Source organism: Leopardus geoffroyi, chromosome B1 (assembly GCF_018350155.1).
Source record: "Leopardus geoffroyi isolate Oge1 chromosome B1, O.geoffroyi_Oge1_pat1.0, whole genome shotgun sequence".
NCBI classification, from domain to species: Eukaryota; Metazoa; Chordata; class Mammalia; order Carnivora; family Felidae; genus Leopardus; species Leopardus geoffroyi.
Genome location: NC_059327.1, coordinates 44,622,672 through 44,694,049, shown reverse-complemented (window position 1 = coordinate 44,694,049; position 71,378 = coordinate 44,622,672). Strand labels below are relative to the sequence as shown.

Below are 71,378 nucleotides of genomic sequence, written 5' to 3'. Positions count from 1 at the left end.
ATGGCGAGACAGACCAAAAATTATATACATGTATACATATATACACACACATACAGTATATATATATAAAGGAAATAATTCATACTTACAGAATACTGTACAAAAATGTTTATTGCTGCACTCCTTAAAATGGATACAAATTGGGACTAGCCTAAACGTTCTTTAACTGGAGGCCGGCTAAATAAATAATGCCATGTCCATTTATTAGGATATAGGCAGTCATTACAAAACATGAAATAGAGCTACATGCAGTCTTGTGGAAAGATGTTTGGATTAAATTACTAAGTGATAAACAGAAAATTATTGGACAGTAGTAACTATGGTACATTCCCATTGTGGCAAAAAAATAAAGAGTTTATAGCTACCTGTCACGAGTCTGATAGAAAATATGCTAGATTCACCGGTTACTTACGAGAAAGAGACTAAGGGTTGGGGAAGAAAAGGTTTTCAATTTATATCTAGAGGCGCATTATATTTTTTAAGATTTTATTGTTAAGTAGTCTCTACACTCAATGTGGGGCTCGAACTCACAACCCCGAGATCAAGAGTCTCATGCTCCACCGACTAAGCCAGCCAGTAGAGGTGCATTATGTTTAGAGATACGTTCCACCTGAATTCTGAAGGGCAAGGGTTAAAATTCAGTCAAAAAGGAGGCCAAACCCTATACATAATTTTCTATTAAAACTTTATCACAATTTTGGGGCGCCTGGGTAGCTCAGACAGTTAAGCGCCTGACTCTTGACCTCAGCTCAGGTCTTGATCTCCAGGTCATGAGTTTGGGCACCACATTGGGCTCGGCGCTGGGCATGGAGACTACTTAATTAAAAAAAAAAATTATTAAACCAGAGTCATTGCATACAGAAACCCTTCTTCTGGACCATCAGCTCAGAGGGATGCCCACTGCCCCATCACTGGCCATTCATGTCGCGGAGATGGTCACTTTCAACCAAGGTAGGAGAGAAGCAGCATAGTCTGAAGGGAGTGTCTGATTTTTCTCTTTTTCTTTGTTCTCATATTCTCTGTCATGTCTGAGTCAAGGATCATTTATCGTAGATGCTGTATGTGATTCTGGAGCGTTTCCTCCTTTTTGAAACGCTAAGGTGGTAAAGTTGACATCCTGTCTTTTGTTCATCCTCACAAGATGTGAAGCCTTCTCAGATGAGGCTTTTTCTTGAAAGACTCGTGGCCTAAATAGAAGTAAACATTTCAAAGTTAAAACCCGCTCTGAAAGATTGTTTTGTTTAATGTCATGAATGTTATTACAACAAATAATTCTGAAAAATGAGACTTAATGACAATCTAATTATCTTCATCAACTGCTATCACAAATTACCCTAGACTTAAACAACAAACGTTTCTTTCTCACGTTCTGGAGACTGGAAGTCCAAGAGCAAGATGCCAGAAGATTCCACGTCTTGTAAGTCCCTCTTCCTGGCTTGCAGAAAATGCCTTCTTGCTGTGTCCTCACTCAGCAGAAGGAGAGAGCTGGGTTGCTGGTCTCTTACAAGGGTAGTCATGCCAACATGGGGCCCAACCCTCATGACCCTAGGGACCCCCAAAGACCTAACCTGTAAATACCATCACATCGGGGCTGAGGGTCTCAAAGTCGGGGAATACAAACATTCAGGTCATAGCATTATTCTACTTTTTTGGTCTTGTTATCTTTCAGGTTTTCATCAAATTGTTGGTTCCTGAAAAGGATGTAGGGATATAATGTTTTCTTCCCAAAGTTGTCTAGCCAGCATAATGTTTCCCACCATTCATATTGTCAGCTATCCCCCTATTTATTTAACAATTCCAAAGTTCATAAATGTGCGCTTAGAGTTAACGGCTTTCATTCTCGTGGTTCCATAGCACATCACTCTTACGATAATAAATGCACATTTGTACTTCAGCTGATTGATAACATTTTCAACATATAAACCACAACAGGGATTCCCGCTCCAAGTTACATCTAGAGGGCTTGCCTCTATTTCAAAATGGATGTTTAGCTATTAATAAATGTGAATGCCATGTTTTGTGCAGATCACCGCCATCTCTGTGATCGGATTCGATGCAATCCCACCACCGTGGATCACACACAGGTTCGGGGATGCCGGAAATGATGTTGAAGTCGGCATCGACTATCTGGCCTTCCAAAGGCCAAGCCCAAAGCTGAAGCAAAATATCAGATTTGCGCCAAATACCAAGGCCGAAGTTGGCCTTCAGCGCATCTCAAACTTATTCTAATCTACGTTGTTTGATCTCCTTACACACACCAAATAAACGAGCGCCCCATCCCTGAAAAAAAAAGAAGTATGAGTAGGAACACTGCATTGGACCTCTCAAGAGTTCCCAACCTCTTTGAATAGCGGTTGTTTGATTATTATTTGGTTGCGGGTACGATCTTAGGGTTCACAGCCTCCTCTGAGATCACCATGCCCCAATGTGCCTCCCACTCAAAAGTCCCTCGCGGGGGCAGCTCTTTGCCCATCACCACTGTCCCTCACTCCCACACACTGCAGAGGCAGCTGGCTCAACACAGATCCGACTATGTCCAGCCCATGCAAAACTTTCTAGGACTTCTTTCACTGACAGAGTGGAACCTACTCCTTAGGGTGACAGCATCTCCCAAAAGATGACCCCACCTTACCTTTTCCAGGCCACCCTTCCCTCACAAACCATGCTCCTGGCACCCTGGACTGTGTTTCTCCTGTTCCCTTCCCCTCAGTACTGTCTCTGGTGAATTTTTACTTGACCTTCAAGATCCAGTGTCATCATCACCCCACCCATGAAGTCCTTTTCTGCCACCTGCCAGCAGAACTCGTCTGTCGTAGCTGCCAGCGTGGACAGAGTGCCCGCGCCACTAATCTGAAAACAGGGGCCACATCATGGCCACCTTCAAGCCCCAGCCTCCTGCAGAACTGGAGCAAATAAGTCCTTCCAGCAAATAGAAGGATCTCAGCAAATGGGGAGAGAAAGAATGAATGAATAAGCACATAAAAGTAGTCCCAAATCTTTCTGTGAATTTTACACCCACTCCTTCATATTAATGTGAATGTTCAGAAGAGATTGCCAAAGCCAGAGCTGGGAATCACTCGACCATGGATTTTTTAGACCTCATTCTCTAGAGATCTCAAGTTCACAGCAGAGACTAAGGGCCACTGTGGTTTCAGGAGAAGCAGGTGCCCTACTCATCCCCACTGTGCACAGAGCAGAACCTCTGGGCTCGGTACATCCAGGTTCCCAGTGATGGTGTGTTGGCAAGGCGGGGGGGGGGGGGGGGGGAATTTTGTGCTACCAGAAAGGGGCTGAGAACCACTCTGGTGAGCAGGCCCAGTCTGAGAAGTTCACCTATAACATGAGAATGTCATCGAAATAAAAGGTACTGGCTTGACAGTGGAACTGGACAGTGAAACCGACTGTGTGCCCTTGGACAAGCTTCTGCCTCAGTCTCCCCACCTATAAAGCAAGGCTCTAAAGCAATGCCTGGCTGTGTGCAACTGTGAGTGAGGGTCAGGGGGAAATGTTGAGGTATTACAAATACAAAGTTTGTAAAGTGCACTAACCTTAAACTTACAGTGATGGATTTTACTTATGCATACGCTGTGTAATCTCCACTCAAATCAAGGTATAGAACCATTCATTTCTAGCACACTGCAGGACTCCCGTGTTCCTTTCCGCTATGTCTACACACACACACACACACACACACACACACACACACTCAGGCAAAGGTAAGCACTATTCCAGCTTCTTTCCCCATAGATCAGTTTCGCCTGCATTTTTTTAATGTTTATTATTTCTAAGAGAGCGCAAGTGGGGGAGGGGCAGACAGAGGGGGACGGAGGATCTGCAGCATACTCTGCGTTGACAAGCTGACAGCAGAGAGCCCCAGGCAGGGCTCGAACTCACGACCCGCTGGATCATGACCTGAGCGGAAGTCAGACGCTCAACCGACTGAGCCACCCGGGCGCCCCACGGTTTTGCCTGTTTTGAAACTTCATGGAAGTGGAATCCTATGGCATGTATTCTTTTGTGTCTGTCTCCTTTTATTTAACATAGTATCTGGAGTTTGAATCCATGCAGTTGTAGGTTTTGTTTAGTTGTCGAAGCAGCCAAATAAAATAGCAAAGAAGAAAAGAATTTGGGAAGCATAAAATACAAAAATATGCAAGGTGTAGTATTATTAGCTGAGTTTCAGACAGTCTGTAGACTGTAAGCTCCTTGAGAGTGAAAATGTCTTCTCCACTGTTTATACTTCCAGCCTTTAAAATTATGCCCAGCTCATAATAGGGGCCGGATAAATTTTGCTTGAATTGAAAATTGTTATTATTGCATGGACCATCTGGCCTTTTATATGCTGTGGCTTTTTTACCCACAGTCCAATCCACCCCCCTCACTGGACTCTGCCTTTCGTCTTTCCTCTGTGGCCTGTGTGCAGAGTATGTCCTGTTTTCGGTTCAGTTGCTTTCCTCTCCAGACACTAGCATGAGTCACGGCGTGGAGAGAGGGAGCTGGGTGGGAGTGGGGATAAGTGGCTGAAAGATCTAGACAGAAAACTGTCAGGAGACGCTCTCTGGCCAGGCCAGGAAAAGAGCTGGAAGCACAAGCCCGCATGCGGTGGTCAGACAGGAGACAGAGGCAGACGCAGAGGGGCCCCAGCCTGGGTCCGAGCCCCCGGAGCCACAGAGGCCCCTGGTCTCCCTCTGAGGCCCACGACCTTCTCTCCTCCATGTGCGCGCCGTGGCCAAGTTCAGAGCTCACCCCAGCTGTCGGGGCACACTGTCACTCCAGCTGTTACTGAGCAATGGATTCCTGTTGCCAAGATATGGATTTGGTTTTAATAACAGTTAGTGCAAACACTGTAAATTTACTGCTGCGAGAGAGAGTTTTTGAAAACGTCCACTCTGGCTATAATTTTTCAGCCGCCCAGCTGTTTGTGCTCAGCTCATACCTGACATGGTGCTTTGAAATAGCAATCACTGTATTTATAAGAAGGCAAGGACTCATAAATATGTCACAAGTGGAATATACAACGCCATATTTCACCATTTTCTATTTTAAAATTGTGAGTTATGGCTGCAGAAATGCACACCCATTAAAGGTGATATGATGTATTTTCTGCCCTGTTCAGGAGTCCATCCATCATCGAGACAATAAAGAAAACCGCACTTACTTTTTTCCTGTCGTCTGTAATTTATGATCCCCAAAAAGCTGTAACCTTTTGGCAGGCTTTGCAGAAACCACTGCACTGTTAGCAACTAAATAACCTTTTATAAGGTTTTAAATGTGTTGCTACAGTCTCAATGCACTTGCTGTATTGATCCAGAAGATCTTGGGGAAAGAAAAAAAAAAAAGAAAGAAAGGTAGGGGAGGGATGGAAGATGATCTATAACAAGATCGATAACGGCATATAGATTGTTGAAAGATGCTTCTAATGATTTTTGCCAGCCATCATCTTTCAGCACGCCACGCCCTATCTCTTAGGCTTTGGTCTTGGCTAGAATTGATTGACCTTGCTTTCCTGCTGCCTCCTCCCTCCCTCCCTTCTGTCGAGCAGCCAGACGGGGAGAAACAGAATGTATTGGCCACCACAGGCTATTTGCAGAAAAGCTCTGAGACTCACAGAGCTGGAAGGTGCCGGCAAGACTACCTCAGTGCACAGATGAGAAAACTGAGGCCCAGCAAGCATCTGTGACTTGCCCAAGGTCAAAAGGCAATTTGGGGGCAGAGCTCAGACTCAGATTCCTGGTTTTCGGTGCACACAGTCCCCCAGTCTACCGCTCCACATCCCATGTTTGCCCCGAAGGAAGAGGGTATGCACCAACCCAGTGGATGCATTTCTGATGAGCTTTGCAGACCCAATAAATCTGCCTTGCAGTGAGGCGTGGCGGGAAGATGACAAGCTTGGGAATCAGATGGAACGACGCTGAATCTGGACCTCCCCCTTCCCACCCCCGTGGGCAGTAACTAACCTGTCTGGATCTCTGCTACTTCACCTGTAAGATGGCTATCATAATCCACCTTGTAAGGTGAAGAAGATTAGATCTGGTGTCTGGGTGACACAAAGCGCAGAGAGCAATTGGCTGCCATTCCGCCCCATTGCTAGCATTTTCTGGATTCTTCCTTGCCCTTTGCCTTCCCCTCCTGCCCCCTACCCTCCAGGACAACAGCAATGGGAACTTTCAGCAAGAGCCAGCTATGGAGGAATGTAGGACAGTCTTTTCAGCCACAAAATCTTTGGTGCAAAAGGCAGCTAAGGTGGATACAATTATTTCCCTTTCTGGACGCATAGGCTGAGCCAAGCTCTGGGAGGTGTAGAGACCAGGCCAGTGCAATTCCCTTTGGGGGTGCCCACAGGAGGCCATGGCTCATTGAGCTTTTAACACTATATTCTTGTTAGGGAAAATCTGCAGGTAAAAAAAAAAAAAAAAAAAATGTCCTTGTGAAACAACCAGACTGTGGTTCTGTGGATGTGTCTCGGGGGACTTTCCTCCCAGACAGCCCTCCGTACTTAAATTCAGTGCTCTTAACCCTGGGAACATGCCGCTTTGAGGCAGGAGTTGACAAGTTTCGACCTGCAGGACAAACCCAGCCACAACCTGTGTTTGTAAATAAAGTTTCGTTAGAACATAGCCACACCCACTCAATTGTGTACCGTCAGTGGCTGCCTTCAGCTACACCTGCACAGGTGAGTCTTTCTGACAGAGACCGTGAGGCGCGCCAAGCCTAAAATCATTACTAACCAGCCCTTTCCCAAAAAAGTCACAAACCCCTTCTCTAGAGTCTACCCAACAACGCCACGTGCCAGAGCGGACTTCTCGGTAGAAAGCCATCAATAATTATGATATGTATGACAGCTCGTAGTGCACAAAATCTTTCACAAGCATGACCTTGGGTACATCACCCAGCCAATCCTGTGAGATGGAGACTCTGATTTGCCCAGTGATCCAGAGGAGCATCCCGAGACTCAGAGAAGCAAAATAATTTGCCCAGGGTCACACAGTCAGAGACAGGGCTGGGAACGGAGCCCAGGCTGGGCAGATCTAAGAGGCCAAGCTTCCCCACCATCCCACCCTGAAGTGGGAGTGCTATGCCCCCACCCCCGTGCTATAGCTCACCAGCCGGTCACCCGGGAAGGTCACCTGGCCCCTCTGAACTTCTTTTTCTCCTATCCAGAACGAGGAGTCACTAAAACACTCATTTGGAAAGACGCTAAGGGACTTTCCAGCAACACAGGTGCCCTATAAAACATTTCCTGGGGGCAAAACCACTGGTTCCTTCCCCCAACCTGGCACCCATTCCACCCACGGACAGGCCATAGGAAATGCTAGGGAGGCACGTCTGAGGTGGGAAGGAGGAGGAGCCTACTGTGTGAACGGGCCCTCCTAGAGCCCACCAAATGCCCCGGGAGCCCACATGCCACTTCAAAGCGTGGAGACAGTGACAGCAGGCCCAGAGAAACTGCCCGACACATGCGGGACTCCTCTCTGGCTCCTGGCCATCCGGCCCCCAGAGAAAGAACCCCAGCCCAAAAAAGCCATGCTGCCTGGGGTGGGGATTGACTGGGGGGGGGCGGTGCCCTTCACACCTGTTAGGTGGGTGGGCAGGGGCAGGATAATAGGGCTGAGAGCAGTCATCCCTCAGCCCCATGTCATGTCCTGCCATCTCTGTGTCAAAGTCCCTTTCTCTCTCTCTCGATCTCTCCCTCTCTTTCCTGCACTCTCCCAGAGCACCCCCCCAATCATTATTAACATTATAAATAACAACGAGAGGCAAGTTATTAAATGTAAAATATGCAGTTCCTCCCAGAACTCGCCGGGCAGTTCATAAACGTGACGGCTTAATTTTGCTGCTGATCCAGGCAGCTGATGAAGCATCTGCAGCTCATGGGCTAATTGAAGCTGTTAACGAGGTGGAGGCAACAGGGAGAGTGGGTGGCTTCTGTCCTGCCTCCCGGGGATCAGAAGAGCGGCCGTGGATGCAGATGGAGCCCACAGCCTCCACCATGTCACAGCCATCCACACCAGGGACCTAGGAATTCCCAACAGGGGAGCCCGCTCACTGCATTCACACCTCTGCTCCTCAGCTGAGCTCTCAGAATCTCCACCTAGCCCGGGTTAAGAGCCAAGGGGAGTTCTTCCTTCTCACCTAGAGAAAAGTCTTTTCAAATAGAGACTGGGATAGGAGCCAGATAAGGTTGATTTTTCGAGCAACCAGAGTGATTCTGGCTCTAGGGGCTCTTGCCCTCAAAACCCAGGCTGAGCGGCAACCATCCAAATGGCCATCAACAGACAAATGGATGAATAAATTGTGGTATATCCATACAATGGAATATTATTCAGGCATAAAAAGGAATAAAATACTGACACATACTACAACACGGATAATTTGAAAACATTGTGCTAAATGAATGAAGCCCAACACGAAGTCACATACTGTGTGACTTCACGTATATGAAAAATCCAGAAGAAGTAAATCCATAGAGTCAGAAAGGAGATATATACAGGTTTTATTTGGGAGTGATGAAAACGTTTTGGAATTAGATAGAAGTGGTAATTGCACAATACTGTGAATTCCTAAATGCTGTAGAATTGGGAGTTTTTAAAAGATTGATGTCATGGTATATGAATTTTACCTCAATTTTAAAAATGGGGGAGGGAGGGGCGCCTGGGTGGCTCAGTCGGTTAGGCAACCAACTCTTGATTTCAGCTCCCCAAGTCAGGCTCAGGGCACAGCCTGCTTGGGATTCTTTCTCTCTGCCTTTCCCCCGCTCATGCTCGCTTGCACTCTCTCTCAAAATAAGTAAATAAACTTCGAAACAAAAATAAAATAAAATAAAATAAAATAAAATAAAATAAAAATGGAGGGAAAAAGAAAGCAAACTCAGGCTGAGTTTAACTGGATGGTTCGACATCATGAAATTGGCTCCTCTCCATGGGTTTCAGATTTTCTAATCCAGAAACTGAGTCAAGACCCAGCTCCATGATCCTGGTTCCCTGTATGAAAAGGGTGAGCAGAAGGCCTCGGGGTTCCAGCTCTTCAACCCACCCAAGCATCAAAATCAACAGTCACCCTTTTGTCCCAGGAAGGCATTGTAGGGCAGGAGCAAGGGAGCCTATGGGAGAAAGAGCTTGCTATAGCAGACGGGACCAAGAGTCTGAAGTCAAAAGAACTTTACCACAGTTCTGATTCTGCCGTGGCCTCGCTTGAACACCCTTAAATAACCTGACCCTCCACTTCCTCATCTATAAAACAGGGCTGATGATGTGGGACTTGCCTTCTCCACAGAGCTGTTGTGAGCATCCCATGAGATATTTTGTATTATTATTGGTAACTCCTTAAAAACCAATGTATCAACGAACAAAGTATGTGTTAAACAACTCCCAGACTCCCAGCAGTGAGCTAAGTAATGTGCAAGAAACAGGGGAAGTGAGTTGGGCGGGAACCAGATGGGGTAGAGAACAGGTGTAAGAAACAGCCCCCGCCCTCCATGTAGGAAGGCCAAACCAACACAAATGACAACCTTGGAAAGCAAAGAACAGCGATACACAATCATTAGATCATCCCCGAAGGAAACATTGAGAGCCCGGAGCCCTCATTTCTAGGCACGCTCTGCTTCCGACCCTTTGGGCCATTGGAGAATCACTTACATATTTTGGTTTTCGTTTCCTAGTTTTTAAGATGAGAATAAAACCCTCAAAGATATGGCTTTCGAGTTCTGATACTAAGCAAATTTAAAGACAAAACACACACAAGAAATATACTTTTAGTACCTATGTCAGAAGATGGATGCTCTTAATATGTAAAGGGGCTTTAAAAAATCAATAAGAAAAGATGAATACCCCAAAAGGAAAAACAAAAAATAAGCAAATAACACACGACTTTGTACAGAGATTTTCCCGTTAATTATAACAGAGAAAAATTGGAAACAGTCTAAATCCAAAGCAATTATGATTAGTTTTCATTTTAATCGTGGTACAGTCATATTATAAGTCACTGGTAATCATATTTTTCATAATATATGATGATAAAGTATTCAAAATAAAAGAGGAAAAAAGAATTAAGCTCTCAGGATGCCAATTTAATGTTTTGTTTTTTCCAGGAAAAAAAAAAAAAAGACACTTGTAGATAGATGACAAATAGGCTAGAAGAGCATACACCAAAAGGTTAACGGTAGTTATCTCTAGTATAGGTTAATAATTTTATTTCTCCTTTATACTTTTATGTTTTTCTGAATTTCTATAATGAGCACATTATTTTGTAATTTCAAAAAAATATGTTTAATCTATGATGCAACAGAATAGCAAATTCAGGGGTTTATATTCAGCTCCATTAAAATTTTATTCTAGCACCAACGTGATAAAACCTTCACTAAAATAAATTTTCAAAGGTTAATAAAAACGGCCTTTATTATTCTGCGACTGTTTTTCTGTAACAGCATCTATCTTACTTAATTGTTGATTCGCCTACCTATATTCTCCACTATTCATAAAATTTCTTGAGGACAGAAACCTAGTCAAATTTATTCATAGCACCAAATACTATATTAGGTGCTCAATAAATGTGTGTTGAATAAAGGCTAAGAATTGAGAGCTCATTGGTCTGGAAGAAATCGGGCCAGAGGCAACAGAAAGTGAGGTGGGACTTAAAGAATGGAAACAAGATTATTTATAAATCTGTCCATCTATTCAGTGAGCCCGCTGGGCCCCAAGCACTGTGTTGGACACAGAGCCTCTCTGGAAGGAACTCACAGCTTAGGGATAGAGGCAGATGCATGAAAAAAAAAAAAAAAAAAAAAAGATGGAATAAAAATAATAAAGTTAGAACAGGAGGCACAAAGGAAGAAGCTGTCCATGCTGCTGGTGCTGAAGGACAGGGGGAGAAGAGACAAGGCTGTGAGGACAGTGTTTGAGGGACAGGGAGAAGGAGAACAGCCATCAAGACCAAGGCTGGGATGCTGGGGACAGGAGCAGGTGTGAGAGACAGCACACTTCAGAACACCTCCTAACTCCGCATCTTCCCGTCACCCATGTCCACACGAAGTTCACAGGTGGGAAGCCAAGGCATTAGACACACGCACACCTTCTCAGGAGGGCTTGTCCACGTATCTGGACCCGGGGTGGTGTCCCAGGGACTGAACCCAGCGAGCTCTTCCTGTGACTAACTCTGCAGGAATCCTGATCCCCACATGCTGGTCTAGGGATATGGGTCCAACTTTATGTGGAAAATGATTTTAACTTTGAGAAGGGGCAGTCTTTAAACTGGGGAGCCCATAGCCACACTGTCTGCATCACAATGCCATCACCTTATGGAGGGAGAAAGGAGGGTAGGAGGATCTTCCTTTCATGGCTGGCTCCCTGGCCCTAAATGGGTTTACCCAACCAGGTGAGCTGGAGGAACAGTCCCCTGCACACAGGAAGGCGGGTTCTTCCAGCCAGGACATGCCTACCTCAGTGTCTGATCTGAGGCTGTATCTGTAATGCATGGTCTGAACACAGGCAAATGGAAATTAATGTAGTCTTCAAGCTGGGCTTCTCAGCAAGGTAACAAAATGTTGACATCAGCCTGAAAGTCAAATTAGGCTTTGCATTATGTGGTGTGACCTGAGGTGTTGACACCCTGGCCGTCTGCCTTCCGTGCTTCAGGAAGGCATGTGATCGGGAACAGAGCTCATGACTTCAACTGCTTCCCAGAACGCCCCTAGACGGTGAAGAATCCTTGGTGAGCAAACCTGTGATGTTGCTTCAGCCTCTTCCAGGAAATGTGCATCATGCATTTGGTCATTCTTCACACCATTAGGGAATGTCTACTATGTGTCTGATACCGTGATAGGTACTGGGGGGCAGCACATGACCTCCAGAGGTAGAACAGATATAGATCCAGCCCACAAAATCTTCCCAGGACCATGATGCTCTCTAGCTACCACCCCATAGCTCTCCTCCCTTTCCTGGCCAAGTTGGTTTTCCCATGTGTCCTCCCGGCCCCACCCCCAACCACCCTTCCGTCCACCTCGGGCTGCCTGTGCCCCCACCTGTCAGTGAAAACTGCTCCCACTAAAGACATCATAAATCTCCTCACTGTCACACCCACTGATGGGACTCTTTCCTCGGGTCACCCGACCTCTTTTGAATGTTCACTGTTGACACACCACACCTTTTTGAAATTCTTCCCTCTCTTGTCTTGTGTGTCACTGCTCCCTTATGGTTTTCCTACGACCCTTCGGACATAATTCTCCTTAAGCCCTCAAAATTCTCCCCATCTCCTACAACTATAGAACCCATGCTTAGTGGTAGAATACCTCTTGTGCTCCAGCTGCTGTCGGCTTCTCCAGACTCATCTCCACCTTGCTCACCCTTTTTCCCCATCCCCAATGCTACAGCAACCCAAGACCACACATGATAGCCCTCCCAGCCTCCTGCTGCCTCCTGCTGCATGTAGGATGAGTGCCTCCCACCCCGGGGAAGTCTTTCTCCTCCCCACATAGCCATCCACCCGAGGAACCTGGGCGGTTCTTCAGACCTAACCATTGACCACTTCCTCGGTGAGGTCTTCCCTGACCAGCCCCCACCCCCATTTGCTCAAGAAAGAGTCAACTACCCCCTCTCTGAACCACCTCAGCTCCCTGCACTCATTTCCACTATCGTGCTTGTCCCGATGTATTGTCACTGTTTCCGTGTCTGTCTTACCCACGGTTTCCAAAGTTCCTGAGGGTAGAGATTATATCTCACTCCTCTCTGCCTCTCTAGTTCCTTGAACATTGCCTGGCATTTAATTGAATTTTGAGAAATATTCATGGAGCAACTTTACGGAGCTTTTTGTGTAAGGGAAAAGATGCCCTTAGAGCTGCGTTTTTGAAGGATTTGGATTTTAGACATGAAGGAAATGGGGGATCCAAGTGCTGTAGCCGGAGAGAAAAGCAAGGAGAAAAGTACAGAGGCTTGAGGTCTTGAGAACAGATGGGGATGTGGGCTAGTCAGCTTCTCTCTGGTGTGGAGGGTGCAGGGAGTGTGTGGCAAACAGAAGAGAGCACTTCCTTGTTCCCAGGCTCCTCAGCCCCTCCCCAGCTGAGGGTGCATCCCATTCCTCAGAAAGGCTGGCCCTTCCCCAGCCCCCACTCTCATCCCATAACCAGACTCTGATTTTCTCCCATGAATTCACTCCCTCTCCAGCACCGCGAGCCCCTGGATGGAGGTTGGCGTTTATAGCCTGGCTGCTCAGACAAGGCTTACCCACAGGAAATAATTAGAGAACACAAGACAATACACAGTATAAGAGCTAACTGGCATATCACTGAGTGCCAAATGTATATTTTAAGTAATAACTGCAATAGGAGACCAATGAAAGGCATCACTGTTGGCTGTTTTTTCAGGGCAAGTTTATAAAGGAGGTGAGACTCCAGGGGTGCTCTGAAGAAGGGGAAAGCTTCAGAAATAGGCAGAAGGCATCCAAGCAGGGGATCCACATGGACCAAGGGACAGAGGAGGAAGAGGCTCAGCACCACAGTCCCTTCAGATGTGTAAGTAGATGGAGTGTGGTTTCCTCAGCCAGGAAAGTCCCTCCAACACCTCCCGCTGTTGAAAGGGATGCTACTGTCATTCCTTCAGCTTCTGCCTAGAAGCAATGGTGTGAGATCTCTTGCTCAACCCACTTAGAACTCTTGCTGTTGGCAATGTCTAGAGGTGATGAGGAAAACCTGAAATAGAAATGATATCTACTTTCCATGGAGCCCGTTGGGCAAAATGAAGACTGTGGGAAAGCATCTCTTCTGAGCTGTGGGCAGCCACCTCTGTGATGCTAATCCACTTGGAGCATGTTCCTCTGTTTCAGTGCGGGAAGCACCACAGTCAGGAGAGAGGCCTGATCACCGGCACTCAAGTGGCCCTTCCCGTCTCTGCTCAGATGCCAAAACAGGAAACAAACCAGAGGACCACACCAGGGCATGTCTAGGGAGCACTCAGGATTTCTTCCTCTGGTCTTGTGTCTCAGCCTATTTGGAGAGGACAAAGGGGGACCCTGAGGTCCAAGAAAAAAGTACGATTACCCAGGAAGTGAGTTAGTTGATGAGCAAGGAGTCCATCCCAAGCCCTAAAATATTTAAGCAGAAATGGGGAGTATGGGTTACCGATTTCTTTGGCATGGCGGTCATAGGTCCTTGCACAAGATGGAAGGCCAAACATTGGTCAAGTTATAACAAAGAATGCATAGTTTATCTTCATTTCTATTTTCTATCTTGATGAAAATTTTGTTTGTTCGTTTGGTTTTTTACTCTGCCACAAGATAAACAGAGCCATAGGGGCACCTGGGTGGCTCAGTGGATTAAGTGTCCAACTCTTGACTTCAGCTCAGGTCATGATCTCATGGTCTGTGAGATCGAACCCCAGGTTGGGCTCTGTGCTGACAGCTCAGAGCCTGCTTGGGATTCTCTCTCTCCCTCTCTCTCTGCCCCTTCCCTGTGCATGCTGCTGCTCTCTCTCTCCCTGTCTCTCTCTGTCCAAGGTAATTAAATAAACTTTAAAAAAGATAACTAGAACCATGACTCATATTTCACAACTTGTACAGTGATTTTATGTGCATTTGAGAGTTGGGGCATGTATCCTGCGGCTGTAATTTTTTTCCCATCTGGAAAGATGGCGGGGGTTTGTGTTCATGCACCCTGCAATGGTGGCTCCCCAATGTAATGTCTATGCCATGCTTGCTCTCCCACCCACCTCCCAGCCCATTAAAGGATGTAAATCTTAGAGGCTAAGCACCATTTTCACATCAGTCCCTGTCCATTCCCTTGGGGCAGGAACCATTAAGAAATAAAACCAGCTGTGCTGAAGAGCCCCCATGTACGGAAGGATGAACCCTCTTGCTTTGGTCACACTAACGCATCCTTTTTCAAACCTCCTTGAAAGGGTAAAACCTTGAGCTCTGCAAAGAGCTGCAAAGAGGCCAGATAAGTCGAGACATGAAGAAGGGTTTCTCAAAAGTGGCATGGGAAGTGGGGGTGGGTGGAGGGGAAGTGTAAGAGCCCAGTGCATAATGTTATGTTTTAAACCACATGCCTTTTTCCAGACTGGGTTATTAAATTAATTCAGAACTTATGTTCACACTTAAAAGATTTCTGTCATATTTTATGAACACGATGATCTCAGAGTAATTTGCACTGGAAATGTGTCATATTAAATCAGGGGCACTAATAAACTTTATTACTGAAACTCCACACGGATCAGACGTGGCAGATAAACCATCCTACTTTTGCACTCATATTCATGCCATTGAAATATGGCTCTTCCTATGGGAAAACATAAATAAAGTTGATAATATTCTCTCTGCCGCACCATAAATGTACCTATTCTAACCAGAGGGGTCATTGGCCAGTCTCGCCCTCCCACACGGGAGCTTATTCTAGGAGTGGGACAGATTGACCCAGGTAGAGATATTTCTTTGGGATTTTAAAACACTTTGACTTCTGCGACTTTATCACCTTCCATTCACACTGGCATGGCCCTTATGCCGGACCGTGTATAACTGCTAAGAATTGTTTTACAGGTACAAGTGCGGTATAAAAAGTATGGAGTGGTGACTTATGACACCTGAGTTCTTCTGGGTCTGCTACCAGCTGGCTCCGCAATCTGAGCACACATCAGACGGGATGGTGTAATAGGGAGAGCTTAGGCACTGGGACCGGAGCTTTATTTCCATTCTACAGATGCTTTTTGAAAGCTTAACGTGATCCAGGCCCTGTATAAGGCACCAGAGATGCAAGAATGAATAGGAATTCACTTAGAATCCCAACAGGATTATTTGAGAAACCAAATTAAATTATTATAAAATATGTACAAGTTTGTACAACTCTGTAGAAGGACTGTGATTTTTTTTTTAAATCCCTATAAAACAATTAACATCTAGGAATAGCCAAGTAAATTCAGAAGGGTGGGAGAAAGCTCGCCGCACCAGATAATACAAAGCCAAAATGTCCAAAATGATGTGGTGTTGGTCAACTCGTGTGCAAACTGTCAACGAACAAAGCCATGGATGTCAGAATCAGGGTGGAAAGAAGGGACGCAATTGGAAGTCTGTGTCGGGAGGATATGGACAAGTGGTGAAACATCTAGCTTCCCTACTACTGGGAAACCAGAAGTCTTTCCTCTGAAAAAAAAAAAAATAATAACCAACTAGGTCTGAAATCGGGCAGATGAGGCCATCATAGGACAGGAGCTAGGGACAGAGTAAAAATAGGGAAATTCAGTGATGGTCTACTCTTTACATGGTAAGGCATAAGACCTTCCACCCGCCCTATTTCTAGACCGTAAGTGGCCAAGTACACCCTCACATGCATCAACAGAATTTTGAAGCGGGACACTGGATGACACTTCTCGAGTAGGGGGAAAAAGACCTCCCAAATACTGACCCTAGAAGGATGAGGTGCCAAGGGTCACTGCAACCTGATCTGCACCCACAAACAGCCCCTCCCCCTACCCACAAACAGCCTCCACTTAAGTGCGAACAGAGAGCCAAAGATCATCAGACCCTTAAGGAAGTCCTTTTCATGGAAGATACAATCAAACACAAACATGAAAAAAAAAGAATTTTGAAGAAAAGCAGACCAAACAATAATATCCACAGGAGAGAAGATGATTTTCCAACCATAAAGCAAGAGTCAAATGCTATTCAAAACACTCAACCTGAAAATAAGAAAGAGTGACCCCTGGGTAGCTCAGTTGGTAAAGCGTGGGACTTCAGTTCAAGTCATGATCTCACGGTTCATGAGTTCAAGCCCTGCATCAGTCTCTCTGCTCCAGCACAGAATCCACATCCTCTATCTCCGTCTCTCTCTGCCTCTACCCTGCTCACGCACACACTCTCTCTCTCAAAAATAAATAAACGTTTTAAAAAACGATGGTGGATCAAGGTCTTAAAAGTTAGAAGGGGAATACAAAAATCAGTTGGATCTCCATACTCTAACAACAAAAACTCCAAACAAGAAACTAAGAAAATAATTTTATTTACAATGACATTAAAAAGAGTAAAATACTGGGGCGCCTGGGTGGCTCAGTCGGTTGGACGTCCGACTTCGGCTCAGGTCATGATCTCGTGGTCCGTGAGTTCGAGCCCTGCATCGGGCTCTGTGCTGACCGCTCAGAGCCTGGAGCCTGTTTCGGATTCTGTGTCTCCCTCTGTCTCTGACCCTCCCCCGTTCATGCTCTGTCTCTATCTCAAAAATAAATAAACATTAAAAAATTTAAAAAAAAAAAGAAAAGAAAAAAAAGAGTAAAATACTTAAGAATAAATTTAACCAAGGAGGCAAAAGACTTATACACAGAAAGCTACAAAACGTTGCTAAAAGAAATTAGAGACAAGGGCACCTGACTGGCTCAGTCAGTAAAGCACGCAACTCTTGATCTCAGGGTTGTGAGTTCAAGCTCCACATTAAGTGCAGAGATTACTTATTTAAAAAAAAAAAAATGTTTAAGGGGCGCCTGGGTGGCTCAGTCAATTAAGTGTCCAACTTCGGCTAAGGTCATGATCTCACAGTCTGTGAGTTTGAGCCCCATGTCAGGCTCTGTACTGACAGCTCAGAGCCTGAAGCCTGTTTCAGATTCTGTGTTTCCCTCTCTCTCTGACCCTCCCCCATTCATGCTCTGTCTCTCTCTGTCTCAAAAATAAATAAACATTAAAAAAATCTTTTAAAAAATGTTTAAAAAAAAAGATACAAAAATGGAAAGACAACCCTGTTCATGGACCGGAAGATGTAATAATGGTAAGATGACAATATTGCTCAAAGTGATCTACAGATTAAGCACAATCTCTATCAAAATCCCAAGAACATTTTTGCGGAAATAGAAAAATCTATCCTAAAATCCAAATGACATCACAGGGGACCCTGAATAGCCAAAACAATTTTGAAAAAGAACACTGTTGGAGGAGGTCTCACACATTCTGATTTCAACACATACTACAAAGTTATGGTAATCAAAACAGCACGGAATTGACACAAAGATAGATAAATAGACCAACAGAATGCAGAGCCCAGAAATAAATCCTAGAATGTATGGTCAATGATTTTTGGCAAGGATGCCAAGACCATTCGATAGTCTTCAACAAATGTTGCTGGGACAACTGGATATGCACATGCAAAAGAATGAAGTCGGATCCTTACCTTATGCCACATACAGTACAAAAACTAACTCAAGGGGCACCTGTGTAGCTCAGTAAGTTAAGCGTCGGACTTCGGCTCAGGTCATGATTTCACAGTTCGTGGGTTCGAGCCCTCCATCGGGCTCTGTGCTGACAGCTCAGAGCCTGGAGCCTGCTTCAGATTCTGTCTACATAATCTACACCCTCTCTCTACACCCCTACCCTGCTAGCACTCTGTCTCTCTCTCAAAGATAAATAATAAACATAAAAAAATTAACTCAAAATACATTAATGACCTAAAGAAAAGATCTAAAACTATAAAACTCTTAGAAGAAAACATAGAGGGAAAGCTTTATGACACTGGATTTGGCAATTATTCTTGGCTATGACACCAAAAATAGGCAACAAAAGAAAAAATAGATAAGTTTAATTCATCAGAATTAAAGCTTTTGTGCATCAATAGACACTATTAAAAGAGTGAAAAGAGAACCTACAGAATGGGAGAAAACATTAGCAAATCTTATATTTGATAAGAGATCGATATTCAAAATATATGTAAAGAACTCCTACAACTCAACAACAACAAACCCAGTTCAAAATGAGCAAAGGACTTGAATAGACATTTCTCCATAGAAGATCTACAAAGGGTCAATAAGCACATGAAAAAATGCCCAACACCACTCATCAGTAGAGAAATTCAAATCAAACACAATGAGATACCACTTTACATCCATTTGGGTTGCTATTATTTTTTTTTTAAGTTTTTGAGAAAACAGACAACAGCAAGTGTTAGCAAGGACAGAGGGCAATCAGAACCTTTGTGCACTGCTGTAGAAAATGGTACAGCAATTCCTCAAAAACATTAAACACATAATCACCATGTGAGCCATCAATTCCACTTCTAAGTATATACCCCAAAGAAGTGAGAGCAGGCACTCAAACAGACATTTGTACACCCAGGTTCACTGCAGCATTATTGACTGTAGCCCGAAGGCAGAAGAAAGCCAACTGTCCATCAACAAATGAATGGAGAAACAAAACATGGTACAGCCATATAATGGAATAGTCTTATTCAGCAATAAAAAGGAACAAACTCCTGTTACCTGAAACAATATGGATGAATCTCAAAAAGTCAGGCTAAATTAAAGAAGCCAGCCATAAGAGAGTAAATAGTGTATGATCCCCTTTATGTGGTATTTCTAATGAGGGAAAATCTGTAGAAACAAAGTCGAGCAGCAATTGATGGGACTAAAAGTGGCAACGGAGACTGACTTTCACTGGGCACCAGAAGACTTTGGGGGTGATGGACATGTTCTAAAACTGAGTGTAGGGATGGTTGTACAACTGTATAAGTTTACTGAACTCATTAAACTGTACAATGAAAATGGACGCATTTTATGGTATAGAAATTGTGTCTCAATAAATTTGTTTTTTAAAAAAAGTAGTGTTATTCTTCCCAACACTTACTATATTAGCTAACAAGCTTTGTTCTGAAATTCTGAAAGTGAGCAGGGAGGGGTTGCCAGGGCAAGGCAGGCAAAATGAAAAAGATCAAACTGTCCCCCTGAAGTACTTTATGACACCCAAAAGAAAGGCGTTGGGAGCAGCTCTGTCCTAAGACGGCCAGGAGCCAGGGTGGAGCCAGAGTTCCTCTTGGTACAATGGGAACAGGCACAGCCTACCCTGAGAAACTCCCAGGTGCTTCTCTCAACCTCTACTTGGGACATTAGAACACTGGTGCAAAGTGAAGTGAGCCCTGGGGACAGGGACAGTGTGCTTCTCCTCACTCCCTCACTGCCAATTTGCAGCCTGAAAGAGAAAGAAGAGAGTCTTTATCATAAAAGTCATAAGAGGAAAAGAGAGGAGCTGAATGTGTATGTGTGTGTGAGTGTGTGTGTGTGTGTGTGTGTGTGCACGCACGCAGGAGCACGCAGTTAAACCCATCTACAGAAACAGACTCGTTTGTGTGTATGACATAAAACACAAAGTTTCAACAAAATGATATTACATATTTTTAATTATAGGGAAAGGAAAAGATGGCAATACTCTCAAATACTATTCTTAGTTGTTAATTTTTAACTAGGAAATTAATGTTTAAAAAAAATTTTTCCCTTTCTACTTGGCCCACACACAAATCCAAGCTTTTGTGTAATGAAATGAATGCTAATGTAAATAAGATTTTTAAGATAAAAAGAGCCTAGAATGTTACTTTCAAAATGAGCACTGTTGGGGCACCTGGGTAGCTCAGTCGGTTGAGCGTCTGACTTCGGCTCAGGTCATGAGCTCACGGTTCCTAAGTTCGAGCCCCAAGTCAGGCTCTGTGCTGACAGCTCAGAGCCTGGAGCCTGCCTTGGATTCTGTGTCTCCTTCTCTCTCTGCCCCTCGGCTGCTCACAGTCTGTCTCTCTCTTTCTCTCAATAATAAATAAATGTTTTTTAATTGTTTTTTAATTTTTTTTTAAATGAGCCCTGTTGTTGAAAGAATGGACATACTAGGGGCGCCTGGGTGGCGCAGTTGGTTAAGCATCCGACTTCGGCCAGGTCACGATCTCGCGGTCCCTGAGTTCGAGCCCCGCGTCGGGCTCTGGGCTGATGGCTCAGAGCCTGGAGCCTGTTTCCGATTCTGTGTCTCCCTCTCTCTCTGCCCCTCCCCCGTTCATGCTCTGTCTCTCTCTGTCCCAAAAATAAATAAACGTTGAAAAAAAAAAATTTAAAAAAAAAAAAAAAGAATGGACATACTAGAAAAAGAGGAAACAAATTACAATCATTGGGTTAAAACAAAAACCTTCACTAGCTTCATTAGTTCGGAAATCAATGTTCTCTAACACACCCAGAGCTGTATGGTTGCTACTGTCCTTGTCACTAGTTCGCGTGCAAGAAGATGAGGAAGACCAAATAGGAGGAAATAAACTCTGTGTGGATGAAACGCCCAACGAACGTGGGTCGCCAAAGATCATTCTTGTGCTTGTATTTCCAGAGTGGCCAGTTCCATGATCAGATGAGGCAAATATTTATAGAATTTCTACTTTCCCATCATGCTTTACAGACATAACAAACGGTGCAATTCGTTTCTATGGAAAAGTTCGTTGAAAGCAAATGTAGAAACTATGCTTGACTCTGTGGCTCACCGGCCGTCAACCTATGCATGTCCTGGTTCATGCGTGTTGGAAATACGAAGAATGATTCTTACCTCTCAGGATTGTCAAGAATCAAACGGTGCAGTTGCCACAAAGAAGCCATCCAGTAAGTGGCAAATCTTTCTCCGTTTGGTTCCACCTCTCGCCCACTGCTCACCATCCTGCGTGCTCGCGTGCGCACACCCACTGCACACGTCTTACCCTGGGAAGCTTTGCAAGCATTTCCCAGGGGGAGACAGAAAGGGATCATTTTTAAGAAGGCCAAGCAAACACACACAAGATTAACACTGTAAAGGGCAGCTCTGCTCCCAGGAAAGAAGTGCTGGTTGCTGGAGGCAGCAGAAGGGACGACTTATTAGTCCCCTGCCCTGTCCCAGTTGTGATAGGAACAGGATAAGGGGGCACCAGAGCACCCAAATGTGGCCAGGCATCTGCTGAGTGAAAGGCAGTACCTGGTAAATGGGGCTGATTATGAGGTCAAGGTTTCATATTCAAGCCCCATCAGGAGATTTATCCTGGCAACAACCTTCCTCCTGGCCCTGACCCTGGCATACATGTGTCCCATTGGATGGAGAACTATGTCTGGGCGTTGGGAGGAGGAGCCACTAAAATGCAGTCTGTTCCCATTATCAGGAAGGAAAACAACAACAACGACAACAACAACAAACTCAAAACAGTGCTCCTATGGACAGTAAAGGCCAGATATCCTTTTCAAATATCAATATCTGACAGGGGCTGTAACAAAGGAGGACCTGGAATATAGAGAACTGTGTTCCTTGGAGAAAATATTCAGCTGCTCTAGTAAAAGTCAAAATAATAGTGACTTAAGCATGATAGTTCATTTTCCTTGCACCTAAGAATCAAAGTGTAAATAATCTGGGACAATAAGGCAGAGTCACATTATCAGGAACCCAGGTTCCTTCGAGCATGTGGCCCTGACAGACTCAACGTGTGGTTTGCATTTTGCAGTCTAAGCTGGTTACTGTACCTCCACCATTCTGCATACATTCCAGCCAGAAGAAAGGGGAGAGAACAAGGCAAGGCACCATTTTCCCCTCGTGGTTAAAGGCACAGCTAGAAAGCTTTGCCCATTACTTGAGTTACATCCCAATGACAAGAACCAAGTAACAATGTCATGAACGGTTCAATCCTGCACCACAAATCTGACTAACCCCCCAAATACATTTCATCCCACACTAGTCCAATCTATTATTTCCTGATGCATTTAGTTTCTGCTCATCAACATATTTTCTAGGATGACTGACTCATCCTAGGTTGCCCAGAACCTTTGTGGTTTGGTCACTGAAACTCATGCATCCCACAAAACCCCTCAGTCTCAGGAAAACCGGGACAGTCGGTCAACCCATAATGATATCTAAGTGTCATCATCTTCTGCTGACATTTATGTGTTTAGACCAACAAGATGCAAAACGCTGAAAAAAATTTTAAAGCAGCCATTGTAGTTCTGGAAAGTTCAAGTGGAGAGTCCAATGCTACAGCTCAGCAAGATGTACCCAAGCAGTAAATGTGGCCAAACCAGGTCCCCCTGGCTTTCATGGCATCTTCAGTGTGGAAAGGAATGGCTATGAGTCAGCTCCCTCTTTTCTGGGCTCCCTGGAACAGTCTCTTCCAGAAATATTTTAGATGAATTACCAAAGGAAAAAAAGGGATTTGGGCTGTGGTTCTCAAACCACAGTGCACTTAAGAACAACCTGAGGAACTTGTTAAAAGTATGCTTTCCTGAGCTCTCTCCCCAGAAAGTTTAGCTTGGGAGAGTCCAAAAAGCAGTCTTTGTAACAAGAACCCCAGGCAATGCCGATACATGTAGTTAGTGGGTGGACCGCACTTTTCCAAACTCTGGAGTGGGGGGGTGAGCCCCGAGAGTTGCCCTCCACTGTCTTTGCAAGTAAAGCAGAACCGTGCGGTAATGAAAAGGGAAGCACTTAGTGGCAGGACTGCTGTTATCTAAAAAGATGATCTAAAATGTAAAAGATTTACATTCCTGTAAACCTTGAGATTGTTGGAGTACCTAAGACAGAGCACAGCTCGGCTAATCAAGACAACTATGCTCTACATACATACATGTGCTGTGTCATACATTTAGCTAGAATGTATACAGGCGATGGCATAAATGAGGTAACAGCCACTAACGTGACAGTATATAACAGGTGTTCAATAAGCATGTATTCATGTGTATACCACAGGTGGTACGTTTACCATATATATATATATATATATATATATATATATATATATGTTAACAAACCCACAGTCCCATTTTGACCATGTTAAATCTGAGATGGCCATAAAATAACCAAATACAGTTGACAAATGGGACATTGGATATAGGAGCTTACAGCTCTGGAATTTGGTCAGGAGTCGGGTCAGGGCTAAAGATACAGATTTAGAAAGTGATCCACATAAAGCTTCCAGAGTTTCAATAAAGCACAAGCCATGGGGGCTGGGGTTTTAATGCCAAGTCAAGGTCAAAGGCCCCATGGCCTCACTAGCATGAACCAGGCTCTCTACATGAAACCAGGAACCAGTAAAACTTAGGCTATCCATAAACAGAAATTAGAATGTCTGTTTATCAGCTCAGGATATAGTTCCAAGGCCATGTGTGGAAGTCCTTTGCCTCTTGAGGTAAAAACCCTAATTCGTTATCCCTCAGTACAGAAACGCATAGGCCTCAGGCAGAGCCAAGCACGGGATTATCCTATAACCTAAGACATCAACAGGAAAAACAATTCTCACAGACAACATCACCAGGGGAAGATGCACTCAGACCAAAATCATGAAATGTGTAAGGAAGGCCGAAACCAGGGTAAGCAATCTATAAACCCCACACTGCCACACCCATCACAAAAAAAGAGGGAAAAAATTACATCTGCAGAGCCAGAGATAATAGAACAATCTGAAAGGGACTTTGAAATTGGCTCAGTGGAAAATAGAAAATCATTTAAGGGTTTTGAGAAAAACCTGGTCATGCTGAAAGTAGTGTTTTAGAATGACTAGGGTGGCCGTGACATGGAGAAGTTTGAGCCTGGAGCAGCAGGAATAGCGAAGTGGGTTTATAACATCTACCGACAGGTAGTGTTCTCTTCCTCTTCTGAACTCTCTTGAAATTAACTGGCATATCTCTTATGACCCTATGACCTCACCACTTTATTCTGTGTTTTTGTAGCTACTTTCACATATATAAACCACATAAAGGAACTCAAAGCTCCTTGTAGCAAGATACATAAATAGAGAGTTACATAGATAGAGAAGTAGATCATAGATAGATGATAGATAGATAGATAGATAGACGCCTTTGTATATACCTCATAGCACTTAACATAGTGTTCTGGGCACAAGGGAGATGTTCATAATGTTTCATTAATAAACAATCTGAAAATGAACAAGAGCTATGTTAGAAACTGATTGATCAGAACCTTGCTCTAACAGCAGCTGGAGCATAAAACCAAGCTGATGGCACATGATTGGTTCACCTCCCTAGGACCTGATAGGCTCCTAAACTTGTTCTCTTCTTAGCCTATGTGTATATCATCTGTCAATGTATTAAAAAGTCAGCTGAATTCAGTGACAGCTTTAAGCCCTGTAGCACTGATGAAAATCTTTTGCTATGTGTGGATTTCCCTGGTGCAGATTGCTATGTAACCTGTCTTCCTCTTCAAATTGATTGTCAGTCCATAGACATTTGACTAATCATTGTAGTAGGCCTTGCCCTAAATCTGACTACCCCTTTCCTAATTAGTTAGAACCCTTCTCCTTCCCTCTTTGAGGAAAAGGTCCTCTGTAATGCCCAAGCCCTGGAAAACAGCAAAAACTTAAGAACTTGCATAGGGACACAAACCTGCCACATTGACTAGCATAATACCAAAGATTTTAGGACCTCTTGTGAGGCCCAGAGTTATGCTCATTTCCAAAGCTTTCCTCATTACGGTGGTGATGATAATAATGATGATGACTGTGATGCCAAAGACACAAAGCTATCTTTTATTGAACACCTAACATTTCCAGGCATGATACTAGGCATCTTTAGTACAATTAGCATGTAATCCTCACTAGAATCCAGTTAGGAAGGTACTGGCATGTCCATCTTACAGATGAGAAAATTGAAGATGGACAGGTTAAATGAAGTCACTTTTTGTAAAAATCTAGTAGGCATCAAAGCCAGGACTCAAACCGAAGTCAGTCTGAATGTAGTTTGCATTCTTTCCACTTCCCCACACTGCTTCCACTATATATGCCCATGCTCCAACAAAACACCCAGGGGCATCCAGACATTTTGAATAATTATCTCAAGGACTTCAGACGATGTACATGTGTTTTAGAGTTGGAACTGTTTCCCATGAGACTGGAAACATGAATAGGCTCCAGCTTTGTGAGTTTTTATTCCAATTCCATTCATGGCTCCTTCAAGAGAATGATAAATAAATCTGGTCTTATTGTGCTCCTTCCATTTTGCTCCACAGAGAATGAGCTGATCCAGTCCAGCTCTTGACTTTTGTGTTCCAATTTTTTAAAAAAATTTCTAATGTTTATCTTTAAGAGAGACCGCACACATGGGGGGAGAGGCAGAGGTGGGGAGACAGAGAGTCCAAAGCAGGCTCCATGCTGTCAGCACAAAGCACATCACAGGGCTTGAACCCATAAACCAGGAGATCATGACCTGAGCCACAGTCAGCCACTCAACCAACTCAGCCATCCAGGTGCCCCTGTGTTCCCATTTTAAAGCCAATTACCCACCCACATAGCCAAAACAACTGCAAACAAATAGTTCTGAAATGTTAATGGACTTCTTTGGGGATACAGAGTAAGGCCATAATAGAAAAATCATATTTATGGCACATTCTAGTACTTTCATCATTGAAATGGTGCACTGCCAATGTGGTCCAAACACATTGTACTGGCTTGCTTTCTAGACTCAAAGTAACTGCAGAATTAATTATTTTAAATGGTTTCAAGAATCTTCAAAAGAGCAATGTTTTAAATTATTCTACTAACCACATGACCATCAATAAGACAAAGGAGAAATAAACTGTGGTCAATTCACACTGCAATATTATAAATTAGTAAAAATGGATGAATTACAGCTACTTCCAACAACATGGATGAATCTTAGAAACAAAATTACCAGGTATGCCAAGAAACAAGATCAAGTGACTCAAAATCCAAAGGGGGAAAAAAAAGCAAATGATAGAAAAAATAGTGATGTAGATTAATTAGTTATTGAATAGCAAATTTAAAATAACTATTTTTAATATGTTCAAGAAATTAAGGAATAGATAGAAAATTTTACCAAAGACCTGCAATCTGTTAAGGGAAGAGTCAAACGGAAATCCTAGAACTAAAACAATAAAATTATTGAAATCGAGAATTAACAGATGGGTTCAAAAGTAGATTAGATAGAGCTAAAGAGAGGATAATAAAGCACAGAGGGAAAAGAATGAAAAATGAGGGACAAGGGGGGAGCATAAGAGGTCTAGAGACATGGTAAATACATCCAGCATATTTGTCACTGGAATCCCAGATGCAGAGGAGAGAAATAATGGGATAGAAGCAATTTTCAAAGAAATACTGGCTGAAATTTTTTAAAAAAATGATGAAAGACATCAAGCCACAGAATAAAGAATTTCTACAAACCCCAAATAAGATTAATACAAGGAAGACCGCATTTACATAATCACAGGAAAACTGCTAAAAACCAAAGCCAAAGAGAAAAATCTTAAAAGTAGCCACAAAGGGAGAAAAAAAAAAACCACATTTTTTTTCAAAAGGATAAAAATAAAACTGACAACTAAGCAATAGAAAAAATGGAAACCATAAGATAGTTAAAGGAAATGTTTAAAGTGCTGAAAGAAAGTAATTGCTAGCCTAAAATTCTATACTCAGTGAAAATATCCTTCACATGTAAGACATAATAAAGACATTTTTAGACAAAAACTCAGAGAATTTACCATTAGCATATCTGAATTAAAAGAAACACTAAAAGGATTTTTTCAGGCAGAAGATAAATACTTCCAGATGGAAACGCAGTAATGCAAGAAAGGAGAACAGCACCTTTTCTAAAATTTACGGATAAATCTAAGTTCATTGTATATTGTATAAAACAATAATACTAATATTCCGTGGAGTTCAAACTATATAGAGAATTAAATATATATTAACAATAGCACAAAAGACTGGGGAGGAGTAAATGGAGTTAAAGTGTTATAAGGTTCTTACATTGTCCAGGTGAAAGAAGTACTCATTTAAGGTAGGTTATAACAAAACAATGATACATGATGCAATATCTGAATAATAAAGAATAATAAAAGAATGTACAAATAACAAACTAATAGAGTAGGGAAATGCAATAATTTTTTTAATTGCCTGATTCATCCAAAGAGAAAAAAAAGGAGAACAAAATTAACAAAAAACACATGGAACAAATACAAAGTAAATAGTAAGAAGATAGGTTGAAACCTTACTATCAGCAATTAGTTTAAATATAAATGGACCAAATTCTCCAGTTAAAAGACAAGGATTCTGAGACTGGATAAAAATAAATAAAATCCACCTGTATGTTATAGGCATACCTCAGAGATATTGAGGGTTTGGTTCCAGACCAATGCAATTAATACAAATATCGCAAAGAAAAAAAATCAGATGGATTTTTGGGTTTCCCAGTACATATAAAAGTTATGTCTACACTGTACTATAGTGTATTAAGTATGCAATGACATTGTCTAAAAAAACCAATGTACATATCTTGATTTAAAAAACACTTTATTGTTGGGGCACCTGGGTGGCTCAGTCAGTTAAGCGTCTGACTTTAGCTCAGCTCATGATCTCACAGTTCATGAGTTCGAGCCCCACATCGGGCACTGACAGTGCAGAGCCTAGAGTTTGCTTTGGATTCTGTGGTTTTCCACTCTCTCTCTGCCCCTCCCCCATTCATGCTCTGTCTCTCTCTCTAAAATAAATAAACATTAAAAAAATACTTTATTGCAAAAAATGTTACCCATCATCTGAGCTTTCAGTGGTCACAAATCAACAAATATAATGGTATATGATAAAGTTTACATGATAAACTTTGTATGATAAAGTTTAATGATAATGATAAAGTTTAAAATATTGTGAGAATTGCCAAAATGTGACACAAAACATGAAGTGAGCAAATGTTGTTGGAAAAAAATGTTGCTTTTAGGCTTGCTCATCACAGGTTGCCATGAACTTTCAATCTGTAAAAAATGCAATATCTGCAAAGTGCACTAAAGTAAAGAGTAATGTAATGAGATATTCCTGTGTAGTACTTGCAAGTAATACATCTTAACCATAAAGATACAGAAAGAAAAGCTATGTGGCCTGTTCAAAACACGGCCACAAATCCTTTGATTCTCCTCATTAAGAGGTAGTGGTTTAACTCCCCTCCCCAATCTGGACAGGTTTATGACTCTTTCAATCAATAGAGCATGACAGAAGTAACACTATGTGATTTTTAAGGCTAAGTCATAAAGGCTATGCAACTTATACCTTGCTTGAAGAAGCACTCACTCGTGGAACTCTGAGCCTCTTTGTAAGAAGTATGACTACCTTAAGGCTTCCATGCTGTAAGAAAGCCCAAGCTACATAGAAAGGACATGGGCAATCACTCTAGCAACAGTCCTAGCTGAGCTCAGTCACCAGTTACCCTGGTCCAAGAACCAGACATGTGTGTGAAAAAAATCTCCAGATGATTCTAGCCCCCAACCAACCATTCAAGTCTTTCCAACCACAATTCCAGACATTGTGAAGCAAAGATAAGTCATCTCTGCTAAGCTCTGTTCAAACTCCTGACATGTAAAACCTCTGAGTTGTTGATTTGTGCCACTGTTTTGGGGTGCTTTTTTATGGCAACAGATAAGTGGAAAAATTTGAAACTAAAGGGATGGATGGAAAACAATATACAAGTAGAGATTATTCAAAAGAACAATGGTGTACCTAGACAAGTATCAGACAAAGTATACTTTAAAGCAAGCAGTTATATTACATTCCCTAATGATAAAGCAATTGGTTCAACAGAAAAATATAGCAATATTAAATCTGTGCACACGTAATAACATAGCTTCAAAATGTATAAAGAAAAAACTGACAGAAATAAGGGAGAAAAATACAGATCTACGAATATAGTTGGAGATTTTAACATATGTCTTTGAGTATATTTTAAAGGTTTGACATATTCAGAATCTATTCTCTGATAACATTGAAATTGAACAAGAGATCCAAAATAGAAAGATAACTAGGAAATCCCTAGATGTTAAAAATTAAGGAGGGGCGCCTGGGTGGCGCAGTCGGTTAAGCGTCCGACTTCAGCCAGGTCACGATCTCGCGGTCCGTGAGTTCGAGCCCCGCCTCAGGCTCTGGGCTGATGGCTCAGAGCCTGGAGCCTGTTTCCGATTCTGTGTCTCCCTCTCTCTCTGCCCCTCCCCCGTTCATGCTCTGTCTCTCTCTGTCCCAAAAATAAATAAACGTTGAAAAAAAAAAAAAATTAAGGAATATACTTTTCTAATTAACCCATATGTCAATGAAAAAACAAAAACCTACCTTAAAATATCAAGCTTTTAGCCAGCAACAGCAACAAATACCATTAATACCATTAATAAAGAGAAAAGTCATGTCACAGAACAGTATCAGATATTTGCAATACATATGGACATTAAAAAATATTTCTAACTGTATGACAATAAAAATAACATCAAAAATTATTGGACACAACTAAAATAGATATAAAGAGAAACAACCCACTACATCCACCATAGTGACTAAAAAAACTTTTTTAACTGACAATACCAAGTGTTGGCAAGGATATGGAGGAACTAGAATTTTCACACACTGCTGGTGGATATGTAGATTGGTACAGACATTTTGGAAAATTCTTTGGAAGTATTTATTATAACACGTACATAACCTAAGACATAACAATTACACTCCTACTACACCCAACACAAATGTCCGTTAACAGTAGAATGAATGGACTCTCTGCTCCTCCCTGTTCAACAGACAGCCACTTCTGGTTCATTGCCAGCCACATCCCCGAGACATGATGGGGAAGGTTGGAGTAAACAGATTTGGCCATATTGGGCACCTGCTCACCGGGGCTGCTTTTAACTCTGGCAAAGTGGTTATTGTCATCATCAATGACCCCTTCATTGACTTCAACTACATGGTCTACATGTTCCGATATGATTCCACCCATGGCAAATTCAACAGCACAGTCAAAGCTGAGAACGGGAAACTTGTCATCAATGGAAATCCCATCTCCATCTTCCAGGAGTGAGATCTGTCCAACATCAAATGGGGTAATACTGGTGCTAAGTATCTTGTGGAGTCCACTGAGGTCTTCACCACCATGGAGAAGGCTGGGGCTCACTCAAAGGGTGGGGCCAAGAGGATCATCATCATCTCTGTTCTTTCTTATGATGCCCCCATGTTTGTGATGGGTGTGAACCATGACAATCCCTCAAGATTGTCAGCAATGCCTCCTGCACCACCAACTGCTAGGCCCCTCTGGCCAAGGTCATCCAGGACAAATTTGGCATCTTGGAAGGAGTCATGACCACAGTCCATGCCATTACTTCTACCCAGAAGACCATGGATGGCCTCTCTGGGAAGCTGTGATGTGATTGCCAAGGGGCTTCCAAGAACATCATCCCTGCTTCTACTGGCACCACCAAGGCTATAGGTGAGGTCACCCCTGAGCTGAATGGGAAACTCACTGGCATGGCTTTTCATGTCCCCACCTTCAACTTGTCAGTCATGGATTTGACCTGCCACCTGGAAAGAGCTGCCAAATATGATGACATCAAGACAGTGAAGCAGGCATCAGAGGGCCACCTCAAGGGCATTCTGAGCTACACTGAGGACCAAGTTGTCTCCTGAGACTTTAACAGTGACATCCACTCTTCCACCTTCAATGCTGGGGTTGGAATTGCCCTCAATGAACACTTTACTTGGTCAAGCTTATTTTCTGGTATGACAATGAATTTGGCTATGGCAACCAGGTGGTGTGTCTTATGATCCACATGGCCTCCAAGGAGTAAGAGCCCCCTTGGCCACCATCCCTAGCAAAAGCAAGAGAAGAGAGAGGCCCTCAGCTTCTGGGGAGTCCTTGCCCCAACTCATCCCCCAACACAGTGAGAGTCTCCTGACCTCTACACAGTTTCCATCCCAGACCCCCTGAAGAATGGGAGGGGCTTGGGGAGCCCTACCTTGTCATGTACTATCAATAAAATACCAAGCCAAAAGAAAAAAACCACATAGAATGAATGAATAAATTGTGTGTTTTATTCATACAATGGGATACCACTCAACCATGAAAACAAAATGAACCACCAAGGCATATAACATCATAGATGAACCTTACAAATATAATGCTGACTAAAAGAAAGCAGACACAGGAATACACACTTAATAATTCCAAAACTAATCTATAGTGATGGAAGTCAGAACAGTAGTTACTTTGCAATGGGACTGGGGAAAGAATTGACTGGGAAGGGACAATGAGGGAAACTTCTAGAACACCATATCTAGAGTGCCATATCTTGATCTAGGTGTGGTTACATAAGTGTATGCTTTGTAAAAATCAGTCAAGCTATACACTTAAGATTTGTGTGTTTTACTATGATTTATATTATACTTTAATTTTTTTAGTTTTTTTAAAAAACAAAGGGATAACAAACACAAAATTCAGGATAGTGGCCACTTTGAAGGAGAGGCCATGGTGTGGGATAGGAAAGAAGAACACAGACACTGTAAGTTTACATTCATGATGTACACAAATACTCTTTTGTATCAAATATTACATTAAATATGAATAAAAATTATTTTAGTAAAAGCAAATTACTCAAATATTTTACTTTTTTTCCTAAATGTTTATTTACTTTTGAGAGAGAGTGGGGGAGGGGCAGAGGATCCTAAGTGGGATCCTCACACAGCAGAGAGCTCTATGTGGGGCTTGAACTCATGAACCGTAAGATCATGACCTGAGCTGAAGTCGAACGCTTAACGGACTGAGCCACACAGGCACTCCACAAATATCCTAAATTCATGTGCTGAACTCAGAAGATTTTCTTTTTTTTTTTTTAATTATTTCTTAATGTTTATTTTTGAGAGAGAGAGAGAGAGAGACAGAGTGTGAGCAGGGGAGGGGCAGAGAGAGGGGGAGAGACAGAATCTGAAGCAGGCTCCAGGCTCTGAGCTGTCAGCACAGAGCCCGACGCGGGCTCAAACCCATGAACCATGAGATCATGACCTGAGCCAAGGCCGGATGCTTAACTGACTGAGCCCCCCGGGTGCCCCTGAACTCAGATTTTCTAAAGTGAAATTAATATAAATGACTTTCAGTGATACTTAAATACAGAAAGACAATGCATTAATATAACAAGTGTCCTCCTAGCATTGTGCTGGTTGTACCTTCAAGAGATCACCTTGTATGAGGTAGAGCAGTAAGAATGGCAGGCATTACTGAAAATATATACTCTCAGTTGGGCACTGTTGTGAATGCTTTGTATGCATCTAATTGTCACATAACCCTGTGAAGCCGGTACTGTTATCACCCCAATGTAACAGATGGGGAAACACACACAGGGAGTTCAAGTGCTTTGCCCATGGCCTCACAGCAGGCAGGCCGGAGGGCCAGCATGTGAAGGCTGGTTTTGAACTGCCCTCAGGTTTCAGAGCCTATTCCTTTAACCCCTGCACTGCTCTGCCTCTTGTAAGAGGCGCCCGTCTCTGATTTCCGGAAGTTCTCAACCATACCCAACTCCTGACAAGACCTGAAATGGAGTTCCAGAGTTCTATAACACCTGCCTCATAGGGAGGGGTGTTGTGATGTGTCCGTAATTACAAAGACAATGAATTATAATGTCATTAAAGCCAATAACAATAACAATAAACATGAAGCCCGCACTGTGCTACATTACAGACTAGATTTTAAAGTTGCCGTCATTGAACAGTTAACGTGTCTCTTAATTCCAGACCTCCACTAAGAAAGAGGCAACCTGGATACATTATCTTTCCTTTCCCAATTCTCTCCTGTCCTTTCCTGGCTTATGGCACCTACCACTTTAAACAATGCATCCAATTTATTCAAGATGTGTGCCTCACCTCTCCTCTGGGAGGATAGGATTTGTTTCTGATTCTTCCTCGCCTCCTTGTGGTGCGTGCTACTTAGACATAGTAGGTGCTTAGCAAAAATCTGTGTAATAAGTGTATACATAACATATAAATAAAGATTAGTTCAAACACCCCAGTTCCTTGTTAAAGCTTCTATGTATCTCTTGACCTTGTCCATCATATTCACTGCTGTGTCCCCAGGGCTTAGAGAGGAACCTGTAAACTCTAAATACTAAATACCTGTAAATCGGCAAATACTAAACACCAAATTTTGATTGAATGGATGAAAGTATGAAGGACAGACGATTCTCCCACATTGTAAAGTATCTGTATACCATTCCCCGTCTCTGGGAAAGGTCTCACTGACACTCCGGGTGGGTCAACATGTCTATCAGCTCAGAGGAATAAGGAATATACTGCTGCACTTCTGGGTCTTGGTGATGGAACGAATGAGTTTACAACAGAGTGCTGGGTAGCTGACCTGAGAGAAAACCTGGCACACCGGCCCGACCACGTGCAGTGATGGAGGTGGCCTGTCTTCAGGAAGTGCAGTGGGCAGTTCTTATCAGGCAGGCTTGGGGAAGGCTTGTAAATGCCTTGAGTATCTTTGAGAATTGGGTTTGTTTTCCAGCTTGATTGATATATAATTAGCATACCACATTGTATAAGTTTAAGGTGATAGACTTATATACTGCAAAATGCAACATTTACCACCATAGTGTGAGCTAACCCCTCCATCTTATCACATAACTGCCATATATTTTTTGTGGGGAGACCATTTAAGATCATGCTCATAGCAAAGTTCAAATATACGATACAGCATTTTAATTAACTGTATTAACGACAGTTAACTAACGGCATTTTAATGTGCTATAAATTTGATCCTTGAAACGTGTCCATCTTATAACCTGAAGTTCATACTCTTTGACCAACGTCTCCCTAATTCCCCCAGCTCCCCAGCACCTGGTTACCACCATTCTGTTTTTAGGAACTCAACCTTTTTCAGATTCCACCTATACATGGTTATGAAACATTATTTGTCTTCTCTGATTTATTTCATTTCGTATAATGCCCTCAAGGTCTATCCATGCTGTCCCAAACGGCAGGACCTCCTTCTTTCTTGTGGCTCAATCATATTCCATTATACATATATACACCACATCTTCTTTATCCATTCATCCATTGACGGTCACTGGTTTCCACATCTTGGCTACTGTGAATAAGGCCGCAGTGAATATGAGAATGCAGATTTTTGGGGTTTTTTGGAGATCCCGTTGTTGTTGTTTTTCTTTTGCATCCGTACCCAGAAGTGGAATTGCTGGATCATCTGGTAGCTCAATTTTTAATTTTTGAGGAACCTCCACAGTGTTTCCCATAGTGGCTGCACCAAATGACACCCTGCCAACAGTACACAAGGCTTCCCTTTTCCCCACATCCTTCCTAACACGTTATCTCTTGTCTTGTTGGTGCCAGCCATTCTAATAAGCGTGAGGTAGTATCTCTTCATTGTGGTTTTGGTTTGCATTTCCCTAATGATCAGTGATGTTGAACATCTTTTCATGTACCTGTTGGTCATTTGTTTGTCTTTGTAAAAAATATCCATTCGGTTCCTCTGCCAATTTTTTCATTGGGTTGTTTAGAGGTTTTTATTGGTGGTGGTGGTTTTGTTCTGCTTGTTGCGGGGAGGGGGGAGGTTCTGTGATTGAGTTGTATGAATTCTTTATATATCTTGAATACTAACCCCTTACATGATTTGCAAATATCCTCTCCCATTCCACAGGTTGCCCTTTCATTTCACTGGCGGTTCCCTTTACTGTGCAGAAGCTTTTTAGTTTGATGGAGTCCCACTTGCTTATTTTAGCTTTTATTCCCTTTGCTTTCGGTGTCAAATCCAAAAAATCATCGCCGAGACCAGAGTCATGGAGCTTACTCCCTATGTTTTCTTAAGGAGTTTTAAGGTTTCAGGTCTTACATTTAGGTCTTTAATCCATTTTGAGTGGACCTTTGTGTATGGTGTAAGATAGAGGTCCAGCTTCATTCTTTAGAATTTTCTTTCTTTGTCTAGTTAAGAAGCCCGGGAGCCTGGGCATCAAGCTCCACCATAGGGTCTGGGAAGAAGTTCCCTCTGCTGCCTCTCCTGCTCCACATCCATCTCTTGATTCCTTTGGTGTATTATTCTATCGCTGGGGAAAGCATGTGAGGGCCCTTTTTACACATGCAACATCACAAGTCAGGGGAAGCTATGCCTTGGGGCGGCTCTGAACAGCCATTTGAGGAAAGACTGTTCTTTCCTCCTTTGAAAAGCAGGCCTTGTTCTTCTCTTCCGGCTGTTAGCTGGACCTCGTTCCCCACTCAGCTCCTCCTTCCAGCCCAAAATACAGCTGTCTTGTCTCCTCTGCTCCCTACCCCGCCTTTCTTTCTGGTCTGCAGTGGGGGTAAAGCCAGAGCTTGCTCTCAGGAGCAGGAAGAATCCACAAAACCACCCCCAGAACCTCGGAGAAAGGCACCGGGACCAAGTGTTTCTTAGGGATTTGCTCAGCAGAACTATCAGAACCTGATACTCTGGTCCAGCTTGTCTGTTCATATCCTTTTATTGCAGAAGACCGAGTTCTGGACATCACCTATTTTGATGTCCCATACAAGGCTGGCTTAGCAAAGCCCCGAGCTTCTGTGTCCTCCCCACACCATTCCCTTGGCTAAGTGACATTTGGGGGCAGACAGTGGGAACAGGCGGGGAGCTGCGGAGACTGCAGCCTAAACCGCCCTCGCTCTCTGACTCTGAGACTCAAACCCCAGCGTCCGAGAAATATCATCCAGACACCTCCTTGTCTTCTGGAAGCATCTATCCGTTCTTAACACTGTGGGTGAGTTTTCATGGCACCTGTCTCCACCACTTTGGGCCTCTTCTTCCAGTGATCTCCATCTCGGCCTATTTTCTCAGGCTCGGTCTCCCCACCTCTGCGCACTCTGTCTCCTTGGGCTGCTGTCTGCGTCTAGGTCTTTGTGCGTCCGTCGGGCGCGGGTCCCGCGGCGCCGCCCCGTCCGCGCTCCGGGGGCCGCGGTGGAAAGGCCTGGGTGCGCCCCGCCGGCCGCGCCAGCGCTTTCATCCCGATCCAGGTGGCTGCAATCCAGTACAGGATTTACGGTGCCCTGACCCTGAGCCGTCAAGAAGGAACAGCCAGATTAATGGGGTGGGCGGGCTGGGGTAATAATCGTTTGTTTGATGTGACAAGCCTGATAGGCGTTGATTTACTTACAGACTGATGGGCTTTTAATTGAGCACCTCCATCCCAGTCACTTCAAAGGCAGGGGAAGTTGACAAGGGGCCCCTTTCACGGAGGGTGCGCGGTGACTGACAGCCCCCCTCTGCCGACGCTCCGCGCGGCCCACGATCGGGCCCGGCGGCCTCTACCCGGCCCTCTGGCAAAGTAACACATTTTCTGTGTAACTCAGAAATGGCCTTTTGTCTGCTGCCAGTGGGGGCAGGCCCTGCTGGAGGGCGGCGCGGCTCGCGGAAGGGCGACGGCCGGGAGCGGCGGGTGCGCGCGGGGCGGGTGCGCGCTCGGCCGGGGCGCGGGCTGGGCACCCTCGGCCTCCCTCGGGCGGCCGCTCGGTGCTCACGGCTCCTCGCGCGCCCGCCTCCCTCCTCCTCCTCCTCCTCCCCCTCCTCCTCCTCCCCCTCCTCCCCCTCCTCCTTCCACTCCCCCACCTCCTCCTTCTCCCCCCACCTCCTCCTCCCCCTCCTCCTATCCCCTCCTCCTTTCCCTCCTCCTCCTCCCCTTCCCTCCCCTCACTTCCTCTCCCTTCCCAAACCCCAGCTCGCATCACCCTTCCCGCCTCCTCCCACCCCTCCCCTTTCTCCTCCCACTTCCTCCTTCCTTCTCCCTCTTGAGAAGGACCCGAAAAGCTGGAGTCGGCTTCTGCTGTCCCTGGAGTGGCCTGTGCACACCAGTCCCCTCCCTGACCCTGGACAGCCACCCTGCTCCTGCCAGGCTGCAAGCTGCGAGGCCTTCAGATCGGGGCACCCTTGGACCTGGCCTCCTTCAAGAGGCAGGGGCACAGACCTCCGAGACTAAGGTCCAGCAGGACTTGCATCCGGTCCTCGTCTAGACGGTCTAGAAGAGGCTTCCGTAATATAGGCTTTATTCTGTTCGAAGTAATAGGAAATATCCTTTATCAGGGAAGTTCTGTCAAAATGGATTTGGGGTTTGTTTGCTTTGGGTTAAGTTCTGATTGACTGGCTGCTGAACTTGACTTAGGCGGGGAGGAAGACATGCCCAAAGCTCTCTGGTCACCTGCTGCTGGCCTGGCTGGGGTGGAGGGAATGGGGAGCAAAGAGTTGTGAAGGCTAGGACCCCACCTCCCCCCACAGGGCAAAGTCCCGGAACTCTTTAAGGGGTGGGGGCCTCCAAGCTTCCTCACTAGGTTGGGGAGGGGGGTGAGACCCCTGCCTGGAGGAGCTTCAGGCTCTAAGTCAAGCCTACGTTAGTAGTGACTGCCCCAGACGGCGGGCTAGGCCCATCCCCTGTGTTTTTCTCTTTTTCCCCTGTAGTAACATGTCCCAGCTCATGCAGCCAGGAAGGAAATGAGCGAGCAAGCACCTGGCTAGAAAGACAACAATAATAACTCACATTTGCATGGCATTATTTAGTTTGGAAAGCACTTTCACATATATTATCTTAATTGGTCTTTTAACTGTGTGAGGTAATAAGTATGTTGTCCTTATGCCCATTTAGACAGATGATAAAATTGAGATTCAAAGGATAACATGCTCCCAAGAGGCAAAATCAAGTCTCAAATTCAAGTATTCTCGCTCCAAGTCAGCTCCTTCCTTCCTTCCAGGAACCTCACTGCATCCCAGAGACTATTGCCCCGTTCCTTTTGAAGCTGCATTTTCTTGCACCAAACAGGTGGTTAATCCCTGTTTCCTCCTTGTTTTCTCTCTGCAGGCCCTTCCCTGGCTCTCCACTCTCCTGCTTTGGGTGTCCAAGGACAGGACCTCCAGCCTAGCTTCCCGAGGCCAAACCTCTCCCTCTCTCTCTGCCCCAAAAGCCACCTCCCAATCTTCCTGAGAGCCTGATGCTCCCTTAAAATCTGCTGCCCCCAGCTCTCCACTGTCCATTGTGAATCGGCCACAGGTGAGGCACCCGTTCTCAGCTATTAGAACATGTTCACTGAAGTTGTCCCCTGCCTACCATTTGAAGGTCCACTCAACAGACTCCTCTCAAAGCCAAGAAAACATGTGCTTCTCCTGACCTGCTGGAGGGGGAGTTTCTACCACAGGGCTGAGCACTAGGACAGAGGCTTCACAGAAGCTAATCATCTCTCCCTTCTCTCCCTCTGTGCCTTGGATGTGTTTCCACTGATGCACTTAATACCTCAAGATGTGGTTTGTTTACCTGTCGGTCTCCTCACTGGAGTCCAGTCCCTTAGGGCGTATCTTTTCATCTGACATCCCCAGGGCCCAACACTGAAATTTCGTGGAAATGAGTGTTGCTGGGACGGTCGTTGAAAGGCAGTGTAGCGTAGGGGTGAAGTCAGAGGGCCTAGGATCACATTCCCAGCTCCACTGCTTGCCAGCTATATAGCCTTTGGAGAAGTCGTTTAAATGTGGTATGCCTCAGTTTCCTCATCTGTAAAACGGGACAAAAACAGCACCCACCTCATAAAGTTACGTGAGGACTGAATGAGTTAACAACCTATCTCCTCTCACCTACAGTGCGCCATGATTTTAGATCCCACAAAGAAAGAAGGAAAGGCTGCGACACAGTCTGTGACACAGTGCTTTTTTAGCAGTGTCAGAGATGGTAAAAAAAAAAATGTTTAAAATGTCTGCATAAAACAGGAGAGTAACTACATACAATACATGCTATCTACGTGACAGCTACTGTCACTGTTGTTGAACTGCTTTCTCACAAAAGCCCCATGATGAGTGAGTTAATCCTCACTTCACAGATGAGGAAACAGAGATTTGGAGAGATGAAGGCTCTTGGGGCCAGTGAACCCTCAGCAGGCATTTAAACCTGCCTTTGAGGTGCAATAATCTACAGTTATTACAATAGCTGGCAGTCGCCCACCAAGCTACCAGGGAGTTAGGAGCTGGGTTTTGTTCTCAATTGCATTAGCTTTCCTTAATCTAAGTTTCTTCCCCCTCTGGTGTAATAACTCTGCTTCTTCCTCCCCCTCCTCCCTTGTACTTGGCTCTGATCTTGTTACTTTTCTGTTAATGGCTCCGGGTTTTACTGTATCCGCTATTTGAATGGTAAAGCGACCTCGAATCTCTTATGGAGGCAGGAGGGGTATAAATAAATAGAAAGGTCAAAATTCGCTTTTAAAGATGACGCATCGCAAGAAAAAGTGAGAGAGAAGATGCCCATGGTCGCACATGGGGACGTATATATGTGGACACCCTGAGTATCCACACCCGCAGTGCTAACTCCAGTGCTACCGCTGAGAGACTCTGATGCTAGGTGTCCCGACACAGTGCAGAACTCAGCTTGCCCCTCAAGCTGACTTATCTGTCACCCCACACTCAGTTTTTTTCCCATAACCCAGTGAGACGCTATAGAGTAAAGAGGTAGAGAGGAGCTGGAGAGGTTATGGGGGCTGGAGATAGCAAACTCTTCTAGGACCTTCTCTGGGGGCTGGAGGTAGCGAACTCTTCTAGGACCTTCTCTGGCTCTCCTTGGTACCTACCCCCCAAAAGAAGTATCCGCCTGAACAAGTGTTAAGTTTCTAGCTCACTATTGCAATGAGTCTGAGGCAAAGGAGAGCATCCCATTAGCTCCAAACTAAAGCAGTGTAAAAGGTGAGTATCACCTTAACATCAGAAAGGGAACCACCAAGATGTATTTTGTTTAGGGTTTTGCGGTCTCCCCACAACCGAGGCAGCCGAGGACCCATGGCTGTCAAGATCACAGAAGGATTCCACTTGCCACTTCTGCCCATCGCTTCACCAAGTGAGGAACCCCAATTTTCTACCTCTTCTGCCAAGCTTGTAATGTTCATGTTAAAAGATAACCAACAGAACAGGGCACAGTATTGTCCTGGGTTTTTGCCTCCCAAGTAGGGAAGCCACGGGCTGGCCAGAGAGTTGTATTTTGTGAATTCGCGTAGGTTTTTCGGGAAGGGATCAGGGTGGAAGGGGTCGTTCCAAAACCCCTCTCAACCCTCCCACATGACCTGAGACCAGAGAGGGGCTGCAAGCTGGGTGAGGAAGGGAGTTTGAGAAGGGCGATTGCACAGAGAGCTTTGCCACGGGAAGCAGTGAGAACATGCCATCCCTCAGTACCCCTGAATGAAGCCTACTGTTCTTCCTCCAAGACTGAATAAAAATGTATTCTACGCTCAGATCCACCAGACAAAGAAGGAATATAGCAACAAAGCAGGGGAGAGATGAAAATGGGCAGTCGGCTGTTCATTCACATACATGTAGTTCATCTGCAAGGCTTCCAAGAAAGCAGCCGCACACCAAATCCTTTCCGACGCTGCTGTATCTGAGCCTCCTGTGAGATAATCCTCTTAATGGAATATTTAAGAAATCGGATATAAATCACCAACCTTTTATCTCACCTGAAGATCCATGCTCCATTGGACGGATGGTGTATATGCCTCTCTCCATACGGATGGGTGCAGGTGACTTTTCGAGCGGAGGTGGCAATCTCTGCTTTTTTTATTTTGAAGATAGGGTTGTAAAGTTATAAATTTTAGAGATCAGAGCCCAGAAAACAGCTGCACCTAGAGACAATTAAAACACACATCCCTTGGAAAAAACCTTTTTTGTCATTTGCAACCAACAAAAATGCCTGTTATTGTGATGTGCTCATAAATAACTTGATTTTGGCATATGCTTTTGTACCAAACAGAAGATGAATAAATTAAATTTGATTTACAACCTTTTTCATTTTTATTAGCACTGCTCTGAAGAGTTTATGTAAGGGACGTGCCAGAGCAGTTATGCCAAATGTTTTAAGGCGTTGGTATTGATATTATATAAATTAAGGTGTTTTAATTTGCATTCTTTAATTAACTAAATACTGGCAGAAAAATAAAACACAAGGGCAGCCCTGACTTATTGCCTCTGTTAAACTGCTGACGTCTCTGAAAAGATGCTTTAAGTAATCCAATTCATGCAGAGTGGGGGAGGAAGGGGTATTAACACTCTCTTATTTGGCAAAACACATTGGAGTTGAAGAAACCAATATCCTGCTTTGTTTGCACAGTGGTTGAGGTGGTGGGCGTGTTTTTAGACAGCCTGCGTTCGTGTCCCCAAGGAAGAAGTTGACCAAATGTCTTAACTATGCACCCTGCCCAGGTCTGAGCGGAGGGGCCAAAGGGGAGCCCAGCCCTGCCACTGGGTATAAGCAGGTTCCTGGGTGCAGGGTCCTGCAGACCTGGGCTATATCACTGCCATTCTAAAAAGAGACAAGCTGGTTGAATTAATCCAGTAGATCCCATGTCAACATGATCATGTCCAGAAACCACGGAGAGAAATCGTCAGATTCTTCAGCACAATGAGCTGCTTCTGATCAATGCTTCCAGTCACACATAGGCCTCAAACTAAAAAAAAAAAAAAAAAAAAAAAAAAAAAAAAGTTTTCTAAAAATATATGCTGGGAGTACTTCAATTCTTTTCCATACCCTGGGTCCTGTCGTCAGCTCCAGAGACTTTCTTTTTTTTTTAATTTTTTTTTTTTAATGTTTACTCATTTTTGACAGGGAGAGAGAGAGAGAGAGCATGAGCAGGGGAGGGGCAGAGAGAGGGAGACACAGAATCCGAAGCAGACTCCAGGCTCTGAGCTGTCAGCACAGAGCCCAACCTGGGGCTCGAACTCACAAACTGTGAGATCGTGACCTGAGCCGAAGTCGGACGCCCAACCGAGCCACCCAGGCACCCTTCCAGAGACTTTCTTAAAACTCACTCTTACAGTGAGGACGGTAGCTTCTTTCTCATCGGAGTTAGGATAAATTTTTCCCTTCTTTACTCTTCATTTTTGCTGTTTCTCCTCTCCTGAGGATCAGATCAACCCTGGTAAGATTTCATCTCCTGTGATTCTCCCTCCAGACTTGAAGAGAGGGGGATCACAATTTCCCACGTCAGCCGTAGGAAAGAGATTTCTCCCAAAACACAGGTGTAGAACATGTTATTTCTCTTCCCTAAAGCCACAGGAGAAAGAGCCATCTACAAAACAGCCAATACTGTTCTGTCGACATTTTTAGGGTGTCCAACTTGCATTCTCTGCCTGGACCATGAGTCATCATGTCAAGGCTGGAGGTCTCGGGGTCTCACAGACACCTGTTGAGTTGGCAGGAGACATCATACAGGGAGCGGGGGGGGCTGGGGAGCAGGGCTCACCTCTCTCCTGGCCCCCACAGTGCACACTCACATACAGTATAATGTCTTTTGAGGAAGCAGGTCAAGGGCAACCCCCAGCCCAACTATCCCGGCCTCCAAGCACTGTCGTTAGGCAAAGTCCCCACCCTAGTTTTCTTCCTGATGCTTTTTCTTGACTTGCTCCAGAAATAAAGGATGAGTTCCAACTTTGAGGAAGGAAACTCCTGTTCTCCTTTGCCAGCATCCTATCCCCCCCGGCCCACCCCCTCCAAAAAAAATCGCACTTTCTTGTCGTTTCCCATCTTGCAGCTCTGTCAGTTGTTTTAAAACAACTGTTTTAAAACATGTCTCCTGTCATAAATAAGATTGTCATTATGCATTTTGACTGCAGTGGTGAAAAATTCACCCAGCTTCGAGAGAGGGGAGGGACCTCCGAGAGGCCCTTCAAGCCTGACGCAGAACAGGAGCGAAGGAACAAAAAAGGAAAAGGACACAGTCTGCTCATCGTTTTGAACTATGGTCGTTTTTTTCTGGGTTTGGCTGTTTGGGCTGGTTTGTTGATTTGGGTTTTGTTTAATCATGTGTTTGCTTGTTTGTTTGTTTGTTTATGGAAATTAATGAGAAAAACAAAGACAGCCTGGAGGAAAGGGGTTGTGTTGAACCTATAAATGACAGGCCCTGGGAGATCTGGAAGAGCTGCCTTGGGATGCCTGAGGGAAGTTCTTCAAGATGTTAGAATTCTAGGGGCTCCTGGGTGGCTCAGTCCATTAAGCATCCAACTTCAACTCAGGCCATGATCTCACGGTTCATGAGTTCAAGCCCCACATCGGGCTCTGTGCTGTCAGCACGGAGCCCACCGCAGGTCCTCTGACCCCCCCCCCTCTGTCCTATCTCTCACTGCCCCCCCCCTCAAAAATCAATTAACATTAAAAAAAAAAAAAGAGAGAGAGAGATGTTAGAATTCTACTTTAGACATCCCGAAATGTAAATGTATCCTGATTCTAAGAGCTTACCAATGGTCTGGTCCCGATGGTTCTTCCTATTGCCACCATTGCCATACGGTCAAGGTTACTAACAAAAAGTGAGCTTTGACTCAGCCACCCAAAGGAGCCCAGGCCCAAGACAGGAAGTGAGGAGACCAGACTAGGGCTCACTCTGTGAGCCTTTGCAATGAAAAGCTGCACCCCTTGTTGAGAAATCACATATACATACCCTTCTGTACCTTTGAATTTGGCAGGTAATACCTATTCAGAGACACAAACAAAAAATAAGAATAAAATGAAGATTACCTATCTGCCTTGGTGAGCACTTGACTAACAGTGATTGATTTCATGATTCGATTTCCTCTGACGTGTCACGGGGCTCATTCTGGAAATTCATGGTTGGCACTGGAGATAAATCTTTACTGATGTTACCAAAACCATTTCATGTATTGTCTTGGACACAGACCTTTGCTTTTCAGTGAACATAAACAAGAAAGGTCTAGACAATACAGAGCTCTTAGTAGGGCTCACTTACTAGAAAGTTTGCTGTATTAAAAGACGTATTGGTCGATGCCTTGGACTCTTTTAGCCCGGACTTAAATATCCTGCTCGCCCTTTTTCTCCTACTAAATGAGGGAGCAGGTGGGAAAAGGAGAAGGCAGAGTCACAAGAAGCACGAACGTTTTCTTAAATCCAAAGATGGAAACGAGCCTTTCAAGTTCTCCAAATGAATGTAAGCAGAAGGTCGGGGGAGTGTCCCCCACATTTTCTTGCCTCAGCTGAACTTCTAATTCACTACAAGTCTGTCCTCCGAGCCTTCTTAGAGGGAGCTTGGTTTCAATGCATGTAGCAACTCTACTCCTAGGAATTCTGCACTATAGTTATATTAGCACACATGGAAAGTGATATATATTGTATACATGGTAATTCACGACAGCAGCAAGACCAGAATCCATTCACATGTTCACCAGTAGGGGACCAGTCACATAAACTGTGGCACATCCATGTAACAATGCCAGGAAACTAAAAAATAAATAGATGTGAGGCAATCTCCAAAATATATTAATTAAAAAAAAAAGGCGGGGCACCTGGGTGGCTCAGTTGGTTAAGCGTCTAACTTTGGCTCAGGTCATGATCTCACGGTTCGTGAGTTCGAGCCCAGCATCGGGCTCTGTGCTGACAGCTTGGAGGCTGGAGTCTGCTTCAGATTCTGTGTCTCCCTCTCTCTATGCTCCTCCCCTGCTCACACTCTGTCTGTCTCTATCTCTCAAAAATAAATAAACATTAAAAATTAAAAAACAAAAAGCAAAGGTGGAACGGTTTTTTAATAGGTCACCATTTGTGTATAAGAGAAGGAAGGAATATACAAGTATTTGCTAATATACATACAAAATATCTCCGGAAGGATGGACCATAAACTCATAGCACTGATACGCTGGGAAGAGAAATCAGATGGGGGAGGGGGGTACATTTTCACTGCACATTCTCATAGCTTTGGAATTTGGTGCCATGCTTCATCGTAAATAAATAAATGCATTTTTCAATAAAATAAAAAATAATTTAAGTCGCTTTTAAAGGGAGTTCATTATGTAAATCCCCACTCTGAATGGACCACTATACTTGGATACTTCTGGCCACGGGCTCAGTGGGGACCCCGCCTCTCAAGTTTCCTTCTCTGAGCTGAGGCTGGCAGAGGGCCATGGAAATAAACACTCCTTGAAATTGTTCTGACATCTTGGAATTTGGTTTCATCAAATACAACCAGTGATAATTGAGCCACTGCCTGAGCGGCTCTCCCCTTTTCTCTAATTGTATTTGCTGAAATGAGTTTGAAGCAGCACATCCGCCAGCTGGGAGACCAGCTTAGAGAGGGGCATGCTTTGGGCACGTTTAAAGGCTTACCTGCCAGAAGTGGGGGCCCGTAGAAGCATCATCACCTTCATGGCTGAAGCACAGGGAAGGGTCAGAAGCAGGTGTGACACCAGAAGCCGTGCAACCAAGATTCTCACAGTCAGCTACTTACCAAGGAAGACCTTCTGGAGGACCTGAGGTGCCCATTGGTTCCAGTCAGGGGAAATTCCGCACATAGCACTAGGACGTGTGGGTGAGCATAGTCCCTGCTTCCCTTTCTGGGGGCTTTGCTCTCCTCTCAAACTCCCCTTATACCTAAATAAGTACACGAACATTCCCAGGATGGTGTATACTGAGTGCTGGTGCTCAGTAAATGTTAGTGGATCTGAATTTAACTGAGCAAACACACTTAAGAACACTGGGTAACTAAACTATGGGGTCCTAAGCAGGATTTAAGGTCAGCCCTCCTGACATTTTTTTTTTTCTTTTTTTTTAATCTTCAAAAGAAGCACACAGATGCTTCCCTTCCCTTGCTCTGGTCCTTACCCACCTGGGGATCACCACAGGCCTGTGCCTACCAAGTGGTTAGTAAACAGCCATTGAATGAATTAATTCAATCCAATTTGATTAATCAAATTGAAGGCCCAAAGGGTCAAAGTGGTCAAGGGTGAATGCCCAGGGCTGAGGTTGATGCCTGGGCGGGGCAGAGGAAGGGAGTGGAGCTTCAAAAGCACACCTACTCCCCCTGCTCTCCCAGGCCAGCCCTGCCCATCTCCCCGGGGGCTGATAGCAGATAAATGAAACCACTTCTTCAAAGCACCCTGCTCAAGGACCCGGATCAAACACTAGGGCTTGAAGATAAGCTTCAACCTACATTTCCTTTTGTCCATTCCTTCCCACCACATCTCCAAAGGAAATTCTAGGGGGAGGAAAAGTCGTTAATTCCTCCTTTCATCAAAAGGAGTTACCTCCCCATCTACACTGCCATGGGCCCAGATAGGAGAACCGGGAGGCCTCTTCTCACGCCCTGCCAGCCTTCTCTGTATGACTCTGAGCCTCCCCCATAAAACTCTCAGAACCTGTTTCTTCATCAATCCAAAGGGATGAAAACACCTGCCCAAAACAACTCAGAAAATTGTTGGGGGGGGGGAGGGGTGGATGAGGAGCACAAACACAGATTTGAGAAAAGATTCTTTCACACATGTATATAGTTGACATTTTGAAAAACACCTTGAGGGGTGCCTGGATGGCTCAGTCGGTTAAGCGGCCGACTTCGGCTCAGGTCATGATCTCACAGTTTGTGAGTTCCAGTCCCAGGTTGGGCTCTGTGCTGACAGCTCAGAGCCTGGAGCCTGTTTCGGATTCTGTGTCTCCCTCTCTCTGACCCTCCCCTGTTCATGCTCTGTCTCTCCCTGTCTCAAAAATAAATAAAACGTTAAGAAAAATTAAAAAAAAAAAAAACCACCTTGAATCTTTTGGTGAGTCCAGTGAGGTGAGATGTAAAACATAGGCGCTCTATAGGTAAAATTCTCATCCATTCAGCAGCAAACATTTGCTGGGCACTTATGACCTTCAGACTGCCTAGATTCATATCTCAGCCCCACCTCTTACCAGCTGGACTTCGCAAGTTCCTTAACCCCCACATCCTCCGCTGTCATGAAACGGGATAAGAGAGGACTGCATAGCGCTTCTGGATTAGGATTAGGTGACAAACTGCGTGCAAAGTGCTTGCAACAGCGCTTGGCCCTCCATGTTGGCTACCGTGAGGCTATTGCTAGGCAATAAGAATACAAAGAGGCTGCTGCAGACAACTCAGAAGCACTCACAGTCGCAGGGGACAATGGACAAGTAAACAAACAAGGGCAGATGCTATGTGATAAGAGTAATAATAGAACACAATAGGACTGTGAGGACACAGAGAAGGGAGCTACTTGCCTGGGCTCCTGGCAAGGCTGGCTGTTCTCACCCCTCGGGCCCTCTCTGGCCCCGGGCTGTGTCTGAAGCTGGGGACAGGGCAGACGGCGGAAGTGCCTCCTGGTGCCCTGAGTGGGGTGCTCTAAATCAGGGCTCCTGGCCAAGGCAGTAATTGCCAGCCGCTGAAAGATATTAAGCGCCAGGGAGGAAAACCAAGTTCTCTATGAGGCAGACTTCTCAGAGTTCTTACAGCTTGTAAAAAAAAAAAAAAAAAAAAAAAAAAAGTAAATAGTTACCCAGTGAGATATTATTTCATATTGTTGCCATTAGGGTTTGAGTGTTATGCAGAGAGAGGCGATCATTCAGGCAATTCCGCCTCAGCGAGGACTGAAAACTTCACATTAACCCCACACAACAAATCCACCACCTCCAGCTCTCAACCTGACTCAGGCATTTTTTCCTGGGTGGCGAATGTTATGTAAATTGAAGGAGTGAACACAATCCATAAATATTCAGAACTTCCTAAAGGATTTTCTTGATGGCTTCTGGGGGGTGGTTGTTTTTTTTTTTAAGACGTGTTTGACAGGAGGCTGGGGGAGGGGTACTTTCATTTTGGTCGCATTCTGGAACAGTTGGGGTCTTCCGGGCAATCTCCAGTGCCTAGTCGCTGGGACTGCTCAAGGAATCAGTGGGTACACGGCCATCACTTACCTGGGACTCTCCTTTGTACCAAGCACTGAACACGTGACACACATTGTCCACTTTTGGCCTCCTGACTCCGAGGTGGCCACTCTTACATTTTACACATGGGGAAACGGAGGGAGGTTGACTTGCCTTGACCTACCACAGTGCATAGCTCAAGAGAGACCTGGCTCTGAAAGACCTGATTCCAAGTGACCTCTCTGCCACTCAGACTTTGGGGAAGGGACTAACCTCTCCAGCCTCACTCTCTTCGTTGGAAATGGGGATGAATGATAACCGTAGCACCTAATGCTTCTCCAGAGCCTGACGCACTGACAGTGGCAGGGGGCATTCCCCAGCGCCTTCCCCCCATCCTATCTTAATGGTGGATCCTGGAGACAGGGAGGCTCCTTAACCATGCATCAGCCACTTTTCTGTCAGGCAAGGACGGTGTGCCATATGTCCCGTCCAACATCTTGCATGGACTTTTCAACCGCTCGGACTTTTTTACAATGCTCTGCCCACAGCTGACCCTCAAAAAATATGGCACAAATGAACACTGAGCCTTATTCTCTCCCAGGTGGCAAGCCATTCCTTTGAAAACTGTCCCTGCTTTAGGCCACTGGGGCCCCATTTAGGGCTCTATAGGCTAGCACTTCAGCCAAGTGAATGTCAAATACTGATCGTAATAGTCATCTAGTAGTGTTTTAATTAGGCCTCTGGCCTGGTTAAGTATGATTTTCCATTTTCTCTCCTAAGACAACTGGATGGATTCAGCCAGAGAAGCCATTCTGTGCCAGCACCCTGAAAGGGAGGGTGTCCCTCTTCCCTTGCTGGCTCTTTCTAGGAGAGGGAAATAGGCCTGGTCTGGCTTTAAAGCTGTCAGGCATCCACTGTTTCTATCTGTGATCACTGCTGTAAGCTAAGGGCTTGGGTTGGTTTGTTTGGGTTTTCGTTTGTTTGTTCTGTTGTCTTGTTGTTGTTGTTTTTATGACAGTGTATTACTACCTAGGCAAAGGGCTCACCTTCCACCCTGAGCCTGGCCATTCTATTCTTACCTCCTCCTTTCTCCCTTCCTTTCAATCACTCACTACCTTTTTCTTCTCTTGTCTTCTCCAAACAGAGTAAATATTCCTCTCCCCTCTCTCCTGTCTGCTGCCTTCTGCCCCTCTTTCCCTTCTAAATACCTCTTCTCCCTCCCCTCCCCTTTGCTCCCAACTGATTTCCCATTAATCATCCCTAACACACATCTGCTTGGGTCCTGGAAGGATTTCTTGGCTGGCTCTCACAGCTGGGCTGGTTACAATAATCAAGGAGTTTTTCATCTCTCTGCCTCCTAGGTCTCCTCTCTCCCCAGCCCAGCCTCCTCAGAGTGCCTATAGAGTCCCACCCCTTTCCCACCTTGCAAGGCTTTCTTCTGTTCTCGGTCTGTGTAGCAATCTCCCCAAGGCCAAACAGCCCTGTAGGTTACAGGAGCCTTGCAGTGGACTCTTAGATGTGGTATTGGCAGCAGCAGTGATGTCAGAAAGCACAGAAGCTGGCATGAGAAAGGAGGGAGGTGGCACAGAGACCACCATGCCAATGGGACTACCCCCCTTCCTGTCCCCCTCTTGCTGCAATACGGAATACACCTCCCAGCCAGGCCATCCCTTAGCATTCACCTCACCCTGATTCTACCAGTATTCAAACTGGGGTAGGAAGAGCCTGTGTCATTTCTAAGAGGTCTTAAACGTACTGCCCAATAAACAGCAGGGATGCAGGGAGTACATTTAGTTTAGCATGTGATTGATAAGGCCTGGGAGTGGTGCCCGCTGTCTTCTTTACTGAGCATGATACATGTACGTGACTGCTATTTGTTATTTCCGTGAGAGTTATTTCGTTCTGTTTGAAGAACCCCTTTGAAATCACCTATCCCCGTCTTGGGTTCTCATGTTGTCTCAAGGCGTAGATCAACGCGGCAGAGTCAGGGACGGGTAGTCCCGGAGCAATATGCCCCCACTGACAGGCCTGACAATCAGAGTGATGGATTGGGTCTAGGAAAGCGGTACTCGAAGGCAGGCAGTGACACCAGCGCGCCTCCACTGGCCGCTGAGAGCACGGAAAAGTGGTCTCCCCAGAGGCCGGCGCACAAAGGACCGGCTTCACCTTCTGATGATCGGCCGACCGGGAACTTTAATGTCAGTACTATGACTATGTAAAATCTCTGCCAAGCGCGAAGTTGGCAATACACATTTTATCTAAAAGGCGGGGGGGGGGGGGGAGGAAAGGAGGGTATTGTTATTTTTAACAAAAAGTTTTTATTCCAAAATGTCCCTGGGAAAAGCTAGTGCATTTTCCTCCACTAGAAGAAAAGATGGGAAGGCGCATCTCTGAATTCTGTATCGACGTACAGCACGTAGATTTTCCCCCTTCCTCTGGGATACTGGCCTCTCCAGTGATCCTGGGTGTACCCCCAAAAATAGCAGCTAGGCACGGTGCAGCGAGAAAACGGTATGCCTCTAAACAGATACTATAAGAAACCTGAAACGCACCCAAGACCGAACCTATAAATCAGTGTGCAGGCAGCGCGCTCCAGGCGCGTCAGGGCAGCGAGCACAGCCTAGAATACCGCGCTTCGTCGCGACCATCTCACCCCGAAAGGGAGTCCTCAAACTTGCAGGCTTCGAACCGGACAGACTCAAAGTAGTTGGAGCGGCTACGCCGCGTCCCGAGAGCCGTGGACGCCTGCAAGGCTCGGGCGCTTCCAAATGAGCACACCAGGGAGAAGCCAGTTAGGGAAAGAGAGCTGGACCGGGGCAGTGCCGGAGCTGAGCCGGAGCAGAGCCCGAGCAGAGCCCGAGCAGGGCCGGAGCTAGGCCGGGGCTCAGGAGGCGCGGCCCGCCCCCAGGCGGCCTCCTAGAACGTCTGGGACTAGACAGCGGCGGAGCCAGCGCCAGGCGCTCCTGCCCCCCACCCCACCTCAGTCCGCCCCACCCCAGACACTCTCGGCCGGCGGGTGACTGACCCGGCCAGCACCACCTCCCCCAACCCTGGCAGTGTGAAGGGAGGGGAGAGAGACAGGAAAGCCAGCGGAAGGTAGGGTGCAGAGTCCGGGGTCCCGGAGGAGTCTCGTCCTCTACGGGACCCCGGGGCAAGGGCGGTCCAGCCGGGGGGGGGGTGGGTGGGGGGGGGAAGGGAGGAGTGCACCGGGAGGTAAAGGCCGAGGCGGCGGCGGCGCGCGGGCGAGGCCCCTTTAAGGCTCTCCCCTCCCACCGGCGGCGCCGGCCTCCGCCCGCCGCTCTCCCCGCCCCGGGGTCCCGGCGAGAGCTGCGATTGGGCGGGCGCGGCGATCCCTTTGAAGTGTGGCTGCCGATCGCGGCTATTTGACGTGCGACTCTGGGAAGGCGAAGGTTTTTGTGTTGCTCGCCGGGGCTAGCGGCGGCGGCGGCTGCGGCGGCGTCGGTGGAGGAGGGGTGGAGGTGCAGCGGCTGCTGCACCGCGCTCGACGCTGCGGAGCGAGCCCACCCGCCCCGGGAGCTCTCCTCCCCGGTGCTCCCCCTCCCTCCCCGCCCCCCCAGTGGCGCTGCCTCCTCCAAATGAGCGATTCGCCCGCTGGATCTAACCCAAGGACACCCGAAAGCAGCGGCAGCGGCAGCGGCGGCGGCGGGAAGAGGCCGGCGGTGCCGGCGGCGGTGTCCCTCTTGCCCCCGGCGGACCCCCTGCGCCAGGCGAACCGGCTTCCAATCAGGGTCCTGAAGATGCTGAGCGCTCACACCGGCCACCTCCTGCACCCGGAGTACCTGCAGCCGCTGTCCTCCACCCCCGTCAGCCCCATTGAGGTCAGTCTCCTGGTCGCTGCCGGCCCCATTCCGCCCAACACTGCGGGGCCCACGGCCCTACTCCCTGCGCCCCGGGGCTCGGTGCGACGCCCAGGTCCGGCCACGCCGGCACACGGGGTGAGGAGGGACCGAGGGAACAGGGATCGGAGCCCACCCAGTTCTCCCCAGGCTTCTCCGTGGAAGGTTTCCCAGTCCACACTCGCCTTTCGGAGCTACGTATTTTGGACTGGGTTTGCTCTTGGAGTCTCCGCTGGGTCCTTTACTTTTCCTGTGGCACCCAGTTTTCAGGCTAGAGATGATCTCTGCCTTTCCTGCCCCCACCTCCCCGCGCCAACACACACACACACACACACACACACACACACACACACACACACCCCCACCCCGGTCTGGTGTCTTTGGAGCCGCATCGCCCCCGTCCCACTCCGCCTCTGTCCCATCCGGTTAGAGCGCTCTACGCCCAGGCACTCCCGATCCCAGGTCTTTCTTCCTCCCATTTCCCTGCGTGCCCTCCCCGGGAGGGAGGGGCTACAAGTAGAGCGCCAACGGCAGCCCCTAGCTTCAGAAGGCGCTTCGCCCGGCTCCTGCCTCGCGGCGCCACCGCCAGAAACCCGTCCCAAGCGAAGTTCCCCAAACTGAAGGAATAAGTTTTTTCCTGGGCACTGAGGAGGGGGAAATTAGAGGGTAGGGGGCGAGTCACAGCCCCTCCCCCAGCCCCGATTCCACAGCAGTCACCTGCTCCCGCGGCGGCCTCTGGTGGACCACTTCCACTGCCCCATTCCCCCCGGCCCGTGCCGCACTCTGGGGCGCGGTGGATCGAGGGACCCCACCCCGGGCCCTGCGCGCGCAGTTCTGCTCAGCTGCCCCGCCCCGCCCGCACTCTCAGACCCTCTCCCCAGGCCTTCCCGCCCCGTCGCGCCGCCGCCCGGGCCCTCCGCGCCCACCCTGCTCCCCAGGCACCCCGCTTGCTCCGTCAGTTTCGTAGTCTCACCCCCTTCTCCCTCCCCTTGCCGCTGTCTCCCACAGCTGGACGCCAAGAAGAGTCCATTGGCGCTGCTGGCCCAGACTTGCTCGCAGATCGGCAAGCCCGACCCGCCGCCCTCGTCCAAGCTCAACTCGGTAGCGGCGGCCGCCAACGGGCTGGGAGGGGAGAAGGACCCTGGCCGCTCCGCCACGGGTGCCGCCTCCGCGTCTGCGGCCCTCAAGCAGCTGGGGGACTCCCCAGCCGAGGACAAGTCCAGCTTCAAGCCCTACTCCAAGGGCTCCGGCGGCGGCGACTCCCGCAAAGACAGCGGCTCCTCCTCCGTGTCCTCCACCTCTTCCTCATCTTCCTTGTCCCCGGGAGACAAGGCGGGCTTCAGGGTCCCCAGCGCCGCCTGCACGCCCTTTCCCCCGCATGGAGCGCCCGTCTCTGCGTCGTCGTCCTCGTCCTCGCCCGGTGGCTCCCGGGGCGGCTCCCCGCACCACTCTGACTGCAAGAACGGCGGCGGGGGTGGCGGCGGGGAGCTGGACAAGAAAGACCAGGAGCCCAAGCCCAGCCCGGAGGCTGCGGCTGTGAGCCGTGGCAGCGGTGGGGAGCCCGGCGCACACGGGGGTGGTGCGGAGGCTGGGGCCTCCGGGCGCAAGTCCGAGCCGCCCTCGGCGCTGGTGGGGGCCGGCCACGTGGCGCCGGTGTCACCCTACAAACCGGGCCACTCGGTCTTCCCGCTGCCACCCTCCAGCATCGGCTACCACGGCTCAATCGTGGGCGCCTACGCCGGCTACCCGTCTCAGTTCGTGCCTGGCCTGGATCCCAGCAAGTCTGGCCTCGTGGGAGGCCAGCTGTCGGGGGGCCTGGGCTTGCCCCCCGGCAAGCCCCCCAGCTCCAGCCCGCTCACCGGGGCCTCCCCGCCCTCCTTCCTGCAGGGATTATGCCGTGACCCCTACTGCCTGGGAGGTTACCACAGCGCCTCGCACCTCGGCGGCTCCAGCTGCTCCACTTGCAGCGCGCACGACCCCGCCGGGCCCAGCCTGAAGGCCGGGGGCTACCCACTGGTGTACCCCGGGCACCCGCTACAGCCCGCTGCGCTCTCCTCCAGCGCCGCTCAGGCCGCGCTCCCCGGCCACCCGCTCTACACCTACGGCTTCATGCTGCAGAACGAACCGCTGCCACACAGCTGCAACTGGGTGGCGGCCAGCGGGCCGTGTGACAAGCGCTTCGCCACCTCGGAGGAGCTGCTCAGCCACCTACGGACTCACACGGCCCTGCCCGGCGCGGAGAAACTTCTGGCCGCCTACCCCGGGGCTTCCGGCCTGGGCAGCGCCGCCGCAGCCGCCGCAGCTGCAGCCTCCTGCCATCTGCACCTCCCCCCGCCCACCGCCCCGGGCAGCCCCGGGTCGCTGTCCTTGCGGAGTCCACACACTTTGGGGCTAAGCCGGTACCACCCCTATGGCAAGAGCCACTTATCCACAGCCGGGGGCCTGGCCGTGCCGTCCCTCCCCACAGCCGGACCCTACTACTCACCGTATGCGCTGTACGGACAGAGACTAGCCTCAGCCTCCGCACTCGGATACCAGTAACTACAGCTCTTGCTCCCACCCAACCCTCCTCTCCTTCCCCCCCCTCCGCCTCCCTTCCCCCCCGGCCGCCTCGCCGCTGCAACCTCCACTACTGCTTGTCCCTGCCGGGATTCCCCGCCCAGACCCTCCCCACCGGACTGTGTATTTATTTACTATAATGTTAGCTTACAAGCTGGGAATATAAGTGCATTAACGGCCCACACGAGTCAATGGTATGCAAAAAGTCTGTGTTCCCCAAATAATAATATTAATCACACAAATAACTACATGTTCCCCGCCCCTCTTCCTTTCTTTTATTTTTCTTTCCTTTTTCTTAGATGTAAGTGGTTTATTTTCCTTTTGCTTTTTTTTTTTTTTTTTTTTTTGGATTGGTTTGGTTTTAGGGGGAGGAGGGAGAGTTGGGGTTCTGGGGTTCTTCTATTTGTTTTCCCTTCGTGGGGAGTTTCTTGCATGCTTCCTAACCGTTAAAACGACATTTGCCCCTTCTCTTTTCCCCTCGTTCCCCTTCAGTTCTTGTTTGAGGTTCTGTTTTATCCTTTGTACAAGTAACAGAGAGGAGATATTTTTTGTAACGCGTTTGGGGGGTCTAGGGATCCGCCTTGGTGGCAAGAGGTCTTGTGTTCTATTGACCCAGAACTCTGCTCTGTGATTCCTCCCCTGCAACCCTCTCCTCCTGGGGTCCTTGGTCTGCACCCTGGCCCCCAAAATTAGAGCCTTGCTCCTCTAGCTTGCTCTGAGCACTGAGAGCCCTGACCCCACCAGCAGGCTCTGCCCTGAAAGAGAGGCCCTAAGGCCTCTGACAGCCTTTTTACCTTTCAGACGCTTTGTGGCCCCAAACACCCGGTAGTCCCACTGCCTGCTGGTGGGGGACTTGTACGGCTAGTCTTATTCAATCAAAAGTCCTAGAAGGCCCTGCTGGTGTAAAACGTTGCTCTTTATATTTTGCAAAGTGCGTTTATAGTCTTGTTTTTCTCTCCATTGTTGGGATCCCTCTCCTGATAGGAGTAGGGTCAGTGATGCTTGCTAGATCCCTCCAAAGCAGACCAGTGGCAATATCAGAGGGCAGTACAACCTTGTTAGCTCCATTGGGGGACAGTTGGGGAGGCAGGGAGTACACAGATCACAGTAGCCCCATCACCCCCTTCCCAGGCCTGACCCAACAGAATCCCCAAAGTTGGCCGTGGGCTTCCGTGGGCTCCCTCAGTGACTGGGATTGAAGACTCCGCCCCTGGGTCTTCTCCCCACACCTACCCCCCCTCCTGGTCTTATGCAGCAGTGCGGGGGCTGTGGGGCCTGTTGGGGATGAATAGAGCTCTCCCTTGGTAAGACTTATTTTGTTAATAAATGGAATACTTGGCTATATTCACACCGTGGTGTGTTTCTCTCTTGCCTCACCCACTGTCCTGCTTCCAGACACCTAAGCAGATGTCCTTTTATTCTTGCTTAAATACCTTATGGTTTCCTTCTGAAATTTCCGTTCAAGGACGAATTTAATGCCTTTCCTCAAGAAAGGGGGAGGGGAGGGAAAAAAAAAACTTATGCCAACGCATTACAAATAACATGCAGTCGTCTTTATGGGTTTGTTTGTTTGTTTCTCCCACTTGGTTGTTTAGCTCCCAGCCTCGCTTCAAAGTCCTTGATATTTCCTGGGACAGGGTGAAGGGAGTGTGTAAATGCGGTTTTTCCTCGGCCTAGATTCGAGGTACAAGGGGCTGAGCAGGGAACCAGGACGCGGGGCTCAGACTTGGCAGCACCGTCCCCCGAGCCCTGTAGGTATGCAAAGTCGACGTGCCTCTGGCGCCACCTAGTGGCAGAAAGACAGGTGACTGGCGCCGGCCCCGACGACACCTTCCGCGCTTCCCACTGGAAATGCGAATGATTTCCTCCTTTTGACTGCCTTTTCTACTCTTTGAAACCAAATGCACCTGCTGACATGGGTGCTTTGCAGAGCTTGGGGGCTCCCCTAGGCCAGCGCTGAGTTGCCGACCCGAGTCATTTGCGCCCCCCAGAGACTTCTCTGGAGGGGTTTCGGTTTTGCTGAGAAGACGCGGTGTTTACTCAAGACTTTGAGACCACTCTTCGGTCCCTGTTGTCTTGAGCTCACACGACTGACACCCGCTGGGGCATCCCCGGGCAGGCGATGATGAGGCGCCCTTTGCCAGGATGGTGGGACCAGGGTCGGGCACCTCCCACTGCCCGGGTTTTCCGCGAGGCCGGAGGAGAGGACGGACGGCCCTCACGTCTGCCCTGGGCGGTGAGCGGCCAAGGCCGCTGGCTCCCCGGTGCACCCGGCCAGGGCGCGCGGGCGCTCGGCCTGCTCCTTTTGGACGCGACGGGCCTCCTGTTGGGCGCACTTCAAAGTGGTCTGCCTCGCCCCCTCCTGGCCGCTCTCCTCTGCGTTGGCCCCGTGCCGCTTTGGGGATCTGCTGTTGGCGCTGCTGTTTTGCTTTGCTTTCCCTGTGAGGATCGTGACTTAACTGGGCAGTTCGTGCTCCGCAAGCTTCGTGCGTCTGAAACGTCCGTCCGTAGACCCGAGGTCAAGGGCGGAAGGTGGGGTGGGAGGGATGCCTTCTCTGTCCGTCCGCACTGTTTGGGAAGACACCACACCCCGCTAGAGAATCACAGGGGGGCCTCCCTCACCTGGTGTCACGCTCTCTGGACTTGACAAAGCCTCAACGTTAGATGTTCTTGGGAGGTGGCGGGGGGGGGGGGGTTGATTAGGGTTCTTTGAAGCTTTGCCACTATATCTTTGTTTCTGGCCAAAATTCCTTTCTCTGTCAAGAGGACCTCAGGCTTCTTCTGCAGAAAATGTCCGTGCTGGCCACCAAAAGAACTTAGGTGTGTCCCAGGGGAAGGCACCTCGGTTGCTAGTGTCTTTGGGCACGTGGGGGAGGGCAAGTCCGGGAGAGGCTAAACAGGCTGCAGAAGTCACCCTGGGACCAACTCAGGACCTTCCTGGGGAGTCGTCATTATCTGGGTTCTCAAAGTTAGAATTGGTCAGAATCTTTAAATGACTTGAAACTGTAGGGACTTGCTTTGTTTTTCTTTCTCTCTGTTGTTTTGTCTGCTGTTGGTTATTTCCCACTTCCCTTCCTCTCAAGTCCTCTTTCCTTCAGATACCTTTTTTTTTTTTTTTTATGGCTGCTAAAACTTCTGGAAATTGCTCCCCCTGCAGGAAGACTTAAACTTTTCTCTTTTCTTAAACTTCATGGGCTTCAGACCTCCCTAGCTAAGGACCACAGCGGTCCTCTTGTTGGGAAAGAGAAAGGAATAGACTCACTGTCTCCAATAGTGTACTCTCTGTATAGCAAAAGTCGTGTTTCTAAAGCTTCTTGGCTTATGCATGAGCTTAGAAACCCCCCAGACTATTGAGTTTCCCCAGAAAATGTATTTGTGGCCTTTGCAGACTGGGAAGGATGCCCTTTGCGTAGTTGGAATAAGCTGCCCCCAACTACCCTTGTGACATCAAAGGGCAAGCATTGTGGTCTGGAGTGTCCCAGTTCTCACCCTGAAATGTCAGCCCTCCCCACCATAAATGGGTGCCAGTTCCAAAGAAATGTGGCTGTTTTAATTAGCTGGTGGGGAGTTGCTTACTTTCAATAGCTAAATTCTCATTAGACAAAGTTGCTGTTTTAATAGAGATAATACTCCCCACCAACTGCTTATTTGCATAATTAATTCATCTAGCCACTCTTTTCTTTGAGAATCACCTCTACCTTCTATTTCTCCACCTCATTCTCTTCCTAGCCCTCCTCCCCCTTTTCCTCCTAATCTCTCCCAGGCGCCAGAAATGGGGCCTGTGTTCCCAAGGCACCAGGAAGGGTGGAAGCAAAGAGCTGGAACTTGAGACACTGGACGTTCCTGGCCCCAGGTCAGGTTTTCACACCTCTTGCCTGGTTATTTTTGTGGCCTCGTGGGCAGCTGCGGGAGGAAGGGAGGAGGAGAGGGAGGGGAAAGGCTCCTTCTCAGATACAGGGTTGACACGAACAGAGTTGCATGGCGTTGGGTTTTTAACTTGCCAGTCGTCCTCCCCCTCCCCTCCGCTAACCCACCTCCAGAGAAATTGGGGAGCTCAGGAGGCGTGGCGCCCTTCTTTAGGCAGCCACAATTGCCTTGCCCTACCCGGCGTACTGGGACGTGCCTCTCGATATATGAGCTAACTCCTGCCTGATGTATGTCTGGGTTACCGTGGAATTCGTCTTGCAATAATCCTGAGGCTCTGTACTTTATTAATCATTCTGTAGGGGAAGCTGCACTCCAGTTTTCTGTTTGATTTGATTTCATTCGTCCTGTCTTTTTGCAAAATAGATGGTTGAGTGCATCCGATAATGTATGGTTTAATTTGGAGCACTATGGGTTTGAATTACCATTTTCATAATGTGCTGTGCATTAATGTGTTACATCATTTATAGAGAGGAATGTGCTGGGTTTCAAAGTTTCTCCTGAAAGCCAAAGTCACCTAAAGGAAGCAAAGCCAGATCACATCGACCCATCTTCTTACCTTGCTGCCAGAGAAACTCCTGCCTCCCAGCCTGTGGTTAAATCTGCCAAAGCTCATAAAACCCAACATGAGGCTTTTGTGTTTCACATAATGCAGGTGGGTGTCCAGGTTTGGGGGGGAACTTGCACATGGCTGCCCGGGAGCCATCGATGGCAGTACAAAGCTGCCTCTCATTATTGCATAACAACGGCTTTTGCAGCCGACCCGGTTTGAGGAGACCGCCAGTGGATGGCTCTCCGTAGACCCTAATCCCAGCCCTCCCTCCCCAATGGCTGTAATAACACCAGCTGTCTGTTACTCAAACTCTGACTGAGGAGGAAAAAGCACTGATTATCCAAATACAGTCATTAAAGGGGAAATGTGTTTTTAGGACTGTCAGAGTGATTAATGAGGGCTAGCCGTCTTTGCAAATGCACTTGTTTAGTCTAACTGGCAGCTTCTATTTTCCTATTGATTTATTGCAGCCGTTGCCGGGCCTTGGTGTGTGCGGAGTCAGGGCACTTCACAACTGCGCCCTGTTTAAACAGGAAAAGCATGCACCATTTTGTCCGGGAGGGAGGGAACAGCCTAAAGTCTCTCCCTTCAGTGCCGTCTCCAGGGGCCCAGACCAACAAAGGAGACATTAAAAACCTGCAGCCTGGAAAGGGAAGGAAGCTGCCTCCCCTCACTTGTCCCCGGTCACTCAGTTCCAAGGTCAGTGAAGACGCACCACGGCCCCTGGACAAAGCCTGTCCTATTGTAACACTCGGCATGCCCACATTTCCTCCTCCAGTCCCCCCAAAACAGCTGTCAGCCACTGGGTCCAAGTACAGGAAAGGCACCCAGCAGAGGGGGAGGCTGCAGAGGCCAGAAACAGAGAACTGAAGCATCCTCCCACCCCAACACACACACACACACACACACACACACACACACACACCTACCTCTGCCTGGGTCCGGGATGGGAGCCAGGCCAGGGGCTTCATGAGGAATCGATGGAGCCCAACAGTTGATTTCCACTTTTAAAAAGAGGTAGGGGGACCACAAAAGTGATATCTACTTCTTTCCGCTGGTACAGTTAATGTTTTGACAAATGATGCGCCTGATGACAAAAATAGAGAAATGGCAGCTTGAAATTCGAGTGCTGGTATTTTGGGGATTAATACTTCCAGGAGGTCAGTCATCAAAGGGACAGGATTTACAGAATTCCTGTTTATGTGCTGGATGCCATAAGACACAGGAGAAAACTCAGATGAAATTCTTGTCTGATTTAGTTGGGGGAGATAAGACACACCCGTGAGTCAGGGAGCAAGATAGCATTACATATAAGCGCGTTTATGCTGATCTAATAAAGTGCTAACTCGTACTGTGCAGACAGTGGAGGGTAGGACAGGATGTAAGAAGGTGCTAATTGTGTGGACCAGATGGGTGGGCTGTAGGAGCCGGAGGGGGAGACCACTGGGGCTGATGGGGGGCACCTTGCCATGGAAGCTCCAATCTGTTGGGAGGCTCCTTGGAGGCCCATCCTTTTTCTGAAGGCTGAAGATGGATGAGGCCTTCATTCCATAGTGATAAGAGAGCTGGAACTTGAGCCCCTGAGCCCATAATTTCCATTTCTAAAGCAGATGAAGGAAGAGGCTTTACTGACACTGTATACGGCACATCTGAATTTTCTTCCATTCCTTTCTTCCTAACCAACTTGCACCTGCCAGAGAGCGTTCGCGGCACAGAAATGGTTTGTACTCTTCCTAAATGAAGGGCCTTTCCAAGTCTTCCCAGGGTGCCTTCCCAAGACTTCCCAAGACTTCCAAGCACTATTAGCACTTACTAAAACAGGAAAAGCTGTCAGTGGATTTGGATCACAGATGAACGGGGAAAACTCTCTCTTAAGAGAAAAGAAGTTGAACCTACTGGCTGAGAGAAATGAAGTGACTGTATTTTATAAACTTCAAAACGGAGATAAAAGTTTAAGTACACTTAAAGTGTACTTTAAGACTGTCCTGGAAAGTCCAGGATGTCTAGTCATTGCATACTGGGGAGAAAGAGCATAGAAATGGGAGCCAGAAAACTGGGATTTTCTTCTAGTTCTGAAACTTAATTGCTGTGTGACTTTGAACAAGTCACTTAATCTCTGAGTCTATTTTTCTATTTCTGAAATGAAGCTATTGGGCCCTCTAATCTTGAAGCCCTTTCTAACTGGAATATTCTATGAGTTTATAAAATGTTTAGAGTAAAGCATTATGGAGGTCAGAGCTGGTTAGAATGCTCCATCACTCATCCCCAGTCAAGTACAGTTCTAAAGTTCCTATCAAGACAGTGAGTGTGAAAGGTCCAGAAGAAGAAATGTCATGACTTTACCTCAATAATGGCCGGGGGGGGGGCGGGGAGCAGGGGAGCATACAGAAGAAAAATACTGTAATGTGGAATTTTCACCCAGAGAAGGGACTCTCTTTTTCATTTCAACAAAATGAATTCTTAAAATATATTTTTTTTAATTTGACGAGATCCTGAGTGTAGTTTAGTTTTGATGCGGGTATTTCAAAGACTGATTGGGTACTTAAGTGGGTCAGAAATGATTGTTGAAAATAACGTTGAGAATCCCGTGAGGTTAAATCAAGGTCTACAGAAAGAATCATGTTTCATAACCTACCGCCAATTGCTTTTGGAAAATGGAACTGGCAAGAGAAGAAGTGAAAAGCAGATAAAAATCAAACCATGGAGGAGTTGGGGGGACCTTTGCTCTGAGTGGGCAGCGGGTATCTCCACAGCTCTTTGGAACATAAAATCAAGTGATCCTTCTGGAGTTTAAACCAGAGCCAGATTTTAGAGTGGAAACAGTAATTTGGAACCTGTCAGGGCACATTCCCTGCGTCCCGTTTGCTCTCCTGGGTGTGTGTACATACGAGCATGTACATGTGTGTAGTGTGGGTTGCACACAGGTTTGTAGCCAGCCCATAAGGAAATGGGGTGACTACCTCAGTCCTGCCCCTCCCTTCCAAGAGCCAAGATGCTGCTCGGTGCAGTGGGTTTGCAACTCGGTAAACATTAACAAAGTACCCACTACATACTAGGTACCACGGTCTTCTCTGGGACTAGAAAGACGGGAGAGACACGGACCTTGCCTCAGGGAGCTTCCAGTCCAGTAGGAGGCAGATGTGTGAGCTGAAATATATGATGGACCAACAGCTCTATTCGTGTTGCGATGGTCAGTACAGGCCAAGAGTATGCTGTGGTCACAAATGAGCCCCACCATCTCAGGGGCTTAACAACAAAGGCTTATTTCTCGTTTATACTACATCTCCATCATTGACAAAGATCTCTGTATCTGTCAGGGTTTGAACAGAGAAGCAGAACCAGTAATATAGTAAGGCGTTTATTGCAAAGCATCAGCTTATGCGATTGTGGTGGCTAGCTAAGCAAGTCTGTGGGACACGCAGGCAGGGAAGATCCAAGGCTGAAACTACTGGCATGAGCCTTTTGGAGTCTCTAAATTCAGGGAAGGCCTGAGCCCTCTTTCAAAGGGCTTGCCTGATTAGGTCAGGCCCACCCCAGACAACCTCCCTTTTGACCTACTTAAAGTCAACTGATTAAGAACTTGAACCGTATCTGCAAAAGTCCTTCACAGAAGCACCTAGATTCATGTTTGGTTAGCTAACCGGGAACTGTCACTCTCTAACCAAGGTGACCCATCATCAGAAAGCATCACAGTGTTGCACACAATTTATCAGGCCCACTGACTAACAGGAACATCCTTGGTGGTCAGTGGGGGAAGAACTGAAGAATCTTGTACAAACAACATTTCAGGCCAAAATGGCATATGTCACTTCTGTTCACCTGTTCATACTCCTCTGGCTAGAACTGACCACCCAGCCTCTCCTAACTGCCAAGGGCAGGACACTGACCCTCCTGGGAAGGAGAGGAGAATTGGAGAGGGTGCTGTCTGGGCACTCTGACCAGCTTCCACCCTGCCCTCCCCATGCTCGTTTTACACAGGGGGAAACTGAGTTTGCGGTGTGATGAAGGCATGCGTGACTGTCCACGGCCACAGTAAGTGAGGCAGAACTCTCCTCTCCCTCCGTCCAGCTCACCTCCACCCTGCTTCCTCGGGTCTCAACAAACAGAAACTCCTTCCAAACCCACTGAGCCCTGTTTACCTGGAGAAAGTTTACACTTGAAATCACAGGAAACAGGTGCCTCTGGGGATGGAATGCTCTAGCCAGACAAGCCTGGCCTCGCAGTTAGGGCAGACATCTCAGAGCTATGAGACCCTGAAGTTCAAAGAGATTTGTGACCTTCTGCATACCTTGTAGTCCCGAGATCTCCACCAGGTGGCTTGCAAAGAACCTCCTCTCGGAGTATCGAGGCAGTGTATTAACAAGGCCTCCTTACAAGAAGGGTGGAGACCTCCCATGTATTGGATTCTAGGAATGCTTTCATCCGTGAAACTTACAAAAAGGTTCAGGATGGACCGAAAGTGATAGTGATCAATGGTCACTGACAAACAAGTGCCATCAACAGTATGTACTCTCATTTGAGACGAGAAAGGTCTGGGCAACAGGGATCAGACGTGGCTTCTTTTCCTTCTCTAACATTTACGGAGCGCTTGTTGTGTGCTAGGCACCGTGCTAAGCACTTTCCATACAAGACTTCATTTCATCCTGGCAGCAAGTCTCTGCAGTGAGTCTATTATTGAACACTTTTTGCCCAGGGACACAAAGCCAGTAAACAGTAGAAGCAAGATCACTGTCAAGTCTCTCTGATTCCAAAAACCTATACTCCTGCCACAGGAGCCACCACGTACTGTGGTGAGGCTGGTGCCTTGCACAAGAGCATCTGGCCAAGCGGAGCGCGTGGGGTCTCCGTGGCAGCCCCAGGACACCTAGCCTGGGGCGCATCCGTGTCCAAGAGGGCCTTTCTCTAAATCTCCCAATGGCTCTAAATGGGTGGGGGCAGGATAGGCGGAGGCTTGTCAACCTCAGACCCTCTCCTCTAAAGACTGGGTCAGAAAAGAACTTTAAATCCCCTGACCCCCGACTCACTCCCTGCTGGTCACAGCTGAACTCTGCAATGTACGCGTACTTATGGGAATGTTTCCTGAGAACCTGCTACCTGTGCTAAATGCTGTCAAAGAGGAGAAGATGCATAAGACATGGCCCCTCACATCAAACTGTTTAAAATCTCTTAGGGAAGACCGTATAAACACCTACTAACAATGTGAAATAAAGTATGACATTAACACATGAAGGGGACTCCTAAAAAGTGCCAGGTGTTCAGAGCACCCTGGGAGTTGGAAGGATGCATTCGTTCACCCAGTCCCCCACGGGAAGGAAGAGAGAGGTCTTTGAGGCCAGTGGGACAGCCTGAGCAAAGCCCAACGCCAGAGTGTGTTGGAGGGGATGTCCCTCCGGTTCACACCAACCAGCTTCCACCTGCAGGGAGCATGAAGGCAAGAGTAACTTAAGGGAGCCAGGGCTTTGGGGCCACCAGCGCAGGTGTGGGCAAGCAGTCAAAGGAGGACGACAGCCTCACTGCGGACACGGCACAGTGAAGGGGTTGCTTCCGAGGGAAGGCAGGCTCTTTGCAAAATTCAGCTCAAGGCTTGGAATTGAAACATGCATCACCTGCGCTGGCCTTGCTCTCCCAGTCACGGCCACCCGCCCTGGGCTCTCTCACCCCCAGGGCCCACCTTCCTGGCTCCAGTTATACAGTGTCAGGACCCAGAGCACAGAGAGGGTCTCAGGAGCCTCTTGATGGTGACGGTGATAGGTGGGACCTTCACGTCCATCCCCTTCCTGATACTCACCTGTCTTCCCTGACCCCTATTCCCTCTTCTGGGGGTGTTGGCCCAAATGCTCATGGAGAGCATCCTCCTTTGCACCCCTGCTCCCAACATCACCCTCCCCTGTCCTACCCCCAATGTCATTCCTCCCCCCAATACACATACACACACACACACACACACACACACACACTCCCTCTCACCTCCCTTCCCTCCCCCACCCCTTCCCCTCCATTTGTTTCAATGAACAGCCCCTTTTATCTATTCTGTAGGTACAAATGAAGCTGTCAAATTTGATCAGGCGCTTGATATGACAGGCCGTGGGAGTCAGGACCCCTTGAACAGAGTGGGCCTTGTCTGTCACAGCCTGCCTGACACTTCCCATAATGCCCAGACTGATGAGATTCTGAGTAGGGCCCAGCACATTTTCAACTCTATTTTGGGTGAAAACCCTTCTTGAAAGATCTTGAAAGGAGCTGGCAGTTCAGCCGCCCGGATGATTAATGAGGGTTGGCTCCGCTGGATGGATTTCTCCTGGTGCCAACGGCCGTCCCCCCAACAGGCTAGAACGTGTTGCCGTTGACTTCCCCCAGCACTTCCCCCCACAAGGAGACACCCCCCAAAAAACCTCTCCCACCAACCCTCGGACATTCCCGCGGGCCGCCCCTCGCCTCCACCTGCAACCACTCTGACCGCGTATCTCTCCCCATCCTCCCTCGTCTGGTGCAGGAGCAGCCCCGGCATATGGAAAAAGTTAACTGTCGCAGCTGAGGGAGGCCCGGCTTGAGCTAACAGGGTCCGCTGGACAGCTTTGCAGGTTTTTGAGGGGCATGGAGGCAGTGCTGAGAGGGGACCAAACAGGACAGTGACCCCTGAGTGCCACGTCACATGCTCCAGTGGGCAGGGTAGGCCTCTCCACTTTTTCTCCATGGCCTTCAGGAACTCTGGGGACAGGACCCACGGGGTGTCTAATGCCCCAGAGAGATAAAGCCTTCAAGTCCTTGTTTTTCCTCATCTCACTGTTTCTCACGATTATTTTAACCAAGAGAGTTCTTTATTGGGCAGGACCCTCCGGTGTAGGGCAGAAGGTCTAGCATCCTTGGTCTCAAGACATGACTTGTTTTTGGCATCCCCCCGCCCCCCAGTCATAGAGACAACCAAAACTATCCCCTACACCTACAAACAGCCCTGGGGTGGTCCAGCCCTGCTTGAGAACCACCATTAGAGGGACGAGTCTCCCCTCTGCCTCATGCTTTGAGGGCCTTGTCCTCATCTCTGCCTCCTTCTGCTCTCACACCCTCAAGCTCACTCAGTGGAGAGAGCACCTTGAAGGAGGGAAAGAAGGAAAGAAGGAGGTTCTCCCACCCACCACAATACTAACTTTTCTCCTCCACTGCTTGCCCCAAACCAGCCCTGCTTTAACCTCTGTCCTCTTGCCTTCCTCTCCTGCTGTCCTATTTTTCCTAGCAGATTACAGCTTACGCATGCTTCAGGTGAAAAAAAATGTTGCCTGAAACTTCTTTGGGCTTTCCAAGCTCAGAATCCTTCAGGAACAGGCCAGTGAAAGGTAGTTGGGGTCAGAAAAGTGCTGTTTCTTTTTGGAACATGGAACATGTTTTTTTCCTATGGAACATCCATAGGGGTTTTTGTTGTTGTTGTTGTTGTTGTTGTTGTTGTTGTTGTTTTCAAGCCAGGCTCCAAGGTCTGGAGACTCTATCAGAGGAGAAGCAGGGTCCTAACCCCCAACTCACCCATGATCTCCTGTGGAGTAGGCTAAGCCAGTCCACGAGAGAGGGTTTCCAAGAATACCAAGCCATACGTCCTCTCTTCACTCTATATTTTCTTCTCTCCCTTTCCTTCTGAAACAGAAAAAGAAAAAGAAAAAAACACCATAGTTTACCCACCCCAGGCCACTGGGTAGATGCCCAATGAGCTCTGAGATCATCCAGCCCCTAGATGGACCTAGCACCATCTGTAGGATACTTCAGTACCATCTACTAAGCATCTGTTACATGCCAGGAATTGGGCTCAACTCTCGCAGTAAAATAGCGAGTGAAAAGACACACAGCCCCTGCCTTCCTGAAGCTTATAGACTAATAAGGAGAACAAACTTAAACAATTCAATGTAGGATTATACATCGTGGTAGTAGCAATGAAGGAAAAGGAGAGTGTTCTACTACGCATACAGAGAGGGTGTAACAAGGAACGCTTGTTTAGAACTAAGGTCAGAGAGAGCCTCTTTGGGACCATGACTGTGAAGCTGAGACCAGAAGGCTGAGCACGGCCAGCCAGATAAAGAAGGAAGAGTGTCTCAGGCTGGGGAAATTCATGCCCGGGCATCAGCCAAATTCTCCTGTCATGGAGATCCTTTTCCCTTGCAGCTGTGCCTCCCTGGAAGGACAAAAGCTCAGTAACTCAGCCAGAGCCCTGGAGAAACCAGGAATGGGGAGGAGCTGGAAGGAGAAGGGCAGCGAAGGGGTGTGGAGGGAGAGCACTGACCACCCAGTCACCCCACAGTCCAGGGCACCACCAAGGTGGTTACCTCGGCAAGCAAGAGGGAGAACTGGAGACTGGTCTGGGGCTGACAGGACCTCTCAGGAGGGTTTCAGGGATGCTCTCAGGCCGAGCTTTGAGCTTCGCCAGCTCCTGGAGCTGTGACGTGGGCAACGGCTGACGGAGACAGAAATTAAATGAATGATGACACAAATTAATACATAATTACAAGATTCTTGCCCAAGAGGGAAGCTTGAGGGTGACTCCGCTTTCTCTCTTCCAGAAAGATAATATTTTAATGAAATACTGGAGAGTGTGTTACTTACTCTTGGAAACACATAGGCCTTCCTTGGCTCCCCCCTGAGCGGCCCCTCTCTAATCGAGGCCAAACCTTTAACCTAAAAATCAAGTCCTCCACGGAATGGCCCTGACGCCTTTCCACCCGTCCCGGCCGGAAACATCACAGGAGCCAAGCATGACGACTCACTGTTTCCTAGACATCCAGCTCTGGCATCCAGTTGTTCCTTCCTCCTAAAAAGCCTACCCCCTCTCACAAATTCACTGGTCTCGTTTTCACCCCAACCGGTTGCTCTGAATCCTCTGAGCCCCTTATTTTATCTCTCTGATAGTCTTTGTCTATGTGAGGACCCCTCACCACCCCTCACTGGACCATGAGTACCTTAAAGGCAAGAAGGATCTCTTATGCATACTCATGCCCCCTGTATGCCTAGGACAGTGCCAGGCACGAGGCAGGCCATCCATAAATGCTTGCCAAATTCCATTTAATCTGAAAGGAGCTAAAGAGCTTAAGCATTTGTCAACATCTTTAAACTGAAGTCACCACTTTGATGAGAGAAGAGACCCCCGGGAGGTAAAACTCAAAGAAGGAACAAGAGAGACAAAAAAGGCAATCAGGCAAGAGAGAAAAGATGCACGTCCTTTATCAGTGGCCCAGTGGCCACTTGTTCCAGAAGTCTTCCCTTCTCTCCTCTGTCTCCCCATGCCCAGAACAGGAGAGGTGCTCCTGAGAACACAGGATTTGGGGTAGGGCGGCAAACCCTAGAGGCAGGCAGAGGAGACCCTCCTTCCTCTCCCAACTTGCCATGGTGGCTGGCATTCTCCCACTCAACTCATTTCTTGGAGTTAAGGAGCAAAGTCCTGGGGGGAAAAATCATAACAATGTTCTATGAATGGGGGAAAGAGAGAAGACACCCCCCCCCCCTTAATACATCCGTGTTCACCAAACCTGTTTGGGAGCAGCCCACACCTAAGTAGACAGAGAGCAGGGCTCCCGGGAATGAGACGTCAGAAGATAGAGGGGTGGGAAGGAGCCAGGTCCGAAAAGCTCTGCAACATGAACATTTCCCCACGAATGGCAGCTCCAGGGTTGGTGTCCCTGGGGAGCACCCGGCAGCCAGAATGCTGCCAGAAGGACTTCCCTTCCCTGTCTCAGTGCTGACCCACCCCGTGCTCACTGCTGTACCCACAGTGTCCAGTCCGTGCCCGGCACGCAACAGGCCCTCAACAGGTATTTCTTGAATCAACAAATAAATTAATACGGCTGTAGGAAGGTGCTGGGGATGGGTCCCAAGGGGAAGCTGGTCCTTGCTCTCAATTCTGCAAAGGGATCCAGCAGACCTGTGGAAGTTCAGACCCACGTTGCGGGAAGCAATCCCTGAAATTAGCCAAGCACCCCCATCTAGCAGACAGAGGTCCACAGCTGAGCAGCCTGGAAAGGACGCATTTGCACACTTACCCAACCGGCTTTTGGAACAGAACCGACCTCCCTGCTGTCTTTCGGGATTTCTTCCGGGAGAAAGAGAATTTTCCTGGCCACTGGGCCAGAATATAAAAACAAGGCTACATAAAACAGGCCTAAGAGGGAAAGAGTAGGCCAAAAACAATATGCTCCTCTCCCCCCTGTTTCTTTAGGACCTCAACCTCTTTTCCCAGTGAGGAGGAGGAGGAGGAGAGGGGAGCAGAGCCTAATGACCCCGTGCCCCCTTGCCAGGACAGAGGTCCTCACAGGCAGGGAGTCAAAGAAAACTTTTTCGAGACTGATTACCAAGAGGGTAACTAGGTACACAGAGCACATGTGAACAGGCTCCTCGTTTCCAATTCAGGACTGTCAGATGGTGATTAATGACTAACAGCCACAGAGCAGCCTTGATTGCCAAGTGCCGTATTGTTAATGCTGACATTTAATGAGGCCGGACACAAGTCCAGCACAATTCCACACCATCATCTGCAAATAGCGCTCAACAGATTTAATTGGTTAAGTATTTGTGTGTGTGTGTGGGGGGGGGGGGGAGGGAGGTATAAAGGGCAGAAGAAAGGGATGAGATGTTGGTGGGTGAATCTGCCCTACAAGGACATCTCTATTTTAATACGTGTAGCAGTGCGATCGCCCAAGTCAGGTGGAGCGAGTCCACACGACTGTCTCCGCAGACCTGAAATGCAACTGCAGCCCCCAGCAGAAAAGTCTCTGATATGGTGGAACGGGCCACCACACCTTCCCCCACCCCGCCAACGCATCTGACTCCTGCTGCGGTCCCCCCACACCACCCACCGCCATCACCGCTGTCTCTCAGGGGCAGCTGGGAACTGGCATGTTTGTGAAGTTAGAACACATGAAAGAGAGTTGAAAGAAGAAGTTGTCTAGAAGTGGGCCTGGATCCAGGGCTCCCGAGAAGCCACTTTTTCACTGGACTCAGATCAATGGCCCCTTGGCCCGCCTGCCTGGGCGGCTCCTCCCCTGCCAAGAGAGAACTGTTACCCCCATTCCGGAACTCAACACTCTCTTAGGAGAGGAACGGAATCCATCTTATTGTTCTGGAAAAAGAGTCCCCGGCAATGGGGACAGAGGGACTGGCCCAGCAAGGATTCTGTAGGCCAGCTGAACAAGGTGACAACGGGTGTGGAAAAGGAGATGTTGGCTCCAAAAGGGCGGATCTAATGCAAGGCGTCTGCACTCATGGAATCCTGGCTACAGTCACGATGCTGTGGCTTGGACGGAGGGAAGTAGGTGGAACGCAGGTAGCCAGCACGCTAGCTGGGGAAATAACAAACATAAGAACAGCCCAGACAGTGGACGCTAAGGGCCAAAGGAGCGGCGGAGGGGGTCAGGGCCGCCAGCATGCAAAGGAGAGGTCAGTTCAGGGTCAGGCGGAGTCCGGGGCTGGAAATGTCTAGAAAAGGCAGAAAACATACCTACAATGTTTGAAAGATGGAAGTCCTCAGGCAGAAAGAGGTGGCAAGGCCACCATCCAGGTGAGGGCTTTGGAAATTTGAATTCTCATTAATTCCCCTTCAAAGCCTTATTCCTCCACGTGTGACCCCAAAATCAGCAACGTCACCATGGCCTTGGAGCCTGTTAGAAATGCAGAATCTCATGGGGCGCCTGAGTGGCTCAGTCGGTTGAGCGGCCGACTTTGGCTCGGGTCATGATCTCGCAGTCCGTGAGTTTGAGCCCCGCGTCAGGCTCTGTGCTGACAGTTTAGAGCCTGGAGCCTGTTTCAGATTCTGTGTCTCCCTCTCTCTGACCCTCCCCTGTTCATGCTCTGTCTCTCCCTGTCTCAAAAATAAATAAATGTTAAAAAAAAAAAAAAAAATGCAGAATCTCAGGCCCTAGGCCTGACCTATGGCTCTCAGTCTGCATTAGGACAAGACCCCAGGTATTTGCATGCATGTTGAAGTTTGATAAGCAAAGCTCTAAATGCCCTGGGCAGGAAGCCACACACAGAAGCAGCCCTGGCCCCAGAACCCAATATGCCCAGATGTCCCCTGACATTCACCCACTGACGGTACTGCAACACCAAGCAATGTCCCCTGGGGCCCCCTCAGCCTGGAAAGAGACCAGGACTACAGCATCTGCCCTGTGGCCCTCCGTGCCCTTGCCCTGTGGCCCTCTGAACCTCGGCTGCAACACCTCAGAAAATAATCATTAAAAGCTAATGTTTCCTCTTGTGACTCTGTGCCTAGGGGTGCCCCTCCTGTGACCCGACCTTCCAAACCCTGTCCAGGAGCCACCAAATCTTCCCTGCCGAGGCCTCTCCTCTTTTCAGCAACAAACCGTTAGGGGCTTTTCCCACTAGCTGCTTCT

General features: G+C 47.5%; 1 protein-coding gene, 2 long non-coding RNA genes and 1 pseudogene across 4 annotated transcripts; 3 read left to right on the top strand and 1 right to left on the bottom strand.

Annotated features, from left to right (window-relative positions):
• The first annotated feature begins 30,204 nt into the window (after positions 1–30,204).
• On the top strand, positions 30,205–31,540 carry LOC123582799 (annotated as a pseudogene).
• A 2,647-nt stretch (positions 31,541–34,187) lies between these two features.
• On the bottom strand, positions 34,188–37,052 carry LOC123589137. Its single transcript, XR_006708179.1, has 2 exons — positions 36,643–37,052; positions 34,188–36,541 (listed from the first exon to the last, which is right to left on the bottom strand). It is a non-coding gene; the product is annotated as an uncharacterized LOC123589137 (long non-coding RNA).
• A 139-nt stretch (positions 37,053–37,191) lies between these two features.
• LOC123589133 lies at positions 37,192–41,279 on the top strand. 2 transcript variants are annotated; one of them, XR_006708178.1, is made up of 3 exons: positions 37,192–37,515; positions 38,335–38,523; positions 40,247–41,279. It is a non-coding gene; the product is annotated as an uncharacterized LOC123589133 (long non-coding RNA). The 2 variants fall into 2 exon arrangements; XR_006708177.1 differs by having other exon boundaries at positions 37,194–37,462.
• Positions 41,280–50,674: 9,395 nt separating this feature from the next.
• Positions 50,675–55,890, top strand: ZNF703 (zinc finger protein 703). Its single transcript, XM_045460785.1, has 2 exons — positions 50,675–51,965; positions 52,992–55,890. Exons 1-2 carry the CDS (start codon positions 51,723–51,725, stop codon positions 54,522–54,524), a joined length of 1,776 nt encoding a protein of 591 aa, XP_045316741.1. The 5' UTR covers positions 50,675–51,722; the 3' UTR covers positions 54,525–55,890.
• Positions 55,891–71,378: the final 15,488 nt, after the last annotated feature.

What these genes read in the sequence shown, in the direction of transcription:
- ZNF703 (XM_045460785.1), top strand. Translation starts at nt 51,723, where the DNA reads ATGAGCGATTCGCCCGCTGGATCTAACCCAAGGACACCCGAAAGCAGC. An exon ending in CCCCCGTCAGCCCCATTGAG is followed by an intron (nt 51,966 to 52,991) that starts GTCAGTCTCCTG and finishes TGTCTCCCACAG; the next exon opens with CTGGACGCCAAGAAGAGTCC.